A 72,089-nucleotide genomic window follows, 5' to 3' on the forward strand; every position below is an offset into this window, starting at 1 on the left:
AATTTTAACACTTTCTATTTATCTTACCTTTTATATACTTTAATTCAAAAATACTTTACGTTTACAGGTTATTTGGGATCCATACCACAGTTGCAGAGACCGGCATCCATGTAACCCGGTTATGTTCTACCATGGATACTTGAAGTGCTTAAACATGGTCGAACCCTATCGTCTAGATAGAGTTCTGAGGTAGTTTGGCAGGGTTCAAACCATTCCAGATGCATCGTTGGCTCCCACTCGTGGTGCTCGAGGCAACATATTTGCACGACATACAGTCATGTATAGATACTTGGATAGGATCTATTGGGATAACCACGTGTTATTTGAGTAGCGGAGGAGCACACCAGTTCGTCAGTCTTGGGAATGCGTACCAGGTTACATGGATTGGTATAAGAATATCACGCATCTATATGTTGAGCGTATTGATGGACCACGTGTGCATGAACATCAGGATTTCAACCAACATGCCGATGTAATATATTATCCTCTTTTATGCATTTGTAACTTACTTTAGCTTTTTTGATATGTTCCCTAAAACGTGATATTCTTTTCAAATGCAACGTATTGCACATGTACTAAGAATTGCATATCCTATCATTCAAGCTGGTTATGAGGATGGGATTCGACATCCTCATCGACTTTACCAAGCTATCGAGGCTGTGGCGCATTTCCTTGAAGGTTAGCATATTGACGAAGTTAGACCTAGTTCTGCTGGACCTAGTTGTACTGGAGGTCACTTTTTATCTCCGACATTGACATACAGTCGTAGGCCTAGTCGTAGGCATACAGATGATTTACGACATGTTATTTGTCAATTGATGAATTTTTTGTGCTATTTTTGTAAGCTGACATTGTTGTACACATCTTTTAATGACATTATAAAAGATATTTTGTTATTAGAATGGAATGGTAACAATGGTCGATAACATTGTAAATGATATTTTGTTATTAGAATGGAATGGTAACAATGGTCGATGATATTATAAATGATATTTTCTTTTTAGAATGTAGTAGTAACAATGGTCGATAACATTCAACCCATGCCACAGAACACATCAACATAAAAAACACATCCATTAATTTCTTTCATAATTCTAACATTGTCAAATACATACATGTGTCATTCGACATCAATATCAAATGTCTCTCAAGTAGCTACAGTATCATGAATGATGTCCCGAAATGTTGAATGTGGCGCACATATGCATCATCTAGTCAACAGCGCAAGGGTGACGGTATTTTTGCCAATTAGTGGCTATTGGAGGAATTAGATGGCCTGGCTGCAAAAAACTTGCACCAAATGTCAATTGAGTTAGTGGTAATACCTCATAACTTCCTGTATATGCATAAAGTGATAAGTTTCTCTTATACCTAGGCGAAATGATTTCCATTGACAAACCCAATGGCAATCTCACGTCTATCAAGTTGAGATACTGGCACTGTTCTAAGAGGTAAAAAGGTGAGACATTGTTGTAATGACAAGTGGTATAACACAAGATTGTAGCACGATGCAACAACTTACCCCATGTCTGGCATAATCATCCAATGTGAGTAGCCAGGACTGTCTTCAAAGTATGACAATATGCTTGTCAATTTTTCAAACCTTTCGTAGGACCCATAGAGTGCAATGTATTCCGCTTTGTGTGTGTGTAGCTCACCCAAAAGATCACACCTAACTTGAGCCCAATCATCTTCTGTGTGACCAATTGAAGCAGCTATAGCCCTGAAACCATAATTCTTATCTGTAGCTACATCCTTGGCAAACTTAATGTATGGTTTCAACCCAGAAGGGAAAGCATCAACATATGCATGGGGTTTTACTGTTCTGGTAAATTTGTAATGTATACCTTCTTCTTTGTATTCACCTTCTCCTTTCCCTTAACAGGTCGCTTCTTCTTGGTTTCTGGAGTAAAAGCTAATATAGTGATTTGAGTGTCCCTAGGTGAGAGGAATCATGTCAAGATTGCACCAACTCAAATGCACATGGGTCACGACGAGTAGAAACATTGATCTTCTTATAACCCTGACGACGTGTTTTGGGCTTCACCTCCAGCTCAAAAAGAAAAGTGCTTCCCAGACATACAATCTTTTTCAACTTCTTTAAAAGCTTCAACTGCATGGTTCTATCACTTTCATTGAATTTTTTCACAAACAACTATACTTTTGCATGACAAGTCACCTCCATTTCCTCTTCTTTGTTGCATATGGAGATATGAAATTGCCTCCATTGTGAGTGTATTGTAGCAAGTGGTATAGGACGATCTTGTCTGATGTAGTCAGCAATCTCATGGGCACAAGGTAAACCACAAGTTTCAACATCAATACCAATGGAATTGGCTCTCTTACCCTCTACAAGCAAATACTCTAATGCAGAAATAAACACATTACCCCATAGCTCCCTAAACTAAAAAGGCTTGAATTGATGTTGCACAACAGTTAGACTTTTCTCAAATGAAACCTTGATATCAGTGTGTTGCAACTCAAACAGACTGTGTATTTTCTTAAATGACGCCTCAAATGAGACTTGACATGAATCTAATTGTCTTTTAAGTTTTGCATTTGCACTCTTAGCCCTATTCAATTTAATGTAAGTCAAATAAAAATCAAGTACATGACACTTATTAATAACTTATTGAACAAAGTAATCTTACCGGTTGGTTATAACATTGCCATAACGCATACACGTGTCTGTCCATGCCGCCACAAATTTCTCCTTGTAAGGAACCAACCAAGTATCCATAAGTAGTTCACTGCATCGGGATAACTACTGAATTCCTTAAGTAATGATCTAAGACGCTCATCGTATTGAATTTCAGAAGATGAATACACTAAAGAGTTCCACTCATGGTTGAACTTCTCCTATTTCTGCTTTGTCTCAAACATTTTCTTGTATTTGGTCAATACATTCTTACTGATATGCCAACGACATAACAAATGTCTATCACTTGGTAATATCTTCTATATGGCATTCATCAAGGCTAGCTCTTTGTCAATGACAATAATCGTTGGCAAAACAAAACCATCAATGACATCATGCAATGTAGCTAACACCCACGCATAGTTATCGGCCCTCTCAAACTGTAAGTATGCGAAAGCTACTGAGAAAGTCATTTCAGTTGATGTCACTTCCACAATTTCAAGAAGAGGAAGACAATATCTATTGGTTTTATATGTGCAATCCATAATCAATATACGTGGGAAAGACCGAAATAAGTCCAAACTGGTAGGACGTGCCCAAAACAAGTCTGTTACAGCCATTGTGGACTCTTCACATCAATGGCGCTCAATGTAATTATACTTGGCCAATTCACCTAATAAGTGTTGCATCTGTGATCTTCCAGCTCTTTGTACCACCCTGTTTCGATGGCGTACATTGTAAATAGTTTTTAGTGTGCTTACATTGAGGGCAACTCGTTGTTTCAAGGTTACTAGGATCTCTTTTGGTTTAACCATGCTCTTTGATATATCTATTAACAATGCTTTCTCATCCTTTGATAACCTCCCTGCATATGAATGTCCCTCAAGGTGCTTCGCAGGTGGATGGTTATGCAATCCATATACTACGGTCAATGTCCATTCATCATTTATGGTAAACCCGTGAGCCCTCATATCAAAAAGACAACCACACTTCTTCGTACTGGTTATTCTTGATGTATTGTTGCCATCATGTTTTAACTTCTTTGTCACTCTATATTGGCCACACCTCTCACAAGCAAGATACATCTTGGTTTTTTTTTTCCTCCACCATAGTTTGATGTTTTGATTACAATGACCAAACCATTTCTCGTTCTAACTTTACGTACCTAGTTAAGCAATTCATCTTTACTTTTGAATACCTACAAAGTCAAATAAATATTATAAAACATTTACATTTGTTGAGCAATTCAAAACACAATCATTATAATTTCGTAGAGCGAACCTATTCAGTTGTGAATTGAGTAGTGTAATCCAACACACTATCTGCGCAAACCTAACTTCCTTGAGTTGAGACGTATTCCTGCATGTTTTGTATAACATTACAAATTTGAAATGGTATTATAAAGGCAAATTTGCAATTTGAAACTGCAAATTTAGTATGCAATTTACGAATTTGGAATATAAAATGGATTTTTTTTTTTTACTTCATTTGGAAGTACAGTGTTGAACAAAATGATAATGTTCGAATGTAATTGTCCAAATTATTTTTACCGGTTCGGAAGTTGAATGTTGAAAATTTTAAATTATTTCGAACGACGACTTCCGAAATTACATAATTATTTCGGTAGTAAACTACCGAATAAATTGATATATTTTGACCCTGGTTATTCGAAAGACGCTGAAAAAAAAAAAACCGACTTTCACATGGAAAAACTCACCTTTCCTTGGCTATTTTCTCATAAACATTTATATCTACTTCTAAAAATCTGAATTTTCAGAAGGGAAATCTTCCATAACAATGATGAATGAGGATGAGGTTTAGTGTGTAAAATAATTTAAAGCTAAGAATCAAGAATGAGGGTGTTTAGTGTGTGTAAACTAATGAATGGAAGCTAACAATGAAGGGTTTGAAATGATGAGGATGGAATGTGGAGGTTTAGCAAACTGAGTATAGAAGTGAGCTTCAGCAGCTTCAATGTGGAAATGGATGTGGGTGTGCAATGAGAATGTGTGTTTATTTGAATTTTGTGTGATGTCCATAATGGTAATTTCACTTAAGGATAAAATTGTAATAAAAATAAATATCATTAAGTTTGTGCAAAGAGTGGAAAGAGTATGTGCAAATAGAAGCTCCCGATAAATAGTGAGGAGCAATCTTTTAAAATTACCTTTCAGTCTGGGAAAAAAATCCTTAATCACTCGCCGCATTAATTGGAAAACCACTTGACCTAGGCATGCTAAAGCTCAACACTGATGGGGCTGCAAAAGGAAACCCAAACACAGCTAATTGTGGGGGAATTCTTAAAGACCACCTTGGTAGATGGGTTGTTGGCATCACCAGAAATATAGGCATGGCTGCAAGCATCTGTGCTGAATTATGGGGCTTAAGAGATGGCCTTAACTTTTGCCTAGAAAATGGTTTCACAAATTTAGTAGTTGAAACGGATACTCTTCTTGTTGTACAACTCATCTTTGGGGATCACAATGACTCTCATCATCTCAGTAATCTTATATGTGATTGCAGGTATCTGCTGAACTAACTGGGAGTGCACTCAATTGAGCATACTTTCTGTGAAGCCAACAGATGCATCGATACTCCAGCTAATTTTGGTTTACAATTATCAAATGGTTTGCACATTTTGCACCAATTTCCTCATTGTATTGCAACCCAAATGTATGATGAATGCTACAGGGATTATTTATCCCTAAACTTTGTACTCTTCTCTTTAATCTATATTCAATTCCACTTTACACAAAAAAAAAAAAAAAAAAAAAAAATAATAATAATAATAATAATAATAATAAAAATAAAAAAAATTCAAAATTAAAAATTACCAAATAATTACTTTTTCTTATGTAATTTTAAGCGTAATGTGTGTCCTGTCAATGTGGTCATTTCACATTTTTCAAAGTATTTTTGTTTTTGAATTGGTGGCCACACAGGACCACGGTCTCGTGAGGTTAATGGTCTATTGTGTAGTTTGTCAATGGAAAATCTTGTACATGCTACTACTTAAAGCATCTCCAATGATCCAAATGAAGGATCAGGGGAGCTACGTGACCCCTTGCTTTTTAAAAATTATACTATTACTCATAAATATTAAGAGCATCTCTAACATATTCCTATAAAATTACACTAATGCCCCTCTTTAATTATTTTAAGATACTTAATATTTTAAATTTTTTTTATGAAGAACACTTAATTGATATTTTAAGAAAATTGTGAAAATGCCTACTTACTCTTACTAGTGGACTCTCTCTAACAGATTGACACTATTTGTATTTCACACTCATTCTCTCCTTAAAAGATTATTCTCTCTAATAATAACTATATAATTAGATGACAGTTGTTATTAAAAAAATAGACAATAATTATAATTAAAAAAAAAAGACAATTTAATTGTGAAAACTCACATTTAATTAGTCTTAAAAGAAAATAAATAAATAAATTAATTAATTAATTTTATTCAGAGTCTATCTAAAATATATAATAGTGTAAAAGTTAGTTTTAAATTAACCCAATTCAATCACTAATAAAGATATTATTAAGAATAATAATTTTATGGGTATTCAATATTTATTGTTTATAAATTATTTTAATTAGGATTCAGCATGATAATTATTTTTACTAAATATCTTAGTTAAAAATTTTAGTGTATCAATTTTAAGCAACTCACATATATACAAATATATATATATATATATATATATATATATATAATAGATTTTTGGTGGCAACTTTACCATATGTTTATTTGCATATAAAGATAGGAACTCTCACCTCATCATAATTCTTGGGTTGAGAAGATACCAAGTGACAAGAATGATGAGAAGAAAGAGAGAAAGAGAGAAGAGAGAGTGAGAAGCCTCAGTCAGCATGTTTATATATATGAGCATGCTATTCTTGGAGTAAAGAAGGTAAAGGAAACTAAGAAAAGAAAATCTGCGAAGGAGTGAGTTAATAAGAGGAGAAGGTTAAGAATGTTTCATATTTTCTTACCATTTCACTATTCTGTTTCAATCCTACAACTAAGTAAGAAAACCCTCTCAACCCTCTTATTTTTTTTTAATTGTTGAAATTTTCAGATTTTATTCATATGATAAGATGACTAATTTATACATAGAAATTTTTATATCTATGTATATAAACTCTGTGATGTGTATATCAAATATTTGAAGATATTGATAGTCTTAAACTCATGGTATTATTGTGGAAATAGACTTGCATATATAGTTTATACCATTATAGAGAGGATTGAAGAATTTATTTGGTCCTTGAATTTGTCAGAAATTTTGTACGAATTTTTAGGTAATTTTGTACTCAAAATTTGAAGATGATTTTTTCTACGGCTATTTTGGGAAGATGGTTATAATCAATTTTTTGGTTAAAAACTGATTATAATTAACTTTTTGTGAGAGAGGGAAGTGGGTTATAGTTGTTGGAAAAAATGATTTTTGGGGACTTTAATTTAATATTAAAGTGTGGTGACTTTAATTAAAGATTAAAGTGGGTCCCAACCATCTATTGTGTTGGGTCCAAGTGGGTTTAGATACTTTGCATTGAGATCATTACACCACAGATAGAATGGCCAAAAACCATTGAGATTTGAATGAGAAATTACCTCATAAAGTTAGCTTCATGGAAAAAAGGTAATGAAGTTTGTAACTCCTGCATTAATGGGGTTTGTAACTCCTACATTAATGGGGTTTGTAACTCCTGCCATTATTGCAGAGGTTAATGGTGCATTATGAACAGCCATAAAGGCTGGAGGCTCTTCCTCTCTCCCCTATATATGTATAAATTGAGACCCTCCTGTCAAGTCTCAAACACAGAAATTTTTACTTCCATTTCACAAGTCAGTTTGCCTAAAAGTTCCTACAGTGAGAGAGTACTGCCACTGTTTTGTTCGCTAAGCTAGACAGAGAGTGCTTCTGCCGTAGCTGGTTTTGACCGTCGTATCCTGGGAGACAGACGCCGAGATTCCTCAAGCACTCGACCAGTGAGGCGGCGAAATCTGTTTTAAGGAAACTGCTTCCGTGCAGGCTTCGGTTTCGTCTCTTTACCCTTTTATTGTTTTGTGTATTTCTGTTGAAATTTAGTTGTAATTATTAGTATGTGTTCTTAGTATATATATAATTTGATTTCTTCATAAATCTATTTATTTAATTTCAAAATTTGAACAACAAGCTTAAAACAGATTTCTCATATATGTTTTTCCTATGAAATTGATCGAATAGATTTATATAGACATTTGTATAATGTTACTAGGAACTGTTGCGGAATTGCTCCCTATTTCAATGATTGTAAATTATGCAATGTGATTCTCTAATTGTTTAGTTTAATTAGAATGCTCTATCATAATTTGTATACTTAATTGTATTACTCTGATCTTATTTTATGAGTATGGTTCATCATTCCCCTTCTATGATTTGCATGAATTTTAAGGTTATAAAATATAATTTATTGATGTTGCAATTTTGACATGCTAATTCTATTCTATTCTAGGTTTTAATTTGTTACATGCTTATTATTTTCTAGACTAGATTACATGATTTAATCTTTAGAATCTTTGCATGTTAATGGTTGAATGGTTATATACTTGAAGTGCTTGGTTATTAGTTTATTACATATAAACAATTCAAATTATTTACATAAACTGCATGCTACTTATTTGGTTTCATCCTATTTGTCTAATGTTGCATATGTATATTTTGATTTTGCATGCTTCTAGCTTTACTATCTAATTTGCATGTGAAATTGCTTCTAGTTTTCTAGAGTTATACACATAAGTTATTTCCATGAATAGTGTGTGATTTAATTGGATGAATTAAAGTTTGAATTAAATGTAGTTCTTTGGAGTTATAAAATTTGTGTAACTTGCCTATATTTATTTACATGGTTATTGTGAATTAAATTCTTATATAATTTATGGCAATTAATTTTTTTAATTTAATGTAGAAGTTATAAGGTTTCGTAACTTGTATAGTATCTTAATTCCTTAGTTATTTTACTATTCTATGATTTGCTAGAAGGTTAAATAATATTTGATTGTATGTACAATTGCTTTATATTATGTTGTCGTTTTCTACTAACTCTCTTTGTAGGCATACCTAAACGAAGAAAGGAATTGTATGGACTACTTATAATCCTCAATTGGATTGGTTATTTTTCTTTATGTTTGAAGAAATTTTTTACTTGAGATTTAGTTGGTTTGTTTACCAATTTGTAGTAGCAAGTTTTATTTGCTTATTAGACACATTTTATATGCATGTATTTGGTTGTAGCAATCTAGAAATTCACTAGATGGATGTAAAGACAGCTTTCTTAAATGGAGATTTGAATGAAGAAATCTACATGGAGCAACCTAAAGGATTTTCAGCTCCAGGGCAAAGCAGGAAAGTTTGTAAACTTGTCAAATGTTTGTATGGTTTGAAGCAAGCGCCTAAACAATGGCATGAGAAGTTTGACAACGCAATGTTGTCAAATGGGTTTAGAATCAACGAATGTGACAAGTGTGTTTATGTCAAAGACACTGACAGAGGTTATGTCATTTTGTGTCTATATGTTGATGATATGCTCATTATAGGTAGTAACGATGAAATGATCAAAACTACCAAGAAGTTGTTAAACTCTAAGTTTGACATGAAGGATATGGGCATTGCAGATGTTATTCTGGGAATTAAGATTACCAGAATCTCTGACGGAATTGTACTATCTCAGTCTCATTATGTTGATAAGATACTTGAGAAGTTTAGTGGATCAGATACGAGTGTGTCATCGACACCTGTAGACTTAAGTCTACATTTTACCAAGAATAATAATGAAAGTGTCTCACAGTTAGAATATTCTCGGGTAATTGGAAGTTTAATGTATCTGATGAGTTGTACTAGGCCGGATATAGCTTACTCGGTTAGCAGGCTTAGTAGATACACAAGTAATCCCGATGCTTTTCATTGGAAGGGTATTGTGCGGGTGTTAAGGTATTTACGCTACACTCGGGATTATGGGCTGCATTATACTCGATATCCAACGGTGCTTGAAGGCTATAGTGACGCAAATTGGATATCAGATATAAAGGACTCAAAGTCCACTAGTGGATATGTGTTCACTCTTGGTGGAGCAGCGGTGTCTTGGAAATCTTCCAAATAAACGCGTATATCTAGATCAACGATGGAATCAGAGTTTATTGCTTTGGATAAAGCAATGGAAGAAGCTGAATGACTTTGCCATTTCCTTGAAGATATTCCAAGTTGGTCCAAACCTGTGCCTGCTATTTGTATTCATTGTGACAGTCAATCTGCAATTGGTAGGGCACAGAGTAATATGTATAATGGAAAGTCTAGACATATCCGTCGTAGACATAATTCCATACGACAACTACTCTCGAATGGAGTTGTCTCTATAGACTATGTAAAGTCTAAGGACAACATTGCGGATCCGCTAACCAAAGGGTTAAATTGAGTGTTAGTCGAAACGTCGTCAAAAGGAATGGGGTTGAGGCCTTTGGAAGTTACCGGAATGGAAACCCAACCTAGTTGACTGGAGATCCCAAGATGTAGGCTCAATGGGACAACCTAATTGCGTGTAACGGTGGTATGTCACTGAGGAGATTAAACCTCCAGCCATTCCTTATATCAGTGATGCCTGCAAGTGTAGAGGTTAAGCTGAGCTTTTAATGACTCTAGTATCACGGGTCCGCGCGAGCTCTTTTGCCAGCCCGGCGTGTTGCTTGGCTTGACTCCCCGGCAGCTTGAGAAGCTAGGGCGACCACAGCGCCCCTTGACTGACCGGCGGCTAGAGAGCAGGTGACGACGCTCGGTATCTCGACAGACGTTGCGGTGAGCAGGTTTTTGATTCGGCTTCGTTTGGCCATCTCTTGCTCTTCTGTCAACCGGATTAGTAGAACGTCTGGCAAAGTTGGATCTGAAGGAGGTGATGGAGCACAGAGAAAGTCTGTAACTTTACTCCGGCGGGGAGCAGAGTATCTGTAGGTTGGAGTATAACTGAGCAGCTCGTTGCAATCTCGGTAGCGATGGCAGAGCACGGTCCGAATTGCCTCTACGTTGGGAAATTGGTAGTTGGCTTGCAAGGCTTGGATTGCTGCAAAAGAAACAAGAAAATTGGTTAATTATAGAATAAAGAAGGTAGGCTGACCGAGCAAGTTTGAGCGGCTTACATGAGGAACCGAAGTTCTTGCTTATAAACCAGCCCGGTACCTCGGCTGTTTCGTAATTGCCCGACACCCAGAAAAAATCATCGTCGTGCAAGTCTTTATCCGGGGTGTCGGTTACAATTTTCTCTTTGCCCCGTCTGATTTTCAAATAATAGGCTAGGTCGTCACCGGTGTGACCCATCGTGTATTGCCTTAATATCTCGGCTAGACCTAAGTTGGTGCCTAGCCGGTTGTTCAGTTCATGGACGCCGTTGATAATTCGGTAAGTGTTGGTGGACACTTGTGTGGGTGCCAGCCTAGTGCGGCGGAGGAACTCGGTGATAAGTGGGTTGAGTGGGAAGCGGAGGCCTCCTTCGACGATGGACAGCACGGTGAAGGGGCATTGTTCTGTTCTGCCCCAAGGCGTGGTCTCTTCTTCTGCAAGCTCAAGATGGACGTCGGTCGGGATGTCGTACTCTTCCCTGAACGCAGCTAGCGCAGCTGGAGTATCTACGAGGAAGCAGAATTTCCCTCTTTACGATCGGCTAAATTAGCTCGGTTGTGGTTTGGCATTGTCAGGTGATTTGTGGCTGCTCGGTCTTTGGGAGCCTCAGGAATGGTCAGTGGTCCCCTTGGACTCTGCAGGAAAAGGAGGGCAAGTGTAAGAGGGAGGGCGGTCGCGCAAAGCGAGCTTGACTTTAGCTCGGTCGTCTAGAGTGCCAAACCACCTCGGTCGTAGAGGCTAACTAAGGAGCTCGGTTGCCCAAGCAGACCAAATTTTAGCCCTGTTGAGCAGCCAAGACCTTTGTTATCCCGGTTCTTGCTATGGTTAAGTCTAACAGGTTATTTGCTCGGTCGGGATAGTTTTTTGGATCAAACGAAGACTTGGAGCCCGGTCCGCCCCAGTTCTTCGAAGTTCATCAGCGAAAATGAAGAACACCATGAACAGTGAGAGGTTTGGGACGATTTCTATGGCCTATGTCCTAAGAACTATGTTTTATTGCCCTATTGTGTGAAATATCAAGGAAAATAACAATAACAAGGGTTGGAGGGCTTACCAATATAGAGCAGTGGCTGCTTCTTCTTCGAGCGCGAGTTCAGGAATGGCAGAGGAGAGGCAAGAGCTCTGGGTTGCTTGGAATGGCAGTGAGTCAGTAAGAGCTCAAGGAAGATGAGGGGGGAAATGTTTATAGAGGATACAAGACCGCCCAAATTCAAATTCTGGCAAGACGGTGGGTTGGCTGCTCGAGAACCAATGGCAGCCTGCCACGTGTCCCCATTTATGACGACGTCAGAACTAAAGAGACAGGTTGAAGAGTTGAGTCAACCGGGCTACTTTTGAAGAAGAGGACGTCAACCGAGGAGTATAACCGGGCGAGTTCGCAGATAGGAATGTCAACTAGCCCGGTCGCCATTTCGCATTCTGAGGACCGAGGAAGTGTTATCCCGGTCGAAATAAGTAATCCCAGTCACGCTTTTGCGGACGGAATTAAGGGGCAATTGAGAGGGAGATTTATGATCTGAGATTGGGCCGTGACATTAGCCGGGCAGATTTGGGCCGAGGTATTGGGCTCCAAGATCAGGCCGTGATATTGCTCGGTAATGGCAAAGCTCACGTAGAACCGAGTTATCTGATCTCGGTTCCGCGAAGGCTGGATAGGTGGAGGAACAGCCTAGATGAGGCTCTCCGGCTCACGCGTTGCAAGGTTGTAATGCACGCACCTTAACCCGGTAGGAAGGCCTGTGCTTGGAGCTTGGCCGAGAAGGTCTTTGGCTGACCGGCGTCACTAATCTCCAGCTCAGCTTCGTCAGAATACAGTTGAGCACGGCTGGAATTAAGCCCGGTAGTAGGAAACTACGACATCAACTGCACTTGGGCATGCTCGGTATGGCCGTTGATAGCCGAGACAATGTTGCCCGGCTGCCGTGCTCCCAGCAGAGTGGGCTGGCAGTTGGGTTAGGTGATGTATAGCAAGATTTGTGCTGACAGATGGGATAACAGAGCCACGTGTCGAGAGACCAATGGGAGTAGATTTGGGGCGCAGAAGGGTATATAAGCATGTCTGCGCCCCCCATACGCGACACAAGAATATTTTGTAAGGAAATTCTTACACTCAAACACTCCCCCCTCTCTCTCTCTCTATCCTAAAGTGTGCGCTAACTTGATCGTCGGAGGGTTTTTCCAGCCACATACCGCCGGGTAGCTCACCGTTATTTGCTCGCAGGTGATCGGACAGAAACGGAGCTCGGAAGAAAGGAGTACGGGCTTGCCGGAATATTTGCTCCCCGTACAATTATTATCTCTCATAATAACATTTTAATGTATTAAGAACAAACATAAAAAAAATTCTCGAAAAGTCCAACACAAATGATTATTATCAAAATATTAAACTTTAATATAATATAATAATAAAAGAAGGGGGTTTTTAAACTTTAATCTATACGATATATTAAGCAAAAGGGGATTTTTAACCCTAAGCCTTGTAGGAGCTCCAATCTCCCAATCTAAATTTCTTGATTTAAAAAAAAAAAAAAACTTTAGCATTTATTAACTTTTCCCAACCCCCAAGTCTTTCCCTCATAATAACACTTTAATACATTAAGAACAAGCATAAAAAAATTCTTTGAAATCCAACATATGAATTCCTTGAAAAGTCCCAACAAATATGATTATTATCCCTCATAATAACATTTTAATGCATTAAGAACAAGTATAAAAAAAAAATTCTTAAAAAGTCTAACACATATGATTATTATCAAAATATTAAACTTTAATATAATATAATAAAAAAAAGACATTTAATTCCTTGAAAAGTCTAACACATATGATTATTATCAAAATATTAAACTTTAATATAATATAAAAAAGGAAAAAAAGAAGACATTTGAAAAAAAAAAAATTTAAAAATCGCAATTCAAAAAAAAAAACCTTAGTATTTATTAATTTTTTCCAACCCCGAAGTCTTACCCTCATAATAACACTTTAATGCATTAAGAACAAGTACAAAAAAAATTCTTTGAAATCCAACACATATGAATTCCTTGAAAAGTCCCAACACATATGATTATTATCCCTCATAATAACACTTTAATGCATTAAGAACAAGCATAAAAAAAATTTATCGAAAAGTCCAATACATATGATTATTATCAAAATATTAACTTTAATATAATATAATAAAAAAAAAGACATTTAATTACTTGAACAGTCTAACACATATGATTATTATCAAAATATTAAACTTTAATATAATATAAAAAAGGAAAAAAAGAAGACATTTAAAAAAAAAAAAGACATTTAAAAATCACAATTCACATATATAGATAATTGTAAACACAATCCGTGCATAGCACGGGTGATATGCTAGTTTGTAATTAATATAAAAAGTAACTGAAACGATTAACAACTTATACAAAGTTAACAATTGAGGGTTAATATCAGTTGTTCAGGGTGAGCCTTGGTTTTTAATAATTTTTACGTAAATTGTGTCGCGAAATCCTAAGTTGGCACGGGACTTATTTGAACCCTTATCGGTATTTGGTTTTGGAATAAGGGTGGATGTGCGGGTGGCACGTAGGGAGATTACATACCCCTGACAGACCATTCCCTTGGGGCAGACCATAGATGCCACAGTTTGGGTATATAACCCCGGGTGTAAGCATCTTTGGTAATTCTTTAATATTTGACCTAGGGGGGGTTTCCAAATTAACCGTGGCCATGGCTTAGTGGTTAGTAAGAAAATCTCTTTGGTGAGATTTTGAGTGTCACCTAAATTATTAAAATTGTCAAAATTATTATAATGGTTGTTACATTTATCATGCTATTGAATTTTACTATTATTTTAATTGTCATGATTTGATTCTTTTCTCTTAAAAAGAATGGTAGGTTGGTTACGTTTTCTTACCGTGTTGTAAAACTCATGGCATATATTTTGTTGCCCTGGCATTTCATACCAGATTATGTCGAAAAAGAGACTGAGACTGAATTTGGAGCTGCTGCTAATATTGAACCTTAGCTAATTTAAAGTCAAGACTCCATCGAAATAAAATTTTATTATCTTTGGGATTAGTAATCACGAATGTTATAAACTTGTTGTATTATTGTATGTGGACTCGTAATTTAGTTGTTAAGTTTTGACTATGTGAAAAACTAAATTTCCCTAATTAGTTGTTAAATTTTTTATTTAGTAAGTTATTTGTTATTTAAATTTTATGATGTTTCAAAAGAAAAATTGGAACGTCACATTAATAGTTTGAAAACAAATTTAATTAATAAAGCATTTACAATTATTTGATTAATTTAATTTTTTATGAGCAAATCTTGTTAATATATTTTACAATATGAATAATTCAAATTATTGAAACGGATTCACAATGACTCAACAACCACTCCAATTGACTTTGCCGCCAATTAATAAAAAAAGACAATTGAAGAGGAGCATATCTCTATCTAGGCCTCGTTTGTTTTCAAAAATGAAATGTGTAGTTTCACAAAAATTATGTTTGATTTAAAAATTTGTCATGATAGTAACAGTGCCATGGGGTTAGAGGGACTAGCAATCCAATAAAGGAGGTGGTACTGAAATCAAATTACATAGGATTAGAGGTGAAAAAACTTATTTGTTTTTACTTTACAAAAATAACAAAATCACATTTTAAATAACCATATTTATTTATTTATTTATTTATTTTTATGTAATTTCATAAATTTAATCCAACAAACTAATATAAATATACTTGTATACAAACAAACACAACTTATTTTATATCTTCAATCTAACTTAACCCGACAATCGTACTGTATTAATAATCCCAACTGCCAATCTTATTGTATTAATAATTACATCCAACATACCTAATCTTACCGTACTATTATCTCATCCCACCACATTAATAATCCAGTGATTCTAGCATAAATTTTTTCATTAACATGAATGCTTACCAAAAACTCTAGCTTTGATCTCTTCAATCAAAGCACCCAAATCAGAGTAAGAGGAGCCACCTTCTTCCACAGGCTTGTGAAGCATCACACCAATCTCCTTCGCCCGCCGTCTGATCTCCTGAACTTCCTCAGAACCACCCATTAACCAAGTTACAGCCTTCACTATCTTATCTTTCCCCACCACAGGACTCTTGATCTCAAACCCGGAATTCCACTCCTCCGACCCGACTTCCACCCCAATCTTCAGGACCCGACTGATCAGCTTCTCGTTATAAAACTGTTCGGCAAATAACGGCCACGTAATCAACGGCACTCCGGCGGCGACTCCTTCTACAAGCGAGTTCCAACCACAGTGAGTCATGAACCCTCCGATCGCCACGTGGCCCAAGATCAAATCCTGTGGGGCCCACTCTCTTTTTATCAGACCCCTTTGACCCGTTTTCGTTTCGAACCCTTCTGGCAACCAACTTTCTTTTTCTTCCTCTCTCTTTCTCACCACCCAAACAAACGGGTGCCCCGATTCTTCCAGAGCTAATGCGATTTCGGCGAGTTGGGTGTCGGGTATTCGCATCGCGCTACCGAAACAGACGTAGAGAACCGAATTGGGCTTTTGTTTATCCAGCCAATTCAAAATACTGTGTTGCTCTGTAATGGAGTTTTTTTCTCCGCTGTTTCTGTCACTGGAGTGAGAAGGTACATCCACATGCCAACACTTCCTTCCCATGATTTTCTTGTAATGGTTAAGGGGTGGTGACCACTATTAGGGACATGTATGAAGGGGTGATGATCACTATTAGATCGCCAGTTAGAAAAACAAATGAATTTCTTATCACTGTAGAGTTACACCAAGAATCTACTTAAGTCCTTATATTTTGCTTTAGTTATGGACGAGTTGACGATAAATATTCAGGATGACGTGCCATGATGTATGTTTTTTGTAGATGATATTGTGTTAGTGGATGAGACTAGAGAAGGAATTAACACAAAGTTGGAGATTTGGAGAAAAGCTCTTGAATCTAAAGGATTTCGGATAAGCAGAACTAAGACAGAGTACATGGAGTGTAAATTTAGTAACAGTAACAATGAAAGCAGAAGAGAAGTGAAGATTGAGAACCAAGAACTGCTTAAGAGTGAACATTTTCGTTATTTAGGGTCGATTATCACAACAGCGGGAGAGATTGATGCAGATGTGGCCCATAGGATTAAGGTGGGATGGTGTAAGTGGAGAAGTGCGTCTGGGGTATTGTGCGATAAACGAATACCCACTAGATTAAAAGGTAAGTTCTATAGAACGACTATTAGACCAGCTATGTTGTATGGGACGGAGTGTTGGGCAACCAAGAAACAACATGTAGACAAGATGAGTGTGGCTGAGATGAGGATGCTAAGGTGGATGTGTGGTAAGACTAGACAGGACAGGATTAGGAATGAGTGTATTCAGGAATGGGTAGGAGTAGCACCGATAGAAGATAAGTTGAAAGAGAATCGTTTGAGATGGTTTGGTCATATTCAACGGAGACCAACAGAGGCAGTAGTGAAGAGATGCGATGCTATAACAATAGATGGAAGTGTTAGGAGACGGGGTAGGCCTAGATTAACGTTGACTAGCATTATAAATAGAGATATGAATCTACTTAATTTGACTAATGAAATGGCCTTTGATAGGGCCGCGTGGAGAAGAAGGATTCATGTAGCCAACCCCATTTGATGGGACTTAAGGCTTGGTTTGGTTTGGTTTGGTTTGGTTAACGTAATTGGGTTCGAGATCATAGTAACTGGTGAAAACAATTCCATAACTTCGAAGCTCTGACTCTTTAATCACATTAACACTTGTCCATAACTTGTTTTCGTTTTGAGATGGTCTTGTAATTGAGACCTCGTCATCTCGATCTCGTCGAGGAGTCCAGAAACCACGAAAGTCTCTGTTTCGGACCGTACTTTCTCGTGAGGAGCGTAAAGCTTCAAGTTATGGAACACACAGTGATAGAAACAGTTGGAAGCATGTAAGAGGAGTCTGGGGATATTGAGCTCGTCGGCGAGATCGACGGTCCAAGGGTAGAACATGTCGGAGACGATGCAATCTGGGTTACTATCGCGAATCAACTGCTTCAGCGGTTGTCGGAGGAGCTGAATACCTGCGGCGAGTTTGGAGGCCATTTCGGGGGAAGTGATTGAGCCGAAATTCTCTATGCTTTAAGGCAAACCGATTTCGGATGAAGGGAATTTGAGGTTGAGGAGTGTGATTTGAGAATGGATTGATTGTTGGAACAAGAGGGCGTTGGATGGGGTGGTGATGATGGTGGCATTGAGGCCGCGGGTGGCGAAGAGGCTGGCGATGTCGACGAGGAGAATTAGGTGGCTGGTGACGAAGTAGGGGAGGAAGATCATGTTGAGCTTTCGATCATGATCTTCGGTGGCCATGAATTTTGTTTTGCAATTGTAAGAAGTTGGAGGTGATGGAGAAAGTTTTTTTTTTTTTTGGAAGTTGAAGAGCAAAGGAAGTATTGGATTTGCAATTTGATTGGGTGGTGGCTTATATAGACTTGGGAAATCACACTGCATCTTTCAAAAATAATTTCTTTAAATATGCACTATTAATTTGATATTTTGAACACATTTTGACTCTGTTTGGTGGAGGTCTGAAACGTTTCAGAGCTTAATTACAACATGATGTTTATTTATGATTTTTAAAAATTAATTTTATATTTATTTTTAAAAATGCGGTCGAAGGCGAGAAAATTTGGACTAACCGGTCGTTCTACAGGTCGTTCGTCCGTTTGACTGGAACAGTGCAATTTTTTTTGACACATGTTAATTTTTATCTATTTAATAAACAATATTTTTCGAGTTTTTTAAAATTTTTTATGAATTTTAATAGAATTTTGAGTTGTGTGTTTGGTTATGAGTTGTAAATTTTTGTATAAAATATCATATATCACATCAAAAATTTTCCACTCAATTCAAAACTCTTTTCAAAACTCATTCACCAAATAAATTTTCCTCACTCAAGGCTGGTTTGGCAACCTTAGAAAAAGTCAAAAAGTCAAAAAGTTATCAAAAAAGTTAAAAAGTTATCACCATTCACCATAAAAAATATATTAAAAAGTTAATATACAAATATTAATACAAATCAACTTTTTGGCCCAATCTAGGTACGGACGTGATGAATTAGTCAGTGAAAGGGGAAAAAAAAAAATTCCACGTGCATATTCACTAAATTGGATGGTAAAGTTGGGCCCGTGGGGGGCCTACTATGGGTCCCGTTTTGATAATCTGAACCATTCAATATTTAGAACTCGTCTAGTACTATATGCCTACAAAAGATCACATCTATCGGATATCGCTAACTATATGATCAAATCAGTTTTGTATTAAAATGGAAGGTGTTATAGTTAACAATTAACAAAAAAACTAACACGATTAGATAGCTATCGATATCCAATCAAGGTGATTTCTTACAAGCATATAGTACTCGACGAGTTCTACATATTGAACGGTTCCGATTAGAAAAACGGGACCCGTGGTGGGCCCCCACGGGCCAAACAACACCATCCAATCAAAGGCCGAAAAGGAGACAATATTTTCTCATCTACTCAACCACCTGACTCCACAATCAGTATAGCCTCCTACCCTATCTTCTTTTACACACTTATTTATACAATTTTTTAAGACACATTTTTTTTTATAAAAAGTCAAAAAGTTAACCCAAACATTCATGTTTTTTTCTCAACTTTTTAGTTCAAAAAGACAAAAAGCGCACTTATTTAAGACACCCCAAACAACCCCTCAAATCATAATTTCAAAATTCACAAATTCAAAATACAACTTTATTCTCAAATCATATTTAGGATTGGTTTGGGGTGTTTGAAAAAAATCAAAAAACCAAAAAGTTATTACAAAAGTCAAAAAATGATCATTGTTAAAAATATATATATATATAAAAAAAAAATCCCAAAAAAGGTACAAGCCAACGTCATGGTTGAACGCGACACAGTGGTTTGAAGTGATGACGAGTTTGAAAAGAGGGTGCACACAAAAATTACACAACACGGTGTTGTTCGGCCTGTAGGGGCCATTACAGGTCATTTTTTGATAATCTGAACCGTTCAATATGTTGAACTCGTCGAGTACTAGTTATTTGTAAAAAGCACGTTGATCGGATATCAATAACTATATGATCAAATCAATTTGATATAAAAAATAGACAGTGCACAAAGTAACGGTTGACAAAAAATTAATCCGATCAGATGGCTATCGATATCCGATCAACGTGATTTTTTACAAATATAAAGTACTCGGTGAGTTCTACACATTGAACGGTTCTGATTATCAAAACGAGACTCGTGATGAGCCTCCACGGGCCGAACATCACCGTCCTGTGTAAACAACACCGTAGGCAAGTTTTTCTTATATCTCTTGCTGCAACCGTACTGCCTTTATGTACCACTCTCAATACATATTTATATATGTAGGGGTAAAAACATAATATTTTTATTTTATATAATATTTTAATACATATTTTTTTCCTAAAAAGAATAAAAATTATCTGAAATAATCATATTTTTTTTCTCTACCTTTTAAACTAAAAAAAATCAAAAAATACACTTCTTTAAGACACCTCAAACAACCCTTTAAAAAACTCTACCAACACAACCTTTGATTTTATCTTTTAAAATAATACAACAAACTCAGAAATATATTCAAAATTTTGTTAAGAAATATCAATACCTCATTCAAATTCTTATTTTAGACATGAATTCACAAAACACACGCCCATTAAATCTACACCACACAATTGAAATCTAACATATTTTTTAATCACTTTTTAATGTTTTCCTTTATTTATTTATTTATTTTTTTGTCGACAGTAAACTTTTTGCTTTTTATTATTACTTAATTCGTTCCATATCAATAATCTCTTTTAAAAATTATCAACTTTTTAATGAAACATAATCATTATATTTTGAATTCATATTTTAAAGGATTAATTTCAAAAATACATTTTTATTCTTATTTTTAAATATATTTATAATTATTTTAAAAGAGATAATTTTAGAAAATTCTAAATTTAAAACTTTGATTTTTCAAAGTGGACATCTAAGTTGGTAACAATAAAAAATAAAATAACGAACCAATAAAATGGGGCAAAGAGAGTAGTACTTAGAGTATCTCCAATCGTCATTGTCATTTTGACAATGCTAAAGTTATAATTTGGCATAATACAGTAGTACAATGTCCAATTATAACAATGATGCTCCAATGATTACATGTCATTTTGGCACATCTCCAACCAATTTTTTTTTTTTAGGTGGTTTTTTTTTTTTGAACTGAGAAGGCTCTTAAGCAACAAGAGAATCAGCAACAAACAAGTGCCTCAAATACAGAGGAGGATTCCTAGTCCAATCTAAAGGGAGAACATCCTTCAATCTTGAGGAGGCAAGCCAATGGGCCACATAATTAGCTGCTCTAGGCACCTAGGAGAAGGAAAAGGAGGAAACTTGGCCCATGGACCTGATGTCAGATACATAGGCAGAGCACTCCCAAGGAGGAACCAGCTCAGAGACACATAAGTCGATAACTGTTTTGCAATCACTTTCCACCTGGACATTTGAGAGTCCAAGAGCCTGGAGAAACATACACGCTAACTGGATAGCGCGGGCTTCGCCTTGAGTGACTGAAGATGTATGGGTTGTGGAGACAACACCATCTATAAATTTACCTGTCCAGTCCCGCAAATTCACTACCAAGGAGGTCTTCTTGCCGTTGGAGGCAAAGCTAGCATCACAATTTGCTTTATACATACCGTGAGGAGGGGGAGTCCATCTGTTGCAAATTTGGACTGCAGAATTAACAGATACCGGAGAAGAAGCTATCAAAGCGGCCACCGAGCAGCCCTCCCTCCACAGAAAAGAAGCCTGTCTAATAACCTGCATCGGGTCCACTGCCGATTGATTGAAAACCCATTCATTACGAGCCTTCCAAAGGCTCCATCCAACCGTGGCAGCCTTGCCCAAACTCTCTTTGCGATGCCGATCATTATGATAACTCTCGAGAACTACCTGAGTCCACTGTATTGTAGAAGAGGAGGAATTGAACCCCGATAAAAAGCCCAGATCACACCTAAACCACACTAGCCTAGTCCAATTACACTGAAATAGAAGGTGTTCGATAGTCTCCGGACATGAACCACAGATAGGACAAGTAGGGGTAGAAGCACAATGACAGCGATGAAGATTTTCTTTAGTAGCTAAACTGTTAGTACACACCCTCCACCAGAAATTTTCCAGTGGTGTTTGAATCTAGTTTTTTGAGTGATCAGCTGCTCCACTAGTTCATGGAGGAGCTAAATAGCTGCGGCAAGTTTAGAGGCCATTTTCGGGGGAAGTGATTGAGCCGAAATTCTCGATGTCTTCGGGCAAACCGACTTCGGATGAAGGGAATTTGAGGTTGAGGAGTGTGATTTGGGGATGGATTGATTGCTGGAACAAGAGGGCGTTGGATGGGGTGGTGATAATGGTGGCATTGACGCTGCGAGTGGCGAAGAGGCTGGTGGTGTCGACGAGGGGAATTACGTGGCTGGTGACGAAGTAGGGGAGGAAGATCATGTTGAGCTTTCGATCATGATCTTCGGTGGCCATGGATTTTGTTTTGCAATTGTAAGAAGTTGGAGGTGATGGAGAAAGTTTTTTTTTTGGAAGTTGAAGAGCAAATGAAGTATTGGATTTGCAATTTGATTGGGTGGTGGCTTTTATAGACTTGGGGAAATCACACTACATCTTTCAAAAATAATTTCTTTAAATATGCACTATTAATTTGATATTCGGAACACATTTTGACTCTGTTTGGTGGAGGTATGAAACATTCTAGAGCTTGATTGGAACATGGCGTTTGTTTATGATTTTTAAAAATTAATTTCACACTCATTTTTGAAAACGTGGTTGAAGGCGAGAAAATTTGGGCTAACCGGTTGTTCCATCGGTCGTCCGTCTGTTTGACCGGAACAGTGAAAATTTTTTTTTGACACATGTTAATTTTTATATATTCAATAAAAAATATTTTCCGAGATTTTAAAATCTTTTTATGAATTTTAATAGAATTTTGAGTTGTGTGTTTGGTTATGAGTTGTAAATTTTTGTATAAAATATCATATGTCACATCAAAAATTTTCCACTCAATTCAAAATTCTTTTCAAAACTCATTCACCAAACAAATTTTCCTCACTCAAATCATAATTTCAAAATTCACAAATTCAATATACAACTCTATTCTCAAATCATATTTAGGACTGGTTTTGGGGTGTTTGAAAAAAGATTAAGAGTAATGTTATAGACCACTAATTTGCCATCACTAATCCCACCACTAGTGAGGTGGCAATTGAAAAAGAAAAAATAAAAAAAAAACTGTGGCAGTATCATTAGAGCCACCACTAATTAGTGGTCTAAAACATTTTCCAAAGATTAATGCTTGGGAGCACTAAAAAGGGAGCACTAGTGGAGCACTAATGAGGTGGCTCTGCCTTTGATGTGATGGTTGTCTTTTGTATTTTTCTTTTTTTTTTTAATATTTTCCAACTCATTAGAGTTATTAGTGATGAGATTTTTTAGTGATCTTTATCATTGCTGTTGAAAAAAAACCAAAAAGTTAAAAAGTTATTACAAAAGTCAAAAAGTGATCATTGTTAAAAAAAATATATATATAAAAAAAATTTTTCCCAAAAAAGGTACAAGCCAACTTCATGGCTGAACGTGGCACAGTGGTTTGAAGTGACGACGAGTTTGAAAAGAGGGTGCACACAAAAATTACACAGCACGGTGCTGTTCGGCCTGTAGGGGCCATTACAGGTCCTTTTTTGATAATTTGAACTGTTCAATATGTAGAACTCGTTGAGTACTAGTTATTTGTAAAAATCACGTTGATCGAATATCGATAACTATATGATCAAATCAGTTTTATATAAAAAATAGACGATGCACAAAGTAACGGTTGACAAAAAAACTAATCCGATCAAATAGCTATCGATATCCGATCAACGTAATTTTTTACAAATATATAGTACTCGATGAGTTCTACATATTGAACGGTTTTGATTATCAAAACGGGACTCGTGGTGGGTCTCCACGGGCCGAACATCACCGCCCTGTAAACAGCACCGTATGCAAGTTTTTCTTATATCTCTGGCTGCCACCATACTGTCTTCATGTACCACTCTCAATACATATTTATATATGTAGGGGTAAAAACGTAATTTTGTTATTTTATACAATATTTTAATACAAATTTTTTTCTTAAAAAGAATAAAAATTATCCGAAATAACTACATTTTTTCCCTCTACTTTTTAAAATAAAAAAATCAAAAATTACACTTATTTAAGACACCCCAAACAACCCCTTAGAAAACTCTACCAAACACAACCCCGTAAAAAACTCTACCAAACACAATCTTTGATTTTATCTTTTAAAATAATACAACAAACTCAGAAATATATTCAAAATTTTGTTAAGAAATATCAATACCTTATTCAAATTCTTATTTTAGACGTGAATTCACAAAACACACACCCATTAAATCTACACCACAAAATTGAAATCTAACATATTTCTCAATCACTTTTTAATGTTTTCCTTTATTTATTTATTTATTTATTTATTTTTTGCCAACAGTGGACTTTTTGCTTTTTATTATTACTTATTTCGTTCCATATCAATAGTCTCTTTTAAAATTTTTCAACTTTTTAATGAAACATAATTATTATATTTTGAATTCATATTTTAAAGGATTAATTTCAAAAATACATTTTTTTCTTATTTTTAAATATATTTATAATTATTTTAAAAGAGATAATTTTAGAAAATTCTAAATTTAAAACTTTGATTTTTCAAAGTGGACATGTAAGTTGGTAATAATAAAAAATAAAATAACGAACAAATAAAATGGGGCGAAGAGAGTAGTACTTGTTGGAAATGGTTATAAAATTCTGGATAAAATCAGAATTTTTTCCTAAGTTTGGTCTATTTTTTAGGTGGGCCCCGAGTGTCGATTTACTCGGGTCAAAGTGGTAACGCGTTCTATGCCGCGTTGTGATTCACGTGGTATATTTGTTTGCTCAAAACCATTACCGAGTGAATGGGAAATTGAAGCCAAAGTGTGCTCCATGGAAATGGAGTTTTGGTGGAAATTCCTTAAGGTTGTAAATTGGCTTGTCCCACATTGATTTGGTGGGAAGTTTTGAAAGGGTTTATAAGGCTTAGGGTGAGATACTTGGGGTGCGCCCCAAGGGGTACCCAAGTGTTTTAGAGAGAGAGGTTATGGGCAAAATGGGCTAGACACATTGGACCCAAAAACCACCACACACGCGCGCGCGCCGCCGCCTCCGGTCAGGCGGACTGGGCTTGGGCGCGGGTGCATGGTTGGGTTGGGCTTCTAATCTTTTTGGGCCAAAAACATTTGGCCCTTCCCGTTTTCAAACAGAATTAAACTGATTTGGATTTATTGCTCATCCAAACAGAGCCCTTCCCGTTTTGCTATCTGTTTGAATTCAAAACCAACAGGTATCATACCTGTTCAATTCAAAACCAAGAGCCACATACCTGTTCAATTCAAAACCAAGAGCCACCTTCACATCTATAAATAGGACCACCCTCATTTGATGTTTTCCATTCAGAAATTTCGTATTATATTCTTCATCTTGCTGCATTTTATTTCCGAAAGAAAGAGTGTAAACACTTAGTGTGTTCGTAAGGCAAGCAATTTGTAGTGCTGCTATTGTTTGCAGTAAGATCATTTCATCCTGGGAGATAGACGTCCAAATTCTGAAAGCACCGTGGAGAGGACGAATCTGTCTTAAGGACACAGTGTCAAACACTGGACTTGATCAGAAAATAATTCGAAGAAATTAAATCAAGTAAGTTATTTAATTTATTTTCAGTGTTGTTTTTATTTATTTAAATCAGATTTTAATTTTATTTTTGTAACAAAATAAAATCTGTTTTTATTTATTTATTTTTATTTCGAGTTTGATTTTTGTAATCAAACAAATTCTCTCCTTTTCTTTATTTCTTTAAATTCTATTTGTTGTTGTGTATACAATAGAATTAAATCTTTTAAATACAGTGTAGATTGTCCAACAATCTTAAGACAGATTCCTTTTTTGGGTATCTTCATTGTATTTAATTTTCTGCGTTTTCAAATTAATATTCTGGTTGGAAAAACAAATAGTGATTTATACTATTTGACAGATAGTAGTAATATACTGTCTCTTTTCTTTGACAACAACTAGTAGTACGATACTGGTGTCATTAACAATTCAGAACATTATTTGGTATTACAGAAAATTCTTGCTATTTTATTTTTCTAGTTTTAGTAATAAGGAAAATAAAATTATATTATTTTCTAGTTTTAGTAACAAAGAAAATAAAATTATTTTGTGTTTTAATTTATTTTCTGGTTTTGGTAACTAGAAAATTATTTTGTGTTTGTTCTGATTTTTGTAATTAGATAATTTTATGGTATTTTATTTTCTAGTTTCAGTAACAAGGAAAATAAAATTACAGTATTTTTTAGTTTTAGTAACAAGAAAAATAAAATGATTTTGTGTTATAATTTATTTTCTGGTTTAAGTAACTAGAAAATTAATTTGTGGTTTGGTTTTCTGATTTTTGTAATCAGATATTATTTCGGTATTTTATTTTACTAGTTTTAGTAACAAGGAAAATAAAATTATTTTGTATTGTAATTTATTTTCTGGTTTTAGTAATTAGAAAATTAATTTTGTTAATCAATCATGTAACTTTGTGACTCGGTCACAATCTGTTAATTTTGTAAGTAACTTATGGTTTCGTTTGGTAGAGCACTTACTTTTGAACCATTTGTGAAAATGTGTTAATTATTTTGACTTTATCATAAGTATACATGGAAGAATTTGTTTCTAGAGTAAAATATTAGTTTGACAAACTAATTTTATTTTTATTACAATGTGAATTCATAGTCTTGAATTGTTTCTGCACTTGAGTCGAAAAATATATATATATATATATATATATATATATATATATATATATATTCACAAGAGCATTTTAATGCATATTTAATTTGTTTATTTATATACAAATCAAACTTATTAAATGAAGGTATGTTTTGTCATTTTGAAATTTAAAGTTTAAATGCGTTGGATTTTATTTATGAGTTGAGAATCCTTTTATTTCATGATGCAAGTGATAGGATCGTGCATGATTAATTTATTTTGTTAATTCATTATTTTTAGTTGATGCGTTTGATATGCATGTATGATATCTACTCAAGTTATTTCTTAACAATAATTTCAAGTGATTTGGAATGATAAATTGTTATGTCGACTTTGGACATAAACAGGTTAATTTGAATATTTCTAATCAATTTTGAATGAGTGTTTAAACACCAGAGAAATTTAAACATGAAGATGTATGTAATTATATCGGTCCGTTTAATTGGGAAGTAATTTAAGAAATCTTTTATGTTGATTATTGAAATTATGTGACATGAGATGTCATTAATAATTATTTTACTTGCGTAGTAGAATTTGTTAAAGCATGAACCATTTTATTAATATGGGGGTGTATCTCTTGCATTAGTTGAGATAATTTAATTTTCTTCAGTCACAAATATTTTTATGACAGTGACATTTATTTGTTATTGAGTTGCAAGAATGTATACAATCAAATGGGTTTTTGAATTGTTTGATTCTTAGGCAAAATTTTTTATGAGGATATGATTTTGTCAAAACATTAATTCTGCCTGGAGTAGTCATAATTATTTTGGTTTTTTCTTGAATTTGTTTTAAAATTCATTGATTTATATTAGAAGTGATAGGGGTGGTGAATATGATGCACCATTAAATGAATTTTGTGCACAACATGACATTATTCACCAAACTACAGCCCCTTATTCTCCACAGCAAAATGGAATTACTGAAAGGAAGAATAGAACCCTAAAAGAAATGATGAATGCCATGTTAATAAGTTCAGGCTTACCACAGAACTTGTGGGGGGAAGCAATTTTTGTCTGCTAATTATGTTCTTAATAGGATACCCCACAAGAAAACCAAAAGCATTCCTTATGAATTGTGGAAAGGTCGATCGCCTTCCTACAAATACTTAAAAGTGTGGGGGTGTTTGGCAAAAGTTGAAGTTCCTGTTCCTAAAAAGACAAAGATTGGACCAAAAACAATAGACTGTGTGTTTATTGGTTATGCTCAGAATAGTAGTGCATATCGGTTTCTGACTTATAAATCAGAAATACCTGATATAAATGTGAACACTATTATAGAGTCAAGGAATGCTGTGTTTTTTGAACATGTCTTTCCTTACAAGAAAGGACAGGAATTAAGTTCACAGAAAAGAACTTATGATTGTACACAAAGTCAAGAAACTAATGACAATCAAACACAAGAGACTAGTAATAGTCTCGACCAACAGGATTTAACTAATGATGAACCAAGACGAGGTAAGAGAGCGAGAACATCAAAATCTTTTGGTCCAGATTTTCTGACATATTTGTTAGAAAATGAACCTCAAAGTTTTAAGGCAGCAATGACAGGTCCTGAAGCACCTTTGTGGAAAGAGGCTGTTAATAATGAAATTGAATCCATTATGCAAAATCATACTTGGGAATTGGTGGATCTTCCATCAGGTTCTAAACCTCTTGGATATAAATGGATATTCAAGAGAAAAATGAAAGCAGATGGTTCAATTGACAAGTATAAAGCAAGACTTGTAGTTAAAGGTTACAGACAAAAGGAAGGTCTGGATTATTTTGACACATATTCCCCTGTGACAAGAATAACATCCATTCGTATGCTTATTGCTATAGCAGCGTTGTTTAAATTAGAAATACATCAAATGGATGTTAAGACAGCTTTCTTAAACAGTGATTTAAATGAAGAGATCTATATGAAACAACCCGAAGGGTTTGTAGTAGCAGGGCAAGAAAAGAAAATTTGTCGACTTGTAAAATCCCTTTATGGATTAAAACAAGCACCTAAGCAATGGCATGAAAAATTTGATCATGCAATGCTTACTAATGGGTTTAAGATAAACGAATGTGACAAATGCGTCTATGTTAAAAACACTGACCAAGGATATGTCATAGTTTGTCTTTATGTGGATGACATGCTTATCATCAGAAGCAGTCAAAACATGATCAAATCAACTAAGTAGATGCTTAACAAAAGATTTGATATGAAAGATATGGGGGTCGCAGATGTTATATTAGGAATGAAAATTACTAAAATATCTGACGGATATGCATTATCTCAATCTCATTATATTGAGAAAATTCTTGATAAATTTATCAAGGATGATTTGAATTTAGCTAGAACACCCGTAGACATCAGTCTTTATTTATCAAAAAATAAAGGTGATGCAGTGTCTCGGTTAAAATACTCCCAAATCATTGTAAGCCTAATGTACCTAATGAATTGTACTCGTCCTGATATAGTTTATGCTATCAGTAAATTGAGTAGGTACACTAGTAACCCTGGAGAAGACCATTGGAAAGCGATCATTCGAGTTCTTAGATATCTAAGATTTACTCGTGATCATGGTTTGAACTTTACTCGATATCCAGTAGTACTCGAAAGTTATTGTGATGCCAATTGGATATCGGATACTAAAAGATTCAAAATCCACTAGTGGATATGTCTTTATTTTAGGAGGCGCTGCTGTTTCTTGGAAATCCACGAAACAAACTTGCATCGCACGATCCACAATGGAATCCGAGTTCATTGCTTCAGACAAAGCAGGTGAAGAAGCAGAATGACTTCGTCACTTCTTAGAAGACATTCCAATGTGGCCAAAACCTGTGCCAGCTATTTGCATTCATTGTGATAGTCAATCTGCAATAGGCAGGGCACGGAATCATATGTATAATGGTAAGTCACGACATATTCGTCGTCGACATAATACCGTAAGACAATTGTTGTCAAACGGAATAATCTCAATAGATTATATAAAATTTAAAGAGAATATTGCGGATCCGTTAACAAAAGGTTTGACAAAAGAGCTAGTGTATAGTTCATCGAAGGGGATGTGATTAAAGCCTATTACATAAGAGTCGTCATAATGGTAACCGTACTTATATGACTGGAGATCCCAAGAACTAAGTTCAAAGGGACAACTAAGTTATATATGGCTCGCCAGAAATCACCAAGGGATTAAAATTCCTACCCATTCCTATGGTGAGAGTGATATCTGCAACATATGTTGTCTGCAGGGGTATAAGGATAAGCTTTGCTTTTAATGATTACTTATATCTTGATTAAGACATAAAATCAAGATGAGTATAAGGAGATACTCACAATAAGAATCACCTATATGAGTGTTGAACTGGGGCCGGTTCTATGAGAATGAAGAGGCTAAATTCTCTAGAAACACTTATGAAAACCAGGTGCGTTCAAGGCCAAAACGAACACAACAGTGAGAACCACGATGTGTTAGAAGATATTTTGTGTGAAATCTATTGTCTTGGCTTACACAAACGGCTGAACAATTCAAGGCATCGCGTCCATTGGTTAGCCAGTAAGTCCGATAGGTTATCACTAGGGAAGGTTCAAAGCCGAAAACTACCTATCCTGATGCAAGATATTTTCGACTTATACTTTTTCGTTAAAGTCTGCATATTGTTGCATTTCCGTTGTCATCAAATTCCATTCATGTGGGGGATTGTTGGAAATGGTTATAAAATTCTGGATAAAACCAGAATTTTTTCCTAAGTTCGGTCTATTTTTTAGGTGGGCCCCGAGTGTCGATTTACTCGGGTCAAAGTGGTAACGCGTTCTATGCCGCGTTGTGATTCACGTGGTATATCTGGTTGCTCAAAACCATTACCGAGTGAATGGGAAATTGAAGCCAAAGTGTGCTCCATGGAAATGGAGTTTTGGTGGAAATTCCTTAAGGTTGTAAATTGGCTTGTCCCACATTGATTTGGTGGGAAGTTTTGAAAGGGTTTATAAGGCTTAGGGTGAGATAGTTGGGGTGTGCCCCAAGGGGTACCCAAGTGTTTTAGAGGGAGAGGTTATGGGCAAAATGGGCTAGACCCATTGGACTCAAAAATCATCACACGCGCGCGCCGCCGTCCGGGCGGGCTGGGCTTGGGCGCGGGTGTGTGGTTGGGTTGGGCTTCTAATCTTTTTGGGCCAAAAATATTTGAATTTAATTTAATTTTTTATTAAAATAAAATCCATAATTCAAATTAAATTGGTTTGGATTTTTTGTTCATCCAAACAGGGCCCTTCCCGTTTTCAAACAGAATTAAACTGATTTGGATTTATTGCTCATCCAAACAGAGCCCTTCCCGTTTTGCTATCTGTTTGAATTCAAAACCAACAGGTATCATACCTGTTCAATTCAAAACCAAGAGCCACATACCTGTTCAATTCAAAACCAAGAGCCACCTTCACATCTATAAATAGGACCACCCTCATTTGATGTTTTCCATTCAGAAATTTCGTATTATATTCTTCATCTTGCTGCATTTTATTTCCGAAAGAAAGAGTGTAAACACTTAGTGTGTTCGTAAGGCAAACAATTTGTAGTGCTGCTATTGTTTGCAGTAAGATCATTTCATCCTGGGAGATAGACGTCCAAATTCTGAAAGCACCGTGGAGAGGACGAATCTGTCTTAAGGACACAGTGTCAAACACTGGACTTGATCAGAAAATAATTCGAAGAAATTAAATCAAGTAAGTTATTTAATTTATTTTCAGTGTTGTTTTTATTTATTTAAATCAGATTTTAATTTTGTTTTTGTAACAAAATAAAATCTGTTTTTATTTATTTATTTTTATTTCGAGTTTGATTTTTGTAATCAAACAAATTCTCTCCTTTTCTTTATTTCTTTAAATTCTATTTGTTGTTGTGTACACAACAGAATTAAATCTTGTAAATACAGTGTAGATTGTCCAACAGTACTTAGAGTATCTCCAATGGTCAACGTCATTTTGGCAATGCTAAAGTTATAATTTGGCATGCTACAGTAGTAAAATGTTCAATTATAACAATGATGCTCCAATGGTTACATGTCATTTTGGCACATCTCCAACCAACTTTTCCTTTTTTTTTTTTTTTTTTTTTTTTTTTTTAAGGTGGTGTTTGAATCTAGTTTTTTGAGTGATCAGCTGCTCCACTGGTTCATGGAGGAGCTAAATAGCCGCGGCGAGTTTAGAGGCCATTTTTGGGGGAAGTGGTTGAGCCGAAATTCTCGATGCCTTCAGGCAAACCGACTTTGGATGAAGGGAATTTGAGGTTGAGGAGTGTGATTTGGAGGTGGCTTGATGGTTGGAACAAGAAGGCGTTGGATGGTGTGGTGATGATGGTGGCGTTGACGCTGCGGGTGGCAAATAGGCTAGCTGCATTGACGAGGGGAATTAAGTGGCTGGTGACGAAGTAAGGAAGAAAGATCATGTCGAGCTTTCGATCTTTGGTGGCCATGGATTTGTTTTGCAATTGTAAGAAGTTGGAGGTGATTGAGAAAGTTTTATTTTTGTGGAAGTTGAAAAGCAATTGCAGCAGGGGACATTGGCTTTGAATTTAATTGACTTCGGGAAATCACACTTTTTCTTTAAAAATAATTAGCCTATCACGTGCTATGCATTATAAATATTTATATTTGTTTAAAATTTTTTTAATATATAAATTATATTTTTAAAATTTTTTTTATAAAAATAATTTAACAATCTTATCACTAACCATAGTGTATGAAAGAAGTTGAAAATGATACTGCAGTAACTATACACTAGCCTATCACCCGTGCTATGCACAAGATAATTATAAATATTTATATTTGTTTTAATTTTTTTTTAATATATAAATTATATTTTTTGAGATTTTTTATAAAAATAATTTAACAATCTTATCACTAATCATAGTGTATAGGAGAAATTAAAAAGGCTACTGCAGTAACTATGCATGGTTGTATCTATAATTATTTGTATGAGGAGATTTTATATGATAATCAGGTATTTTGACCAAATCAATAAATGCAGACATGTGGAATGAAAAAAGTTAATAAATGCTGATTAGGGGATTTTGACCAAATCAATAAATGCTAAGTTTTTTTTTTTAAAATCAAAAATTTAGAAAATTAAGATTGAGATATTGGAGCTCCTACAAGGCTTGGGGTTTAGAAACCCCATTTTCCTTAATATATTTACAATTGTCTATATATGTGAGTTGCGATTTTTAAATATCTTTTTTTTTTTTTAAATGTCTTCTTTTTTTTCCTTTTTATATTATATTAAAGTTTAATATTTTGATAATAATTATATGTGTTGGACTTTTCAAGAATTTTTTTTATGTTTGTTCTTAATGCATTAAAGTGTTATTATGAGGGCTAATAATCATATGTGTTGGGACTTTTCAAGGAATTCATATGTGTTGGGACTTTTTAAGAAATTCATATGTGTTGGATTTCAAATTTTTTTTTTTCATGTTTGTACTTAATGCATTAAAGTATTATTATGAGGGTAAGACTTGGGGTTTGGAGAAGCTAATAAATGCTAAGGTTTTTTTTTTTAAATAAAAAAACCAAAAAATTTAGATTGAGAGATTGGAGCTCTCTCAAGGTTTGGAGTTAAAAACCCCTTTTTACTTAATATATAGTATAGATTACAAGTTTATGAAAAAATTTAATCATTTAATTATGGATAATGATATATAAGTTCATCTTGTATACTTATTTTTTAGATTTAATGTTGTGTAAATGAAATGATTGATAGATGATAGGAATAGTTATGATAAAGAGATTTATCTTAGATATTTTAATAGACTGATATATATTTGAGTTCAAAAAATATGTTTAAATTTTAGGCTTGAATAACACTACTTTTTATTATTTAAATTTATAAATTTTGTCACTGATTTAATTTTTTTTTTCAAATTCACACGAATTATTATTTTTTTAGTAAAAAATTTTTTTTTTCTTTAAAAAGATGAAAATTTATTCATATTATAAATTTATAATTTCTTTAATTATGCTATATTAATTGATATTTTGAACACTTTTTGATTTTATTTTTCAATAACTCAAAATATATATTCAAAATTTTATTCAGAAATACTAATATGTCGTTCAGAATTATTGGACACGGATTCACAAAACACCCATTAAATCTACTAGCAATGTTTGAGATTCATACTTAAATACAAAGGCACAAGGAAATTCAGAGAGTAAAGCAATCAACATGGAATTGAAAATATAAAACGTCACGGAAGAGAAGTAATTCAATATTGGCCACCATTGACAAACAGATCGAACAAAGCAAGCATATTTATAAATAAATAAAGAAAAGAAAAAATACATAAAGAAGAAAAATGCAAACTTGGAAAGCCCTTTTCAGCAATTCTTCAACTATCTGAATTCCCCAGAAAAAGTAAAAAATTTAAAATTTTAAAAATAATGTAGAGAGAGAGATCTTGGTTTATCAATGATTTGAACTAATAAGTTGCTTCTTGAGTTACGGTTCCCATTGCTCCTCTTTCATAAATGCACACAATGATCGAATTTATCACTTGGAGCAACAAAAGTGTAGAATTAAACACAATTTAGAGCTTATATATGCTTCAAATGTAGAAAAAGAGTAAAACCCTAAAATGATTTTATTAAAATCCTACAACATCAAAAATAAAATCAAACCCTAGATTCGCGACGGTGAGGGAAGAGAGAGAGAGAGAGAGAGAAAAAAAAACCTGAATGTGGATGAAGGGGAGAGTTGTGATGGTGGCCGACAATAGCGAGAGTCGCAATGGTTAGCGACGGTGACTATTAGTAGCGATAGTGATTCTGTGAGAAGAGGGAGAGCAAGTGATCGTAGGCTTTTGTTTAGGTGTATGTAGTGTAGACACCGAGGGAGAGAAATAAAAAATAATAATAAAATTAAACATAATTAGTGAATTGGGCATAAAATTTGAAAATACACCAAAAAATTTGATACTTTTACTAACTAAATATTTTTAGTGACTAACTTTTTACTCGCCAAAGATTAAAAGTAATATTTATGTTAGTCTATTGGCGACTAAATTTCTTTAGTTCACAAAAATTAGTATACAACAACTAAATATTTTTTGGTCACTGAAGATCAATATTTTGCTACTAAATTAGGTAGTTACCAAAGATTTAAAGTAAATTTATGGTAGTTATTTGGCTACTAAATTTATTTTAGTCATCAAAAATTAGCATACAGCGACTAAATATTTTTTAGTCACTGAAAATGCATATTTGCTGACCAAATTAGGTAGTCGCCAAAGATTTAAAGTAAAATAATGCTAGTTATTTGGCTAGTAATTTTAATTTAGTCGGCAAAAATTAGTATACCATGACTAAAACAAATTTTAGTAGCTTAAAACCTAAACTAACGCTAACCAATATTTTTTTAACTGCTTTGCAACAAACCAATGTAATTTTTAGTCGCCTATTGTATAACTTTTGGCAACTAAATTCTTAAGGCACCGTTTGGAAAGTGGTTTTGTGGATTTTTTTTGGCTAATTTAGCCACAAAAGACAAAATAGACTATTTTAGTCACAATAAACAAAACATCACATCCAACCCACAATCATTACACTCTTCTCTCATAAAAAAAGTTAAAAAAGTCAAAAAGCCCTTCCCAAACCAAGTTTTTTAACCCAGGCTAAAATAGCCAAAAAACTAAAAAATCAAAAAGCAAACTCACTTCCCAAACCAAACCAAATTTGATTGCGAAAAGTATAAATTATTGTAGTGGTGCCAAAGGAGTGAGACCTTATATTATTAAATGTCTAACCAATCAAAAGTTGACATATATAATGTCACATCATTTTAAGTACAATTGTAATTTTTTTATTTTTATTTTTTATGAATATAGCGATCCCGGGTTTACCCTTGTTGTATAGTGATCCGGACATGTGTCCGTGGATGTTGGTAGTTGTTTATTATTTTGTTTACATCCTTTTTACTTAGTATTTGAGTTATAGGATGTGTTGGGCGGATTTGTTTCAGGTTGGTTGAGTTTAGAAACCAAAACTAGTTGCCTAGATTTTTGGCCTGTCCGCTCGAGCGGAGGTGTTGGCGCTCGAGCGGGGAATACATCCATCCAGTATCTTGTTGTGCAGTGTTGTGAGCTCGAGCGTAGGGATTGGGAGCTCGAGCGGAGGCCTGGTTCTGCAAAAGTGCTGGGCGAGTGCATTCTGCGCTCGAGCGGGAGGTTGGCCGCTCGAGCGGGAGTCTGTGAGTGACGCTCGAGCTGGGGTTTGGACGCTCGAGCGGGGCGACTTATATACAAATCCGAGATCCGACTTTTGGATCACTTTTTCACTTTCTCTTCTCTCTCCTACTTTTTCAAAAACTCCATTGTTGAGCCTCTCACTCTAGATACTACCTTCTCTCTAGGTTTTGATCTAGTAAGAGTGATTTGCTCACCTTTGGCCTTTACAAAAAGGTTGTTGATCGTCGAGGGCTACATTTTAATCTAAAAATCTCGGGTTTTGGAGCACGTTGGGTTTTGTCGTCTTCTCCTTTGGGACTCCGAATTTGAGGTAGGGATAACCTACTCCTCTTTATGGGTTTTGTCTTTAAATTTTGGTATTTTGAGATGTTGGGCTTGGTTTGGTAAATTTGTGAAAGTTTGGGGCTTTTGTGTAATTTTACAACAGTTGGGGTTTTATTCATAATAAACCTAGATGCATGTTTGGCATAGAAAAATAGTATGATTGTTGAATCATTGATGAAAATGGGACCTAAGGGTTGAAATGGTAATTATGGAAAATGGCCTAATTACATTGTTTAATTAATTGGGATAATTAATTGGTGAGAAATGAGGAAATGAAATGTTGATTGAATATCCATTTGTGCATTTATTTTCTGTTTTAGAAATAACTGCTTTGGGCTATCGGTGGAGGATAGTCGAGATTGTTGTAGACAATGCATGATGATTAGGTAAACGAAAACTAATCAATGGAATGTGTCATGGAACTTGACGGTTGATAGAATACATTAATTGTGTATATTGTGTGATTGTATATAGAACCAATGTGTTTATATACGTTATGTGTAGAGGAGGAGATAGGGGATGTACTCCGCGGTTTAGGGGAAGATAGGGGATGTACCTCTAAACCGGATAGGTATTGGGAGGAGATAGGGGATGAACTCCGTAGACAGAGCTCATATGCTTGTCTAGAGAAGTGAAGATAGAGCTCATATGCTTATCTTTGTGAAGTGTGGAAACAGCTTGTATGCTTATCTGTGGATATTGTTGATATACATATCTGTTGTAGAGTGTGGATACAGCTTGTATGCTTATCTGTGGATATTGTTGATATACATATCTGTTGAGATTGTGGATATAGCTTTTATGCTTATCTGAATGTGAGATATAGTTTTTTTACATATCTGTGGAAATGATGATAGAGCTAGCATGCTTATCTGTTGAAAAAGGGAAAATGAAAAGTAATTGGGACTTGTAAGTCGTTGACATAAATATGTAATTTATGTGATTGTATCAGTGTTGACCAACTATCAATTGCTAATGTTTTAGTCATTGTCCATGGTTGGTTTAGTGTATTTCTACTGGGCTGTGGCTCACCCTATATGGGAATATCATTTTCAGGTACAGGAAGCATGCCACCTCCAAGGACATAGCTTGGGAGGCTAGAGGCGGACATAGTGTAGTTGTTTTACTTTTGATGTATTACATGTAACTTCAAGCCAAGGGCTTAATGTGTAAACGAGTTAGTACTCTTTTGTTGTAACCAAGTGTTAACTTGGAAAGCTGTAAGCCCGTAGGGCATTTTGTTTTGATGTTAACATGTAATACTTATGTAATGAAACTCAATGAAATAAAGAAATGTGGTTAGTTTAATGTTATTATTTTGAGGGTGTTACAACTTGGTATCAGAGCGTACCGGGTTCGAATACTTTGGGTACGTGGGAAGTGATTAGGATCACAATGGGTTTGTCTCGCTTGATAGAGACGTAGATGTAGTACCATATGCTATGTGTTTATTTGATAACATGCTTATGTGACTATGTGGGTATGGGATTTAATTTCTTGGATGTTGATCGGATCCTTGAGTTTCTGGGAGTCTTGTTGGAAAAGCACTTGATCAACGCTGTTTCTAACCGGAACTCTAGTAACGCCTCGGGACTATCATTATCCGGAAATGAAGTTCGTAAGTGCTTATGTGTTTATATGCTTATGTGGAGTGAATTACAGTTGTCCAGGCATTAGGACGTGAGTGTTTAGTTTCGGCACATTTATGAATGTGCTAACGTTCTGTGTTGCCTTTATTAGGATGTCAGGACGAGGAAGAGGTGCTAGGCGTGGTAGACCTGCGAGGCAGGAAGTACCGTTACAGGGTGAGATTCCGGCAGTGCAGGAGGGAGTTGGGCAGGCCAATGTGGCCGAGCCAGTAGGTCAGCAGGCTATGGGTGCCTTGGCCAGAGAGATAGCAGGAGCTTTGGGTATTCTTAGAGCTGGGAATCAGGCAGCTGAGACAGGACCTTCCTTCTTGAAGAGGGAGTTCTTCCGGTGTAATCCGGACGAGTTTATCGGGGATCCTAAAGAGCCGCTTAAGGCAGATGAATGGCTCGAACAGACAACGAAGACGTTTGAGATGCTTGGCATCGAGGACGGAGCACTGAAAGTGACCTTGGCATCCTTCCAACTGAAGGGAGACGCGGGTCAATGGTGGAAGTACGAGAAAGCTCGTGTTGGTGGTACTTGGGAGGCGTTTGTGAATGCTTTTCAGGAGAGGTTTTTATCAGCAGCAGCTAGGGAGAAGCTGAGGGATCAGTTTAGCCAGCTTAATCAGCAGGGCTTGTCAGTGGCCGAGTTTGAGGCTACTTTTACCAGTCTGTCTAGGTTTGCACCTGAACTGGTGGCGTCTGAGGAACGCCGTTTCTATGAGTTTGAGCGGAAGTTGAGGCGGGGCCTCAAGTTGAGAATTGGTGGGTCTTATATTCGAGAGTATAGACACCTAGTGGACGCTGCAGCTCATATGGAGCTTATGATGCAGGAGGAGGATGAGGGTCAGAGAGGCTCCAAGAGGAGCCAGGATAGTCAGAGTGATGGCAGGAGACAGAAGGGTTATAACCCTCAGCAGTCGCAGGGTGGTGTTGCTAGATCGACCTTCCCAGTGCCGAGTGCAGGCTCCGGGAGAGGTGGTCAGGGGGATTTCACCTGTTACAAGTGTGGCCAGCTGGGTCACAAGGTATCTGTATGCCCGCAGAAGGGTGGGGGTCAGAAAGCTGCTTCTTCTTCAGCTAGACCGCAGAGTCAGAGTTTGGGCAGGGGGCAGCTCTTGACTTGTTATCAGTGTGGACAACCTGGGCACATGAAGAGGTTTTGCCCACAGTTGAGTGCCATTTCGGGAGCGTCTGGTTCTAGGCAGACGCAGGGTTTTCAGCCAGCTCAGTCTGTGCAGGCCTCGAGGGCCAATCCGGGAGCTTCGTCATCCCAGTCTGTGCAGCAGTCTTTTGCTCCGAGAGGTGAGCAGGTAGACCAGGGGCCTACGGGGCGCGTGTATGCTGTTACCGCGCAGGATTTAGTACCGGCTCCATCAGTAGTGAGAGGTACTTTTCTGTTTTGCAACTCAGTTGCTAATGTGTTGATAGACACGGGTGCATCTCATTCTTTTGTATCTGCTGCATTTGCATCTGTTTTGGAATTGGAGTTAGCACAGTTAGCATCTCCTATTTGTGTGGTATCGCCTTTGGGTGGTGAGTTGATTCTGAAACAGGGTGTTAGAGGATGTGATATAGAGGTCGCCGACTATAGGCTTCCTTTTCCGTTTGTTGTCATGCCCATGAAGGGTTTTGATGTTATTTTGGGTATGGACTGGTTATCGTCACACCGGGCTGTTATTGATTGCTACCGCCAGAGGGTTACATTGTGTACCTTGAGCGGGGAGTGGTTCCATTTCTTGGGAGACCGGGTTGGTAGTGTTTTGCCACCGGGGTATGATTCGCGAGGGCGAAGTGAGCTTAGTAGTCTACTTGCCGGCTTTGAGAGTGGTGAGAGTGGTGAGACCCAGGTTGTATTGCCAAGGGTGGTTTGTGAGTATTCGGATGTCTTTCCCGAAGATCTTGTTAGTTTGCCACCTCACCGAGAGATAGAGTTCTCTATTGATTTAGTGCCTGGTATGGCGCCGATTTCTATGGCACCTTACCGTTTTGCTCCAGCAGAGTTGGTTGAGTTGAAAGTTCAGCTCCAGGAATTGCTAGATAAGGGCTTTGTTCGCCCTAGTGTTTCACCGTGGGGAGCACCGGCACTCTTTGTTAAAAAGAAAGATGGTGCCTTGAGATTGTGTATAGACTATCGGAAGTTGAATCGGGCTACGGTTAAAAATAAGTACCCTATGCCCCGTATAGATGATTTGTTTGACCAGTTGAAGGGTTCCCGTTGTTTCTCTAAGATAGACTTGAGATCGGGTTACCATCAGTTGAGGGTCAGGGAGGAAGATATTCCTAAGACGGCATTCCGTACGCGGTATGGCCATTATGAGTTTTTGGTGATGCCATTCGGACTTACCAATGCACCGGCAGTCTTTATGGACTTGATGAACCGGATTTTCCGGGAGTTCTTAGACCGATTTGTGGTTGTTTTCGTGGACGATATCCTTATCTATTCGTCTTCTGAGGAGGAGCACGAGGCACACTTGAGAGTGGTGCTTGAGTTACTTAGAGCCCATAGGCTGTATGCCAAGTTTGGGAAGTGTGAGTTCTGGCTGAGGGAAGTCAAATTCTTAGGCCACGTGGTATCCGGGGAAGGGGTGTCTGTTGATACATCCAAGGTTGAGGCAGTGCAAGATTGGGCATAGCCTAAGAGTGTGTTTGAGATCCGCAGTTTTCTGGGATTGGCTGGGTATTACCGTCGGTTTATGAAAGATTTCTCCAGGTTAGCGTCACCGTTGACTAGACTGACTCAGAAGGGAGTCAAGTTTGTGTGGAGTGAGACTTGTGAAAAGTCGTTCCAAGAGTTGAAAGTTAGATTGACCACCGCTCCGGTGTTGATTATTCCGGAGAGAGGGTTGAGTTATGCGGTTTATTGTGATGCTTCACGAGAGGGTTTGGGTTGTGTGTTGATGCAAGAGGGAAAAGTGGTAGCTTATGGCTCACGTCAGTTGAAAATACACGAGAAGAATTACCCCACACACGACCTAGAGTTAGCAGCTGTGATCTTTGCCTTGAAAATCTGGAGGCACTACCTTTATGGTGAGAGGTTCGAGGTATTCTCGGATCACAAGAGTTTGAAGTATCTGTTTACACAGAGAGACTTGAATCTGAGGCAGAGGAGATGGATGGAGTTCATCGAGGATTATGATTTTGAGTTGCATTATCATCCGGGAAAGGCCAATGTTGTGGCCGATGCCCTTAGTAGGAAAACCATTAGTGATGTAGCTTGTATAGCCATCAGGGAATGGGTGATGTTGGGAGCACTTGGCGAGTTTGATTTGCTACTGGGCGAATCTGTTGAGGCTGCGGCCTTGTTTTCTGTTGTTGCGCAGCCTACACTTGTGGTTAGAGTGTTAGAGGCACAGCGAGGTGACCTTGAGGTAGAATCCCTCCGAGAAAAGATCTCCAGTGGGAAAGTTGAGAAGGGTTTGACGGTGTATCCCGACCTGAGTGTGAGATACCGAGACTTTTTGTTTGTACCGGAGTCTTGCCGAGAGGAAGTACTCCGAGAGTTTCACCATTCGCGCCTTGCGGTGCATCCGGGAGGTACTAAGATGTATCAGGATTTGGGTCGCCAGTTTTGGTGGCGGGGTATGAAAAGAGATGTGGCTGTTTTCGTATCGAAGTGCCTTACTTGCCAGCAAGTGAAGGCCGAGCATCAGAGGCCAGCGGGTTTGTTGCAACCCTTGCCTATTGCCGAGTGGAAGTGGGAGCATGTCACTATGGACTTCGTTGTAGGTCTTCCGAGGACTCAGCGGGGTAGTGATGCTATTTGGGTGGTTGTAGACCGGTTGACTAAGTCGGCGCACTTTATTCCTATGCGCGTGAGAGATTCGGTAGATCATCTTGCCGATTTGTATATTCGGGACGTAGTGAGATTGCACGGGGTCCCAGTGACGATCGTCTCAGATAGAGATCCTCGTTTTACTGCTAGGTTGTGGCAGAGTTTGCAGAGTGCCTTGGGCACTAAGTTGACCTTTAGTACGGCTTATCATCCTCAGACTGACGGACAGTCCGAGCGTACTATTCAGATCCTCGAGGATATGCTTCGGGGTTGTGTCCTGGACTTCAGTGGGACGTGGGAGAGGCACTTGCCATTGGTAGAGTTTGCCTACAACAATAGTTTTCAGTCTAGCATCGGTATGGCACCGTTTGAGGCCTTGTATGGCCGACCGTGTAGGTCTCCAGTTTGTTGGGCCGAGGTGGGTGATGCACCTTTGTTGGGTCCGGAGTTGGTTAGGGAGACGACGGAGAAAGTTGAGCTTATCCGTAGGAGGCTTGTTACAGCCCAGAGTCGACAAAAGAGTTATGCCGACCGTAGGAGGAGGCCTTTGGCGTTTGAGGTAGGTGATCATGTCTTTCTGAAAATATCACCTAGGCGAGGCCTGATGAGGTTTGGGAAGAGTGGGAAATTATCCCCTCGGTTTATTGGTCCTTTTGAGATCCTTGAGAAGATAGGTGAGGTTGCTTATCGGTTAGCCTTACCGCCGCAGTTGTCCGGAGTGCATGACGTGTTTCATGTGAGTATGCTTCGGAAGTATGAGCCAGATCCATCACATGTGCTGGATTGGAGCGATTTAGAGGTAGATGAGGATGCCTCGTATGAGGAGAGACCGGTTCGGGTCTTGGATAGGCGGGATCAGGTCCTGCGTGGTAAGACCATTCCTTTGGTGAAAGTCTTGTGGAAACATCACGGAGTGGAGGAAGCCACTTGGGAACGTGAGTTGGAAGTCCGTGAAAAATATCCGGACTTGTTTGTTGATGTGTGATCTTGTATTTAAATTTTACATTATGTTGAACTTAAGAGCTTTTATATATGTCTTAAGTTGTAAAACATTGAGAATGTTTTGATTATTGGAAGCATGTTTTGGAACTTGCCTTATATGGTAGTTGGATGTAACACTATATATGTTGAATATATTGTTGACATTGGAAAGTTAGTGCATAATGTTGGTGCATGTTAATAATACATATGTTGTTTACATATTGTGATATGTCTCTTGTTAAAGGGATGAGATGACCGGTAATGGGTCGAATTGTTGAATGTTAAAATGTAACATTGTTTAAAATAGAGGAAAACTTGTTTTTGAAAACTTGTGTTTAATTTCGGGGACGAAATTCTTTAAGGGGGGGAGGTTATAGCGATCCCGGGTTTACCCTTGTTGTATAGTGATCCGGACATGTGTCCGTGGATGTTGGTAGTTGTTTATTATTTTGTTTACATCCTTTTTACTTAGTATTTGAGTTATAGGATGTGTTGGGCGGATTTGTTTCAGGTTGGTTGAGTTTAGAAACCAAAACTAGTTGCCCAGATTTTTGGCCTGTCCGCTCGAGCGGAGGTGTTGGCGCTCGAGCGGGGAATACATCCATCCAGTATCTTGTTGTGCAGTGTTGTGAGCTCGAGCGTAGGGATTGGGAGCTCGAGCGGAGGCCTGGTTCTGCAAAAGTGCTGGGCGAGTGCATTCTGCACTCGAGCGGGAGGTTGGCCGCTCGAGCGGGAGTCTGTGAGTGACGCTCGAGCTGGGGTTTGGACGCTCGAGCGGGGCGACTTATATACAAATCTGAGATCCGACTTTTGGATCACTTTTTCACTTTCTCTTCTCTCTCCTACTTTTTCAAAAACTCCATTGTTGAGCCTCTCACTCTAGATACTACCTTCTCTCTAGGTTTTGATCTAGTAAGAGTGATTTGCTCACCTTTGGCCTTTACAAAAAGGTTGTTGATCGTCGAGGGCTACATTTTAATCTGAAAATCTCGGGTTTTGGAGCACGTTGGGTTTTGTCGTCTTCTCCTTTGGGACTCCGAATTTGAGGTAGGGATAACCTACTCCTCTCTATGGGTTTTGTCTTTAAATTTTGGTATTTTGAGATGTTGGGCTTGGTTTGGTAAATTTGTGAAAGTTTGGGGCTTTTGTGTAATTTTACAACAGTTGGGGTTTTATTCATAATAAACCTAGATGCATGTTTGGCATAGAAAAATAGTATGATTGTTGAATCATTGATGAAAATGGGACCTAAGGGTTGAAATGGTAATTATGGAAAATGGCCTAATTACATTGTTTAATTAATTGGGATAATTAATTGGTGAGAAATGAGGAAATGAAATGTTGATTGAATATCCATTTGTGCATTTATTTTCTGTTTTAGAAATAACTGCTTTGGGCTATCGGTGGAGGATAGTCGAGATTGTTGTAGACAATGCATGATGATTAGGTAAACGGAAACTAATCAATGGAATGTGTCATGGAACTTGACGGTTGATAGAATACATTAATTGTGTGTATTGTGTGATTGTATATAGAACCAATGTGTTTATATACGTTATGTGTAGAGGAGGAGATAGGGGATGTACTCCGCGGTTTAGGGGAAGATAGGGGATGTACCTCTAAACCGGATAGGTATTGGGAGGAGATAGGGGATGAACTCCGTAGACAGAGCTCATATGCTTGTCTAGAGAAGTGAAGATAGAGCTCATATGCTTATCTTTGTGAAGTGTGGATACAGCTTGTATGCTTATCTGTGGATATTGTTGATATACATATCTGTTGAGATTGTGGATATAGCTTTTATGCTTATCTGAATGTGAGATATAGTTTTTTTACATATCTGTGGAAATGATGATAGAGCTAGCATGCTTATCTGTTGAAAAAGGGAAAATGAAAAGTAATTGGGACTTGTAAGTCGTTGACATAAATATGTAATTTATGTGATTGTATCAGTGTTGACCAACTATCAATTGCTAATGTTTTAGTCATTGTCCATGGTTGGTTTAGTGTATTTCTACTGGGCTGTGGCTCACCCTATATGGGAATATCATTTTCAGGTACAGGAAGCATGCCACCTCCAAGGACATAGCTTGGGAGGCTAGAGGCGGACATAGTGTAGTTGTTTTACTTTTGATGTATTACATGTAACTTCAAGCCAAGGGCTTAATGTGTAAACGAGTTAGTACTCTTTTGTTGTAACCAAGTGTTAACTTGGAAAGCTGTAAGCCCGTAGGGCATTTTGTTTTGATGTTAACATGTAATACTTATGTAATGAAACTCAATGAAATAAAGAAATGTGGTTAGTTTAATGTTATTATTTTGAGGGTGTTACAATGAAGGTTAAAAATTTTCCTAAATTTGCACCACATTTGAAATTTCTTGATCGCCTTTAGTATATTTTTTAATTTTTAAATATTTTTTTTTTTTGCAATAATAGACTTTTTGCTTAGAGAATCCTCTGATTTCTTGTTCTTATGCATATAATGAACTAAAAAACTAGGACATAACTAGCCAATGAAAAAGAGAGCTATATAATGAAAAATAAACAAACAAATTAAAAATGCAATCAATGTCAATTGAGGAAGTGGAAAGAAAAGAAAAGAAAAAACAAAACAAAAACATAGAACATATAACATGAAAAACACAACTTAAATGGAAATGGTGGAGAAGCAGATGAAAATTGGGCGTATTGGACGTATTTGGTGTAACTTCTCACAAATTAAGGCCTGGTTTAGCATCTTCAAAATAATTTAAAAAGTCAAAAAAGGTATAAGAAAAAGTTAAAAATTTAACATTATTTACCAAAAAAAAAATAATAAAAAAATTAATTTTATACAAAAAATAATAAAACTCGGTCTGAAGTCCAGGTGAAGCTAATTTTTATGAAAAAATTGTACAGCCATATTGCACAAAAAGCATGTTGCAGTTCAGTCCGTGAGGGCCATCACAGGTTCCGTCTTGATAATCGGTTCGTTCAATGTGTAGAATTCGTCGAGTACTATATACTTATAAAAAATCACGTTGATCGGATATCGGTAACTATATGATCAAATCAGTTTTGTATAAAAAAAATGGATGGTGCTATAGTTAACTGTTGAAAAAAAATTAATCCGATCAGATAGCTATTGATATCTGATCAACGTGATTATTTACAAATGCATAATAGTCGATGAGTTCTACACATTGAACGGTTTCGATTAGCAAAAAGGGACCCGTGGTGAGCCCCCACGAGCCGAACATCACAGTCCAATGCAATACCCGCAAATGAGACAATCATTTCTTAAGTCAAATTCCTCTGCCCAAGACGGTTGCCGTGCTTATACAATAATTTATATAATTTTTTAATGTACGTTTTTTCGTAAAAAATTAAAAAGTTAACCTAAATAATCATATATATATTTTTAACTTTCTAGTATAAAAAGATAAAAACTACATTTATTTAAGACACCCTAAACAACTCAAAAAGTTCATTATAATTAAATAACATAAATTAAACTATTTTTATCGCATAAATTATTCATAAACTATACCAAAGGGTCATGCTACGTCGCTCGAAATTGAGCGACCCCTACTCCCTCAAATTTTTTTTTTTTTTTTTTTCAAAAGCAGGGGAAGGAGGAGGACGAGGAGGAGGTGGAACTGGAGAGGGCCATCAAAATGGAAGGAGGCGGAGGCGGGGCTGGACAGAGGCTGCGACAGCGGGGCGGCTGGGCAGACGACTGGGGCTGGGCAAATGACCGGGGTTGGGCAGACGACCGATGGCGGCGACAAGCTGGGCGACGACGGCGACGGGCTGGGCTCTCTTCTCTCTCTCTCTCTTTCTCTCTTCCCCTCTTCTTCTCTCTTTCTCTCTCTCTCTCCCTCCTGCGTTTTAGAGTCAAAATGGAAAAAGAAGAAGAAGAAGAAAAAAAAAAAGGCCAAAATGACATTGTTTTGGCCATTAAAGAGATTCGGAGAGAAAAATTTCGGGGGACAAATCATTTTCCCTATACCAAATAACCCATTAAAATTTGTTTTGAATGTACTCGACTTTCAGTATTATTAAAATAAAAAATACTAGAAGTATTAATAGTAGATTCCACCATGGACTGTTGTCATTATTGATCAGATGGTCGGTCTGTAAGAACTAACAATTTGACCACCAAAATTGTCCAAATAAAAATGCTGAAAACTTTTAAAATATCAAATTTAAATTTATTTATAATGATATTATGCACTCGTTTGACAAAAAGTTACGAAGCTAAAATAGTAAAAAAAAAAAAAAAAAAAACAAAGAAATGATTTGACATTACCTTTAAAAGTTAAAAAGTCAAAAAAACACTAAAAGAACAAAAAAATTTAGGCTCCGTTTGGTTAGGGTTTCAAATTATAGTTTCACCCATTAATTTAAGTGTATTGTTTGTTTTGAACTTTCAAATTATAATTCTATACCCATTTTTCAAAACTCAATTCAAAACATAATCATTACTTTTCAAAACTTATAACCAAATACATAATTCAAAACTCTTTTCAAAACTCAATTCAAATCAGTATTTTAATTTTTTAAATATTTTAAAAATATTTTAATTTTGTTAAGATTTTAAATATTTTCATATTTAAATATGTTACGATTTTTTTAATTTTTTAATTTTTTGAATATTTTTAAATATTTTAATTTCAAAATATTACAATTTTAATTTTTAAAATTTTAAAATATTTTTTAAAAATAAATTCAAACTCTATTTTATAAAAATATTTTTAAATATTTTAATTTTTTTGTTATGTATTTGGTTACGATTTGAGTGTAGAGTTCTGAAAGTAATATAGAGTTTCGAGTTATGTGTTTGGTTATAATTTTTAAAAATAATTTCTTAATTGAGTTTTGTTGTGTTTGGTTACGATTTGAGTGTAGAGTTGTTTTTAAATTTAAAATATTAACATTTTAAATTATTTAAATTTTTTGAATATTTAAATTATTTAAATTTTTACGATTTAAATTGTTTGAATATTTATTTTAATTTTTTACTTATTAAATTTTTTAGATTATTTAAATATTTATAATTTAAAATTTTTGAATATTTAGTTTTTAAAAAAAATTATTTCCTTTGTAGTATTTTCAATTAAAAAATTGATTAATGTTATTTTTTGTTAATAATAAATTTTTTTAATTGAATTTTAAAAAGAGTTTGGTTATGAGTGTTGATCAGAATTTTCAATAGTATGAAAGTAGTGTGTTTTGTTATGAGTTATAACAATTTGAATTAAGTTTTGAAAACTCTTTTCAAAACTCATAACCAAACAATTTTCTTACTTCACATGTCAAATCAAATTTTCAAAACTCAATTCCATACTCAATTCAACACTCTCTTCAAAAATCATAACCAAACAAATTTTCTACACTCAAATCTGTTGGCTTATTTTTCCTACGAAGGAAAATATCATAAATGCGAGCGTGCCAGCAAGGATTGAAAAATCCTTACAGATTAAATTCAAGCCAATTATCAAGCGATTGTGTTGACGGTTCTTTTGCCTCAACGAAGAGGACTTCAAATTTGCCAAGTGTAGCGAAAAGAAAAAGTAAAAGAAGAAAAAGGGACGGAGAAAGATGATTGAGTGAACAATCAAAGTAATAAATATTTACCTCTACTTCTATGCTTCGAAAAGAAAGTGCATAAAATGCTTCGAAATGGAAATGCTGAAAATAAATGCTTCGAAATATAAATCTATGTTAAACTACTCTTAAGATAAGGAAAATGACAAGAAATATTGAAATCAATTGTCTTTGATTTAAGTTATGGATGCTTTACAATGTAACCATTAATGGCTATTTATAGAAGAAAAAATACAGCAATAACTACTTAGTAACTACCCATTTCTTCCATCTTCATTCTTGTCTTGCCATGTGTCCTTCCACTCATCCACTTTGTCCTCCCACTCATCCACTTTGTCCTTCATATTCTCCATTATCTCTATAACTTCTTTTAACTTCCAAATGAATAAGAGAATGACACGTGTCCCATTTCTTCCATCTTCATTCTTGTCTTGCCATGTGTCCTTCCACTCATCCACTTTGTCCTCCCACTCATCCACTTTGTCCTTCATATTCTCCATTATCTCTATAACTTCTTTTAACTTCCAAATGAATAAGAGGATGCCACGTGTCCTGCAATTATATAAATAATAAATAATAATAAAAATTACAGATTTATGGTGCTAACAAAATCATAATTCCACAACTCACAAATTCAAAATACAACTCAAACTCTCAAATCATATTTATAAAATTTTACCAAACGCAACCTTATAGTGTCTAACAAAAAGTTTGTGGGTTAAAAAAAGAACAACACTGCTACATACCCCCACTGGGGGTCGACCCCCAGTGACGTGGCGCAACGCCATTCGCCAATTTTTTTTTTTTCTTTCTCTCCTACCAATCACCCACAGCCACGTGGTCACTGGGGTCGCCCCGTACTGGGGTCCCCCGCATTTTCCAAAACAGAAAATAGTACAACCACCCCCCCCGGGCGGGGTGCAATAAGTGGCATAATACACATTCTCATAAAAAAAACAAAAATTGAAATGAACGAAGAACCGAGTGAGGCCTTCTGCATGTGTCGGTAAAGGTAATTCGGTAATTTTGATATTTGTTATAATATTTTATTATAATTTTTTCGTAAAAAGTTAAAAAATTCTTTCAAACATTCATATTTTTTCTTTAATTTTTTAATTAAAAGGCAAAAAATATACTTATATAGATCATCCTAAATAACCTCAAAATAGATTAAAAAACTAATAATACAAAATGTTACATTCAAATCATAATCATTTAAAGGGTATGTTTGGTTTGGATTTGTAGAGTGATTTTGAAATTTTTTTTTTTAAAAAATTTGTTTGGTATGTAAATTTTTCAAAACAATTTTCAAAATCACTCTCTCTCTCTCTTACCTATCAATCAATCACTTTTTCTCTCTTCCCTCTCCTTCTCAATTATTTTTTCTCTCACACACATCTACTCAATTATAACAAAATATCAAATCATTTCAAACACTCAAATTCTAAAACTACTTTCAAAATACACAACCAAACAAACTAAAAAAATTTCTAAACTCCCTCCCCAAAATAATTTTTAAAAGTTACTCTCCCAAAACCAAACCAAACCAAACATATTCTTTATTTTTTTCTTTTATAAAAATTAAAAAAATCAAAAAAATAATCCTATACAAAAATTTTTAACGCCTAATTAAAATAACTAAAAATTTAAAAAATCAAAAACCGACTCACATCACAAACCAGCCGTATGATATTAACTGTTAGGACTGTTTTGTGTTATGGGCAATGACTGTTTCGCATCCTTTGATTAAAATATCACACTAGCAATCTATTTATTTATTTATTTATTTTTGGAGGGGGGGGACAATTATTATGTCTAGATGCCACATTAAATTCATGACAACTAACTCATTTGAGAAGTTACCTATTTTAGTTAGTTCTTTATTTATTTTAATTTGATTAAAAAAATTATATTTGAAAAGTTAATTGGCCTCTTTTTTTAATTGATTTGATGGTTGTAAAAAAAAATAATTATAATTTGAATGTGACATTTTATCTTATTTGTTATTTTAATCCATTTTATCTTTACTAGTAAAAAAAAAGCCACCAAACTCGCTTCCAAATGGGGGTGTAAATCTGACCCGGACCGACTTGGCCCACTCGGGCTCGGCTGGGTTGGCTCACGGGTCAAAAAATTAAGTCCAGGCCCAGGTACAAGCCCAGGGGTATTCAGGTCTTGAGCGGGTCTAACCATTTTTTTTTTGTTTTTTAAAGTTTTTTCTACCAAAATTTTATTATTTTTTATTAAAAAATACGCTGGGCCTCAGGCGAGCCCTAAGCGGGCCGATGGGCAAGGCCAAATGGGTGGGGCCCATGGGCCGATACGGATTTCAAAACGATGACCCAAGCCCTAGCCCTAGCCTAGGGGCTTAGGCTTGGCTCGGGCCTGGGCCCAAGCGGGCTGGGCCCATCTCGGCTTCGGGCGGGCCGCGGGCCATTTTTATACCCCTACTTCCAAATAGCCACTGAATGTGTCTTGCAACTTATCCATCTATATCTATATCTATATCAATATCTATATCTATATTTATATCTATACTATATATATCTATACTATATATATAAACAAATGTAGTGGTCTCTTAAAAAATTTCAAATTCTCAATCCTAACATCTCATGAATCTCTTTCCTACGTGGCACATTCATTCTTCTCTCATTCTATTTTCCTATTCTTTCTTATCTTTTTTTATATTTTTTATTTCATTTTTTAATTACTTATGGCATGGATATAAAAGATTTTCAAAATATTTAAAGATAAAAGATTTTCAAAATATTTAAAAATAAAATATGAGTTTGACTCTAATTCAAATTTCTTCATCAATTTATGTCTTACTGAAGGATATTTGAAATAAATAAATTTATAAATCTCAAAACCTAACTTCTATGACAATATGAAATTAGACAAAAAGATTGGAGAACAAAAATAACGTTGTAAAGAAATTAAACGGGTGATTTAACCAATTATGGAAGATTTTTGGCATCTTATGTGAAAAGAAGCACATGTTTTAAGTCTCATATTGTGTTTTTTGCTCTCTTTTACTTTTGCAATTTATCTAAGTTTCTCTTTCTATATTCATATAATTTATCTTCAAATTTACATTTGATTTTTTTTTTAATCTTTATCTTATATTTATAGGATCAATTCTTGCTTTTGATTTTCAATTAAATTTATTCTTTTTTATCTAATTTTCACTTTCTATATTCTTATAATTTTTGATTCTTTCTTATTTCAATTAAGTAGCTTTAGAAGACAAAATTTGATATTATAGGTAGTAGACACAAAATAGAGTTAAAATTTGTATAATAAGATAACATAATTGCTTATTTTTTAACTACACAAAATTTAAATTTTAAAAAATTATAAGTGGCACTTAAATCTTATCTGATTTTTAACATACTACCTCAATTTTATTTAAGTTTTTTTTACAAATTTTAAAAAATTATAAGTGCCATTTCACTCTTATCTAATTTTTTAATTATTACCCACTCCATTTCTTCTGTTATTAGAGTTATATTAGATTTTATTTTTCTTTTCAAGTTTGTCTTATCTTATTTTTTAATTTTAAATTTCAACTTTGTTTTTTTTTTTTCAATTACTGAATTTCTCTCTACCTCATTTTTCTAGGATTTATCTAATTTTCTTATATATATATATATATATAGTTTATCTTCAAATTTAAACTTAATTTGTTTTTATCTATATCTTGTATTTACAGAATCCACTCTTACTCTTAGTTTTCAGTTGAACTTTTTTTTCTTCTAAAATTTATTTAATTAAATATAGTAAGATCACTAAATATATTATTTCAATACCCATCTAAATTAATATCATAACATTTAATTGTTAATTTTTAGCATGTTCAACATTATTTACCATTTTTTGTTAATTGCCCGTGCATAGCACGGGTTACCACTAGTTTTAAATATAAGCAAATGTAATGGAATATGAGAAATTTTCAAATTCTTAATACTAAACTCTTACAGATTCTCTGTCCTACCTCTCAAGTCTCCACCTCATACTTTTCTTAATTTTTAATCATTTGTCAATTATCTAAATCTTAAGAGCCAAAAGAATAATATATATATATATATATATATATATATATATATAAATAAAATGATAACTATTTAGATTTGAATAACAAATATTTAGATATGAACAATAAAGAGGTACAGATAAAAATATAAAAAAATAAAATAAAAAGATAACTATTCAAATTTCAATCACGATATAAAGAGTCAAACAAAAGATTAAAAAATAACTAAATAAAAAATATTACGAGTCAATTAATTTAAAAAATAAAAATTTAACTATTTATATATGAACAATTAAAAAATATTTAAATAAAAAAATATTACAAGTCAAATAATTTTTAAAATAAAAAGATAATTATTTATATATGAACAACAAAAAATAGAGCTAAAAATATATACAAAAAAAATATAACTATTTAGATTTGAACTGAAAAATAAAAATTCAAATAAAAGATAAAAAAAAATTTAAATAAAAACATTCGATTGAGATATAAATCCCAGAAAGAAAATTAATTTTTTAACGATCTATATTTACCTTCTGTGAGATTGTTATAGAATTCTCATATATTTTAGCTTAATCTTTTTAAATATTATCTTCGAGTTGAACTTATTATTTTACTGTTTAAAATTATCAATTAATTATCCATATAAAGTTTAAATTTAATACAATCCCATATTTTGAATTGATAAAAATTCAAATAAAAGATTAATATTCAAATAAAAAAAATTATGAGTTAGATAATTTTTAAAATAAAAATATTACTATATATATGAATAACAAAAAAATAGAGATGAAAAAAAATATAAAACTAAAAATAAAACTATGTAGATTTGAACTGTAAAATGAAAATTCAAATAAAAGATAACAAAATAATTAAATAAAAAATACTAAGATTGGGATATAAATATCCCAAAAAAATGATAATTTTTTGACGATCTATATTTATCTTTTGTTAGTTTGTTATAGAATTCTGATATATTTCAGCTTAATTTTTTAAAAGTTTGTCTTTCAGTTGAACTTAATATTTTATCTTTTAAAATTTTCAATTAATTATCCATATAAATTTTAAATATGATAGAATTCTGTATATGTCTTTTGTCTAAACCATAATCTTTTCAATATAAAAACAAGTTTCTGCAAAAGGAACCATGAACAGAAGATTGGTGGGAAAAATAATCAATATTGAGCCATTTACGATCCCTTTTTGGTGCCTAAAAATCTTAAATATTTGCTTTATATTCGAAATATGTGCTTGCATGAGTTTTTGCATTTGTGAGAAAGCGAGTTTATATAAATGGATATTATTATTTTATTTTTAAATTTTTTTGTTACAATCTGTATTTTTCTTTATTTCTTTCTTTTTGCTAATAATCTGTCATTTAATTGAGATTTTATTTTATTTATTTATTTATTTATTTATTTATTATTATTTTTTAAAGCGCTACTATTATTAATTTATAACTCTCTTACTTATTGACTATTTATGTTTAATTTTTTTTTGGTGTAGAAGTCAAACGAATAAAAAAAGTCAAGGACTAAAATTGAAAATAAAATGTTATCTAGGACTTCTTGCCAAACTATTTCCTAAAGCGTAATCACCACTTAACCCTAAACAAAATTAGTGTTACTTTTAATTAATATTAGTCATTTTGATTAATTATAATATGCCTTTGTTACTCTACTTTTGGCTGTCTGAAATAATTCTTAGATAAATTAGTTATTATTTATGTGATGATTTAATTAATGTATGATAGTATTTTAAAATTTTTTAATAATGTGAAATATTAAATATTTTTAATGATGTGAAGTAAGATTTATATACACAAACTAAATAAAAATATTAAGAAATATAATCAAATAATAATTTTTTTTTAGTGATTATTGACTTTCTAAAACCCCATGTATCACATGGGTGACCACTAGTATCTCATATAGTAATGTAAACAATGTAAACATGATCATTGTTGGTGAAAAAAGAAAGGCAATTACTGAATTGGAAAGGGTGGAGGGATTATAAAAAAAATATCACGAAATGCTTTACGAAAATTATCTACTCTTAGATTACAAATATAATAGAATATCACATACTAATTAAAAGATGAAAAATATTTATGATGCATATGATGATATTTTTTTTTAAAATCTCTAACATTACTTGTGCACAGATGTTTGGTGTTTGAGTATTTGGTGGGTTTTTTTTTTTTCCATCTTAAGTGAATTCTTTTTAAAAAAAATTCAAAATCTTTGGACTTCTAAATTCAGCTTGATAAGATGAACCAGAAAATTAAAAAAAAAAAAAAAAATTAAAAAAAAGTCCAGAAAAGACAAAAAAAAAAAAAAAAGAAGCCAAAAATAGTGGAGTTTTTGGCTTATTTTGACTTTTTTTTCAATTATTTTTTTGGAATGTTTCAATTTTATTTTGTTTTTTAGATTCATCTATACAAGATGGGCAAAAAAAAACAATTTTTTTTTTCTTTTTTTTTTTTCATTTTATATAATTTTGAAAAAAAATTACTAAAAATATAAAAATTAAAAAAAATGTGACTTTTTTTGAACAATGCAAAGTTTTCAAACTAGGTAACGTGAACAATGTAAACATGATCTTTGTTGGTGAAAAAAGAAGTCTAGGTGTTTGGGATGATTTAAATAATTGTATTTTTTGACTTTTTATGAAAAGATATACAGAAAAATAGAAAAGTAATGTAACTCAAAAAAGATAAAAAGTGCGCTTATATAGCACACCCCAAAATTTTTGAATTTTTAAATTTTTGGATGAGTGATTGTGTGATAAAAAATAAATTTATGTAATATAAAGTTTATATGTTAAATAAATTTAAATTATAAGATAATAATTTTAAATAATTTTTAAATAATTAAATTCATAATATTGATAATGAAAAATAGGAAAGCAATAATTGAATGAGAAAGGATGGAGAAGCAGGTGAGACATTGATATTACCAAAAATATAAAAATTAGAAAAAAAAATGTGACTTTTTTCGGACAATGCAAAGCTTCAAACTAGGTGACGTGAACAATGTAAACATGATCTTTGTTGGTGAAAAAACGAGTCTAGGAACTTAGAGGGGTTATTTGGAATCAATTATATAAATGCATTTTTTGAATTTTTGAGTAAAAATGTGAAGAAAAAAAAATGATTGTTTGGAATAACATTTTAACTTTTTATGAAAAAATATATATTAAAATATTAGATAAAATAACAAAATTACATTTGTCCCCATATGCATACTAACATGGAATCTTCTGTATGTGAGTACGGGTTTGGAGAACCTCTGTGGCCTTCGTAATTGTTGGAAAATAATTTTTTTTTTTTCGTGGTCTGGTACAATGTTTTCAAAAAACTGTTGTTAATTTTATTTATTTATTTATTTTTGTTTATTTTTATTTTTTGGTTTTTTGGTTGTTTTGTACTTGTATGGAAGTGGTGCAAGTTGTTTGTACTAGTTTGTAATTTTCTCTTTTGTAGGTATATTGATTTGAACAAAACCATGGTGCTACAGTTGCAGCTCTCCCTCAGTCAGATAATTAATTTTTATTTTTTATTTTTTATTTTCTTTTTTCTTTTTCCATTTGAAGAACACCATAATGGTGGTAGCTAATTTGTACAATTATTGGTCAGCAATATGGAAACCGATAGTCTTTGGCAAATAAATAAATAAATAAAAATAATCCAAACAATTATTGACCATAATGTTTTCAACATCTCATACATGACTTCTTTTTTGAAAGTTGTTGATTTGATCAAAATTATTTGTGGTTGTTGATAATTTTGTACAACAACTTATAACCGTGGAAGCGATGATGACATAATACAAATTTTTTGGGTACAACATACATTAAGTTAATATAAGATATAGCGAAGATAACACATGCAACACCAACAATTGCTTCGGATTTACACGTGCGCTTGTTGTCGCAGTGCGTATGTAATATTCGCTCTGACAGTGGCCATTTCAGGATCTAAGTCCCCTGGCTCAATGATATCTGCAACTTGGGTGTATTCGGGGTGGTTGGGCATTTGCAGGGCCATGTACTCGTCGTTGTCTGGGATATCAAGCATGACTATGTCATTGTCACTGTGGCGGGCTATGAAGTATGTAATGCCATCGACGCACATACCTGATCGGAAAATTTAAACTTCGACATTTCCGTAAAGCCCCTCATTTCGACTTCCAAGCACCGAATGTCTGCTCGATACAACTACGCAAGGACGAATGTGCCTTGTTGAATCGTTTGAAGTCGTTTTGTGGTATTCGGTTCCGATGGGCATTTTGGTGATATCTGTACCTCTTGTACGGGGCTTGATATCCTGTCGTCAAGCTGTAGCTGCTATCGACTAAATAGTATTTTCCTATACATGGTAAAAAATATAACTTATTAATATGAGGATGATTTTTTCATGAATTCATATAATGACAGGGTTGTTATCTACTTTTACCCTTCATATTTGAAAATTTTACTCTTGCTAAAAAAAAAACAAAAACAAAAATTAACATTAACATCTAATTATTTGTACAGTATTGCAATGTTGTTCGAATAATGTTCAAAATACATTATCAAATATTACGACTTTAGAAAAGGGTCGATACCTACATTGCTTTTCTGAGATGGGAACCATTTTGTATGAAATTTCATATTACATGTTACGCATGGTTATAAATGATATTACATGAATTTCCTAATAAAGTTAAGACGAATTATACTTTCCAAATTACAAATGTATATATATATATATATATATTTCCATGGTGGTGCTACGTTTTTTTTTTTTGTTTTTGTTTTTGTTTTTGTTTTTTTGCAATTTATTCAGAAATAATCTATAGAAAATGTTAAAAGTGGTCCACACAAACAAGTCGGCAAAGAGAGAAGTTGTTACCGGGCGCAGGGTGTGGAGAGCGATGTTTAGGCTTGGTTCTGACATAGTGCAACACCTGCTGTCGTGCATGCTCTCATCCCAACCGGCGGAGACGAACATGAAGCACAAATCAAAGTCACATACGGCAATAATATTTTGTGTTGGCATGCCTTTTTGGCCGTAGTACGAACTAGCGTATTCTTGGGAGACACGGGCCATCATGTGCGTGCCGTCCAGTACACCGATGCAATCCTACGCGACACAAGCATTTTAGAAAATGTAAATTAAAAAAATTAAGTTTTTAATTAAAACATTAGGCAACAAAATTGATACACGCCATCACCTTGAATGGTCGGTACTTTCGCCTCGACCGTAAATGTGGATGGCCTCCTTGTTGAACTTGCTCCGGCACAAGACTCCTACTATGAATTGAAGTAAATGGTATCATTGCTTGCAAAACCTCGTGGAAATGCCGTGCCAATGTCTCATTTGAGTGTTGGAACTGTTCTTGCAAATTTCTTCTCGAAATTCCCTACAAAATAGAAATGAAAATCTCAACCTTCTTTTTGAGCAACACTCTATGCTCCCGCTACGGCATTGTTAACCCAAAATCGTGAAGCGCGTTGCACATCAACAAGAAGACTGGTTGGGTCATATTGACGGCATCTTCAAACTGGGCCGGGTGGCCGTTAAACAACTCGTACATCCATAACCGTCTCGACAGTATTGATGTATTTCTCGGGACTCTGTAGTAATGGTTGTAACAATACCTTGGCGCATTGTTGCGTGTTTCTACCAAGTTGTGATAAGTTTCTAACACCATTTCTCTCACGATTTCTTTGATTGCTTCTTGTAACCCTGCATTTTCGTAGATGTTACTTAGATCGGTTTCATCCGACATGTTACCTATACAAAGCACACAGAAATGGAGAAACATAATAATTTATTACGCATGTGAAAATATTAATTTTACAAAATAACCACCATATGTTGTGTTATGTATTTCATTTAATATTTATTTGTGTGTCATTAACCTTGTCTTCAACCTAAATTTTGTAAAAGTCCATGAATTGTAAAACTGTGAACAATTTTGTAGGTGATAAAAAATTTCCCTGGAAGTCAATGGTGAAATATTAAAAGTATTTGAAATATGAAATGTCCTTACAACATAAATGTCAGTGGTGCACAGAAAAAACTTCCCTGCAACAAAAATGTCATTTTTGAAATATGAAAACTGTAGGCAAAATTCATTGAAAAATAAAATTTAGTGGGAGTAGATGCATAAACCAAACTGAAATGCATTAACCAAACGGAAGTAGATAGATAAATGTCGCAGTATTTTCGTAGGCAAAATAAAAATAAAAATGAAAACAAACTAAAAACAATTCCATCATAGTCAACAACATATGAAAGTGTTTGTTTAAAACACATGTCCTCAAAACCACCCCCCCATTCTAGATCCATGAGATGGTACGAATGGGCCACCAGAAATTTGTGACTTCTTGATGTGCAACCAACTAATGACCACCTCATCCAGCGAAAGCTGGAACAATATGGCTTGATTTGTCGGGTTGTCCATGAGCGATACAACAAAAGGTATTAGCAGGTCTTCTGGGTCAACACCGTGTAGGGAGTTGAACCATGTGAGACACTTGCCAATCACCTCTTGCATGGAAATCCCGTAATCATGAAGCACTCGGGCCTCATGTTGTTGTGATTTCACAGAGGATGCAAGGTTCTCCATGCTACTGGCCAACAATGAAGCTCCCTCGCTTTGCCCTTTTTGCGTTACTTGTTGTTGGTGGCGGGGAATTTGCGTTTCATCGCTCCACTTGTAGGTGTGTCATCAATGTGAATTGCCGACAACGCAGCGTGTACTGTAGTTGGAGTTTGTTCCACATGCACATTAAAGTCATCCACTGTGCTGTGTAGGTTGGAAATGGGGCAGCCTGCTACTGTCTTCGCAATCTTCCTCATCCATAGGCTTCGGCACATCATCCATTCTGGCTGGATCGAAATTTGCGCTGGATGTCCATGCATATTTTCCTGTTGCCATGACACCTTCATACATCCTGCGCATTAGTTGCGCGTGCTCTAACGGTTTCGATTTGAACTTTAAAGCATTCTTGTCAAACTGAAACCAAAAAAAAAAAAAAAAAAAAAAATTAGGCAGCAACCATAAAATGAAGATAACAAGCAAAAGTTGTGTAATGAAATTGCAGTGCAGGGTGTATGCTTTCTCCTAAAGAGATAGTACTGTGTAGAGTTCGTGAACACAACGCATGCCAAAAAAACTATAAAGAAAAAGAGGAGTGCTATGCAGTAGAATTAGGAATTTTAGGATGAGGTAACTATCTAGATGAAATATTTGTTCTGCCCTGATGCCAAGAGTAACAAGAGAATAATTTCTAGACAACCCCCACTATACCACTGACATAAATAAACTATGGTAGAACATTGTCAGGATTGCAGCATGTTTCAAAATTTGCCAAATCTTTGTGAGAATTTAGTTAAAAGAGACGGTTTAATTTCTAATTTCTAATTTTTCAAATTTGAATAAAAAGTCTAAATATTGGGTCATGTGCTTCCTTCGCACCAGAATACTTGAGAATCAAAGGTTATGTACAAAATGGAACTATATAGTTCCCAACATCTAGTGACCAAACTAGTTTGACACATAAACTAGGCAAGATATTCAAATTTATTTCTAAAACATACAACTCATATGCTATACAACAATCTATACTGTTTGCTGACTAATTTATAAGAACTGAATGTCAAAAGAAAGATGAGATGCACATCATTAACAGCTCCCTGGTATGCCAAGTACATCACTACAAGTTATAATCACATTTATGTAAGGCATATGAAAACATAAATAATTAAGAGCCGTGATTGACAAAAATGTAGTAACATTTAGCATTCCTATAAGTCTGATAAAAAGTCAATCTAGCCTAGCCTTATCAGCCTATATATCAATCGCAAACCCTTAAAAAAGCATACAGGAATGGAATGGGTGACATAAATGCAATTTAGATGGCATATGTGCAATTTAGATGGTGTAGACCGCCCGAACTCTCTCCGAGCGCCCCTCTTTTCGAAGAGGGCGTGAATTGGGTTCTAGCTACTACAGTTTGGACTCCTGTCACGGTTCTGAATTTAATCTCACAAAGTGCAATGTAAGACTGATAAATCACCAAAGAGTCCAAATCTAGCAAATCGTTTTGGAAAATCGATTTTAATCAAAAAGCGCCAAACATGGACTGCTTTGCTAGATTTCAGAGTCGCCACCTAAATATTTTGTTTTGGGAAATTTAGGAAACCCTGACTCATGATTAAGGCCACGTGTCTGTCAACACCAAAGTTGCCTCGGCTCGGGAACTTGGGTACGAGAGGGGAAGGTCCTGAAATGAGCACCCCCGCTCGCCCGATCAAAGATCGGCCTCTACTAAACATGATATGTTGTTTTTGAAAACACATGTGTTCTTGTTTGATTATTAGCTAACTTACTATGTGATGCACACAACACACAAGTATAGACTAAATCGCTCGATTTGGAACAAAACATCTCATGTTTGTTTTTCGAAAATGGTTTGAAGATGCTACTCGCAAGTAGACTAAAACGCGGATTTGCCACCCTCAAGTGGGCTTAAAACAACATGATTTGCCACTCCGCAAAGTGGGCTTAAAACTCACAATCAATGAATTGTCCCAACTCAAGCAACACAACCTTCATCCACAGGCATTCAAGCAGTTAATCATTTAAGCAAATACCTTATGGTAAGCATGCTGTCATGGCAACACTCACACACATGCAAGGATGCTAAAGCGTAAACCCTTACAGTGTACTCCGAGCCAAAACAGAAGCTAATTAGAAATCAATGCATGATCCTAACTATGTGAAATGCCTAATGCAACACATGCAAAATGCAATTAATAGGCTCAGCTATCTAAGATGGCATATGAATGCAACACTTGATAACATGCTTTCGAACACGTATTCAAGTAAGTGTATTGAAATACAATGCGGTTTGAATAATGCGCCGAGCTCGGTGCATGCAAGACAAATGAATGATGCATTTATGCAAAGCATAAGGTATGCTAATCGAGATATGCCCTAAACTAACCATCAAAAGCTGATAAGTAAAAAGGAGAAAGAAATGGGGTTGGAAGACATGCACACACACACGCATCCTTATTACAACATTTGCCCTCTCGATGGAGGGCCCAAATGAATTTAGCTAAGCTAATCTAAGCTAAGCTAATTAACCTATCTAATTAAGCTAAATTAGATTAATTATTACACAACAAAACGAATAACTAGTAAACTACTTACTAATTATTACAACACTCAATTAATTAACAAACTAATTAATTAAATTACCAAATTAAGCTAACTAACAAGTAAAGCTAATTACAAATCATATTGCCTCAGCTCTGCTCCAAGAGGTTGAAGATGCATGCTCGGTTGGCGTTCGCTTGGAAATCCATTACCATGCTGTCAATTGCCTCTGTTTGCACTTGCCTTGATCTTTGAAAATTATGCCAACCTCCAGACTGCCTTTACTTTAAAACAGGAATCTGTTGGTGGGTTGCCAGCCAGAAAAAGTGGCTGCCAGCCACTAAAACTGGCTGGTCGGCTAGTGCTACTGGTCGGTCGGCTAGTAAAACTGGCTGGTCGGCTAGTTACTGCTCCAGGCTTTTGGTTTTGTTGCGACAGAGAACAATAGAGGCACAACAATGTATTTGCAAGACAATGTAGGCACTATCACTCTCCCAATCATGTCTCAAGCTCAAAGGAGCGTGGCACTTGGCTCTCAAGCCACCAACCAAGCATTTTCAATGCATGGTGGCCAAGAACCACGCTTATACCATGTTTATGAATGCACAAACAACACACAAAGAGCCTCCACCCTATCATGCTTGATCAAGGGTATTAGAGACCAAGAAACGTGAAATGTTCCATCACTTCAAGTATGAAATGTCCCATATTTCTTGTGTTTGGATTAACATCTGATCCAAACACATGCAATGCAACACACATGTTATCTTGGTATGTTTTAGTTGACTCAATACTTGTTTACACATTTTACATTACCAATCCATTCTTTAATTGGTTAAGTCCAATGTGCAAGTCCTCTAATGGGAAAGATGGCTTCAACCACAAGCACCTTGAGTATGAAAGAAGCCTCATGCTTTTGGTTAGTAGAAACCCTCAAGAGAAGGCTAAAACCATTAGGTATGAGAGCCTCAATTCAATGCTCAAGATAACAAGGGGCTAAAGACCTTTTTCAAAGCGAATGAAAGAGTGAAACAATGGAGTGCAATGGCATATATTTCAGCACTAAAATGACATGCAAAAGACATTAAGATCATGTAAGCAATGCATGCAAGGCATGCTAAAAGGCCAAAAGCACCAAAGCTAGTGAAGTGCAATACACAAGAGGCATGCAATACATAGCACAAATGACCAAACCAACGCTAGACAGAGCTCAATCATGCCAAAATAATGGTCTAAACATGCTGAAATGGGGGCTCAAAATACTAGAAGAACATGCACATATGTTGGCCTATAAGCAAGGCATAATACACAACCCTCAAAAGCTATGAAGAAGTGAAGAATATGAGAGTGTGACTACAATATATGCACTGAAATTACATGCTAAATGGTGCCGTACCATGCAAACATCACATGCATAACATGTTAAAGGCCTCAAAACTCAAAACTAGTCAAGGCCCTTTACACAACAACCATACTAAGCAATGGTCAAATGACCTTGACCATTCAAAATAGACCTAAGGTAGGTCGAAACAGTAGCAAAAACATGCTAGACTTGCAGCATAGATAGCAAGAAAGATATGCTCATGTATTGGCTCACAAACAAGGCATGAGGCTCAACCTCTCAAAAGCATTGAAAGAGTGATACATATGAGAGTATGGCAGTGATATATGCTCTGAAATCACATATTAAATGATGCCAAATCATGCAAACAACCCAAGCAAAGCATGCTAGAGGACTCAAAACACAAAGCTATTAAAGCCTATCATGCTATAGCCATACAAAGCAAGCCTCATATGACCTAAACCACTCAAAACAGAGTTAAAGCATGCTAAAACATGAGTAAAAGCATGCTGGAGTATAGCCAAAATAAGCTAGAATGATGGGCTAAAGTAGCAAGCATGCAAAGCTAGTGAGCAAGGTTACACTACAAGTGTAAGAAACATGCAAGAGGTGACTCAACCAGGCCAAAATAGAGTTACAACATACTGAAATAAGACCAAAAATAGGCTGACATTAAGCCAACACATGCTAGAATAACAAGCTAACTCATTAGGCATGCAAGGTTAGTGAGCAAGATTACACTACAAGTGTAAAGAACAAGCAACCAATGATCAAACAAACAAAAAATAGAGTTTTGGCAGGTCTAAAAAGTCACAAAAATATACTTGAAAAAAGCTACAAAGAAGTAGAAACACATGCTCATTTAGTAGACCATTAACACATGCAAAGAAGACAAGAGGAGAGGGGACCACCCCCTCCCATTTTGGACCTCAAAACCACCTTTCCACCACTAAAATTCCTCTGGAATTCAGTGGTTAAAGGGCCAAAAAGAGATGGTTTGAAAGCCTTGAAAGATGGCACAAAAAGCTATACAAGCTAAGGAACAAAAGGGAGAGACAACCCCCTAACACAAAATACGCCTAAACCACCATTTTAGGACTGAAAAAAAGAGATTTTCTTAGTTCAAAACCACCCCAAAAATAGTGTAGAAAGATGGCAAAACAATAGTGCACAAAGAGCTTAAAAGGGATAAGAGGTTACCTTTGAAGCACAGCAGCAAAAAAGCCCCAATCCTGAGTTAAAACCACCTTTTGGAGCTCAAACAAAATCCCAAGCTACCTCAGCCCAAATATTATAAACTTTGGTTAAGGGTCTCTTTGCAAAAGTGTAGAGAATTCTAAGCTTAAGGCTCAAAAACAAGAGGAGAGAGAGGCTCCTAAAGAGAATGCTGAAATTTTGTTCCCAAAATTTTGTAGAGAGAGAGGGATTTCAGAGAGAGAGCCTCCCAAACTTGCCAACCTCCTCAAATGAGAGATATGGCTCCAATATATAGAAATAATGGAGCATTGGTCGAAATATCTAAAGCTAGAAATATATGGAGCAGTGTCAGACAGCTGGAGGAGAAATATCTGCCATTTCTGAGCTTTCTGGAAATTTCTGGCCGACCGGCCACTTCAACTAGCCGACCGGCCACTTTTTGTGCCTGAAAAGGATCATTTTAGGCCGGCATATGGCCGGCATGCTCCATTTGTGGCCGACACACTCCCATAGGGGCTGTTGGCAAAAACTAGTCCCTGATCCCGACTTCAACCAAGCGTAACTCCTTTATCTAGACTCCGTTTCAGGTCATTCTTGTCTCTAAACTGAAGCCCCAGAAGTCTTCTTTCCAATGGTGGAAGCCTCACATCAAAATTAGAAGTGTGCTAAGAGATATCCCTCTTTTAGTGAAGACTACTCAGTTTCAGTCCAACCTGATTGATGCCTAACTTCAACCAACCATATCTCCCCCCATCCAGACTCGGATTTAAGAGATTCTTGAGTGAAAAATGAAGCCCCAGAAGTCCTCTTTCCAATGGTGGTGGCCTCATAGCTGAAATCCAAGTATACAAAAGGATAGGCCTGATTTAGCGAGGGCTGCTCGACTCTTTCTTAACGGTTCACACCCATCTTCTTCCCCAACCGGGTTTCTTCTCTCCTCTCCTATTTTCTTCAACCCCAAATCTCTAAACAAGATGTTTTAAAGATTTTATCAAAGAGTTCACCTCTCTTTCATTCATTTTTACTTTGTCCTTGCTCAGTTTACCGAAAACACAACATTTAACAAAATGTGAGCATCGGAACATCGTAGAAACTTTGTTTCAAAAATATTTTGAAAGAGTGGGTTTTAAGGTCTAAAAACCATTCAAAATAGTTTTGGTCCAAAATGGGGTGTAAGGTTGGGATTTGACTCTCCTCTTGCCGAAGAAATCGAACCTTTGCACTGCACATCTTTCACCACCAAGTAAGCCATCAGTAGCGCCCAAGTCTTAAGGGTGGTAAAAAATGGGATGTCTACTGATGGCACATTTGAAATTCAGATGGAAAATATGAAAGTTTAGCTTTAACTAATTTAGATGGAATACCAAAGTAGACCAATTTAACCAATTTAACTCAAATACATATATGTCACTTTTATTTTCCCAAATGGCCTCTTATTAGAGGTCTTTCAGTATATGTCGCAGGCTCCTCTATAGGTTAGTTGAATAACAATCCAATAAAAAAATTGTCATATCAAGATGATAGTTGCCACTGACTTGACTTGCCGTTAAACAAACACAGAGGGCATAACAATTTAAGATGGAAAACAATCATTATGCAATTGAGAATTTACATGTACCCTTGCTGACAGTTGTATTGTGTACAATGAACCCCATTATCACCTCGGCACGGTCCTCTAATTCTCAATAGGTTTGGAACTGTTATGTAATTGTTAACTGGTTTGGATTGCCCTTATATATATATATATATATATATCTAGATGAAATATCAGTGAAAGTCAGTTTTTAGTTTTATACATCTATGGATTGCTTTGTTTCATAGTTCACGGGCAATTGAACTGTGCTGTCATCATGCAGAATTTGAAGGAGCTATGCTTATATTGAATGATTCAACGTCAACAGTGCGGCAGTGAACACGGATTTGTATTGATAGCAAAATACATAGACATGGAAATGTTACCTTCTCATATTTGGCTCATCATTCATTGGATGCTTGTATCAAACCGGTTTGTTCATTGTAACTGATGGCGGTTGGGCCGTGCCTTGTGTCCATAAGGCGTGACCACGACTGCCAATCCTTTTTCAGCAAATTGTACTTGTTTTACAGTTGCTTCACCTCATGGAACCTATTGTTATGCTCTTGGAAAGCCTTGGGTACAACCCTGTATTTATGCATTGTTATTGTTTGGAAGTTGCCTTTGTAACCGGCTTTCAACTCCTTCACAACAAGTTCTAAGAATAGCCGGACTGCGTCGGAGTCCCAAACTGCCTTATGCACAAATGAGGACTATGGCTCTGGTTGAGTCTGATGCTGAGGCAGATGGTGACTAGTACCCCGCTTAAACAAATTTTTTGAAGACGTAGACAGCGTTTGAGACTGATCCATGTCGGTACTACAGTGCATCAATAATGGTGGTATTCGTGCAAAAAAGCATGTCAAACGTAAAATGCACTTTCATAACATGGCAAAATCATGGACAAGCATATAACAAAAGACAGAACAATAGAATATTGTGTAACCGTACAACATAGCATAGTAGACATTGTAGTCAGTTAGAAAAAACAAACATACCACCAGCCAACTAGTACATACATACAAGTTACCAACCAAAGCAAATCAACTACGAAACAACAACGGTACAATAACTACACACAAGACGAACGTCACAATTTGAAGGGCATGCAAAGAGTGCTGCAGGTAACGGATGTTAGCCTTTAACTGGAAAACCATGTCCATAAGTGAGTTTTGAGTGTCAAGCACGGGTGTTTGGCCATATTTCTCACACCTGCCAATCCAAGAACGACATGGCTGAATAGACACACGTATTAGTGTAGGTCAAAACTATGTAAAAACAATTTCATGTGACTACTCACCACTGCATGAGGGCATTGGTAGGCACGACCGGGATTTTCTGGAAGATCTTGAAATCTTCACAACACATGGGCCAAAGCCACAGGCATAAAAGGGTGCTGTATGCGCAGACATGGTAGAGAACACAAACAAAGCCATCGTCTGTTTTGGGAACAACCATAGATGAAAGCAATGAAATGATAACATGGACATGGTTTACAAGTTCTCTTATATAATAATTTCACCTTGTGTGGACATGGTGTATGTGTGCAATAATTTGGGAAACCATGCTGTAGACACCCCATTTTTGACCGCCCTTAAGACTTGGGCACCTCAGGTTGATCACTTAATGATGAAAGTTACACTGCCCAAACGTTCGATTTATTCAGCAAGAAGAGCTTCTAAATCCCAACTTTACATCCTATTTTTAACCTCCCTTGTGACATGGGCGCCATCACTTGCACACCCAATGATGAATGCATATGCTTGTCAAGTGCTTGAAAGTCCTTGGTGGAATGCTATAACTCTGAGCCTCAAAACCTTGCAAACCTTGTGCCTTGTTTGTGTACTTTTTGCACCAAAACCCTGACATTTCGAACCTAAAAAACTTGGGATCTGCAGCCCATTTTTGCGGGCTGTCGGCCACCCTTTTTGGCTGCTGGCCAAGAGTGTGGCGTGCCAGCCAGAATTGGTGGCCTGCCAGTCACAAGTGTGTTTTACAGATATTTTATGACAGCTGTGCCAGCTGTTTGCACAGATGCTTGCATCTGCTCCCACGTGTATGGATGGATGTTTCTGAGGGACTGGCCTATTTTTCTATAAATGTAGGACCTCCTCTCCCATTTTTGAGGGTTAGAAAAATTGGAGCAAAATTAATTTTCTCTCTCTCTCTCTCTTGCAATTTCTTAGCTTTTTGCAAGCTTTTGCCTATACACTCTAAACCAAACCTTACCATCTTTGAGCTGAGGTAACTTTGTGCCTAGTTTGAGCTTTTGAGGGCTTGTAAGCCTTGATTTGTTGCCTCGAATTTATTTTCTCTTCAAGAGGTATAAGGCTTTGCTTGTTACTTTGCTTTAGTTGCTAGTTTTCCTACTGTTTTTTCTATTGTTTTTGGGCTGTATAAACTCTGTATTTTTGGGCTGAAACTTGTGGTTTAAAGCCTTTAAAGGGTGGAGGGGTGTTTCACATTTTTTTCCACCCTACTTCTCTAGCCTTTACCCTTGTGTTTCCCACCTTTACACTATCTTTTTTTGAGCTTTTAAATATTGATTTTCAGAGTTATTTCAGTGGCTAAAATGTTGTTTTGAAGCCCAAAATTGGAGGGGTTAGCCTCTTGTAGACAGCCCATTTTTGACTGCCCTTACAACTTGGACATCATCGCTTGCACACCGAATGATGAGTGTATAAGCTTGTCAAGTGCTCGAAGTCCTCAGTGGAATGCCACAGCTTTGAGCCTTCAAACCTTGCACCTCTGTTGCCTTTTTTTTTTTTTTTTTTTTTTTTTGTACCAATGCCTTGGATTTTCAAGCTTGCAACCTCTTGTGGCATGTCAGCCATTGCTATGGGCTGTTGACCTTTTCTTCTGGTTGCTGACCACTGATGTGGCCTACTGGCTACGAATGTGTTTTGCAGATATTTTTTGCCAACTGTGCCAGCTGTTTGCACAGATGCATGCATCTGCTCCCCTCTTGCTTTGGGGGTTAGATAAATTTTGGAGCAAAATTTTTCCTCTCTCTCTAGAATTCTCTCTCTCTCTCTTGCAAATTTCTTCACCTTTGCCTATATACTCTTCACCTTTGCCTATACACTCTTAACCAAACCTCTCCATCTTTGAGCTGAGGTACCTTTGAGCCTTGTTTGAGCTCTTGAGGGTGTGTTTGTCTTGATTTGTTGCCTAGAATTGGTTCTCCTCTTCAAGAGGTATAAAGCTTTGCTTCTTTACTTGCTTTATCTACTCTTTTTCCTACTATTTTCCAACTATTTTTGGGTTGTATAAACTCTGTATTTTTGGGTTGAAACTTGGGTTTTAAGGCCAATAAAGGTTGAAGGGTGGTTCACCATTCTTTACACCTTACTTTCAAGGCCTTTACCCTTGTGTTTCCCAACTTTACACTATCTTTTTTTGAGCTTTTAAACATTGATTTTTAGAGTTATTTTAGTGGCTAAAATCATGGTTTAAAGTCCAAAATTGGAGGGGTTACCCACCTCTCCTTGTATCTTGCTTACTAGCCTAGCATGCTCCTTATTTTAATTTATTGTCCTAGCTATTTTTGTCTTAATTCCAGCATATTTTAGGACTTATTTAGCACTATTTTAGGACTATTTTTAAGTGTTCAATTCATTTGAGCCTTGTATTGTATGCTTGTAGTGTAATTGTCCTCATAAGTTTGGTGGTTTAGGCCTTAGCCATCATCCTATTTGAGTTGATAGTGTTTATTTATGGCTTTCCATACTTGTGATCACTCTTAATCACCTCTACAACCTCCCTCATTTCTTGGCTTTTCATTTGCTTTGAAAGTTGGTTCAAACTAGTTGTTTGTTTAAGCATGGGATTGAGGTGTCATGCTTAATGGTTTAATCCCTTTGTGGGTTCATTACCAAAGGTATGATGTCTCTTTTATGCCCAAAGAAACACTTGGTTTGAGCCCTCTTTCCATTAGAGGACTTAATTTTCACCTTTGGACTTAATGTATTAAAGAATGGAAAGGTAATTAAAATGGAATAATAAAACTTGGACTAAAATGATGCATGATAATTGGTTTGGGTTCAATCAGACATTAATTGAGCCATTGAGTCTTGAGTCGTTTCATACTCATTAGTGATGAAAACGGTTCAAGATTCAATGTCAACTATTTCCCTTGATCTTTCATGATAGGGAGGTGGTTTTGAGAGTCTTGTTTTGTTGCATTTATTGAACTTGCACACTTGATTCACAAGCTATCATGCAATGAAATTGCATCCATTGGTGGTTTGTGAATCAAAATTACTACTCCTTTGAGCTGTTCAAATGATAAGGAGGGGTAAATTGTGTAAATAAACCATTGAGAATACCCTATCCCTGCTCTGTTTGCTCTCTGTTGCAGCAGAACAATCCAGTCATTACTGGTCGATAGGCTACCATCAGTGGACGACAGGCCATCTGCTGGCCACTAGTGCAAAATTCAGTAGTGTACTTTTGAAGCATAACAGGGTTGGTCCTGAGGTGGAAAATAGTAAAAGTATTTAACTGTGCAACAGAGGCATTCAGCAGCAGAAATAGTGGCTTTTTTAGGTGGAAAGTCCGTGCATGCATGAGCATTCCTCGTTTCCTGAGGTGGAGTAATTAGAATAACTAGTTTAGCACTCTTTTAATGTTGTATTGTAACGCCCGACTTTTTTTGCGCGCCCCCCTTTCGGAGAAGGCATGAATTGGTCGTCCTATAGTTCGGACTCCTGTCACGGTTCTGAATCTAATCTCATAAAGTGCAATGTAAGATTGATAAATCACCAAAGAGTCCAAATCTGGCAATTGGTTTTGAAAAATCAATTTTGAATCAAAAAACGCCAAATATGGACTACTTTGCCAGATTACAGAGTCGCCACCTAAATATTTTATTTTGGGAAATTTAGGAAACCCTGACTCGTGCCGAAGGCCACATGTCCGTCATCACCAAAGTTGCCTTGGCTCGAGAACTTGGGTACGAGAGGGGAAGGTCTTGAAATGAGTACCCTCTCTCGCCCGATCAAAGGATCGGCCTCTACTAATATGATATGTTGTTTTAAAAACACATGTGTTCTTATTTTGATTATTAGCTAGCTTACTATGTGATGCGCACAACATACAAGTATAGACTCAATCACGAGAATTGGAACAAAACAATTCATGTTTGTTTTCGAAAATGGTTTGAAAATGCCACCCCACGGTGGGCTAAAGCGTGGACTTGCCACCCTCAAGTGGGCTTAAAAAAACATGATAATTTGCCACTCCGCAAAGCGGGCTTAAAACATATATTTGATGAATTGTTCCAATTCAAGCAATAAAGCCTCAATCCACAGGCATTCATACAGTTTATCACATAAGCAAATAGCCTCATGGCAAGCATGCGATCATGGAAACACTCACACTCATGCAATATGCTAAGGCGTAGAAGCTTACCGAGTACTCCGAGCCAAAACAAAAGCTAGTTAGAAACAATGCATGATCCTAACTATGTTAAGATGCCTAATGCAACACATGCATAAATGTAACTATATAGGCTCGGCTATTTGAGATGGCATATGAATGCAACACTTGATAACATGCTTTGAAACACGTATTCAAGAAAGTGTATTGAAATACAATGCAGTTTGAATGATGCGCCGAGCCTCGGTGCATGCAAGACAAATGAATGATGCACTCATGCAAGTATGAGGTATGCTAATCGAAACGTGCCCTAATCTAACCATCGAAAGCGGTTAAATAAAAGGAAGAAAGAAGTAGGGTTGGGAGACATGCACACATACACGCACGCTTATTACAACATTGCGCCCTCACGAAGGAGGGTCCAAATAAATAAGCTAAGCTAAACTAAGCTAAGCTAATAAACTAATCTAATTAATCTAATTAATTATTACAAAACCAATCGAATAACTAGTAAACTACTTACTAATTATTACAACACTTAACTAATTAGCACACTAATTAATTAAATTACATAACCAACTAAACATGCATGATATTTAAATTAGGTTGCCTCAGCTCTGCCTTGGGAATTAGAAGATGCATGCGCTCGGTTGTCGCCTCGAAACACCTTCCAGTTTGCTCTTGAGAGGCTCTGTTTGCAGGGTGTCTCCAAGAACTTTATGCTAAATCTTACCAATTCCATGCTGAGGAATTCACTAGTGGCCTGCCGGCCATGAGGGCTTGTTGCCGACCACCTGCCTACCAAAATGAGGCACTGCCGGCCATCAGTGTGCCACTGCCGGCCACTGGTGTGCTGGATCACCAAGCTGCAATAGAGCACAAACAGAGGAAAAAGGAGGGTTTTCCAAAAACATGTCTGTACTGTGCCCCTCTTTATCATCTCAAAACATCAAAGGAGAAGCACTCTTGGATCCAAAATCACCAATCAAGCATGTTCAATGCATGATGGCCAAAGATCTAAGTTGTACACTTTCAATAAATGCACAAAAACAAGACACAAAGGACCACCACCCTATCATGCATGATCAAGGGTGATGAAGACAAAGGAGATTGGCTCATTTTCATCACTTTGAGTATGAAATGGG

The 72,089-nt window shown here is 35.7% G+C and overlaps 1 pseudogene; it reads right to left on the reverse strand.

Annotated features, from left to right (window-relative positions):
• Positions 1-15,715: 15,715 nt before the first annotated feature.
• LOC145822170 (UDP-glucosyl transferase 73CC6-like) lies at positions 15,716-18,153 on the reverse strand (annotated as a pseudogene).
• Positions 18,154-72,089: the final 53,936 nt, after the last annotated feature.

Source organism: Camellia sinensis, chromosome 3 (genome assembly GCF_055761805.1).
Source record: "Camellia sinensis isolate YWXY chromosome 3, ASM5576180v1, whole genome shotgun sequence".
NCBI lineage: Eukaryota > Viridiplantae > Streptophyta > Magnoliopsida > Ericales > Theaceae > Camellia > Camellia sinensis.